The sequence below is a fragment of the Mustela nigripes genome, chromosome 13 (assembly GCF_022355385.1).
Source record: "Mustela nigripes isolate SB6536 chromosome 13, MUSNIG.SB6536, whole genome shotgun sequence".
Taxonomy (NCBI): domain Eukaryota; kingdom Metazoa; phylum Chordata; class Mammalia; order Carnivora; family Mustelidae; genus Mustela; species Mustela nigripes.
Genome location: NC_081569.1, coordinates 51,523,350 through 51,586,475, shown reverse-complemented (window position 1 = coordinate 51,586,475; position 63,126 = coordinate 51,523,350). Strand labels below are relative to the sequence as shown.

At 35.8% G+C, this 63,126-nt stretch overlaps 2 protein-coding genes and 1 pseudogene across 2 annotated transcripts; all 3 read right to left on the bottom strand.

Annotated features, from left to right (window-relative positions):
• Window positions 1–2,410: 2,410 nt before the first annotated feature.
• Window positions 2,411–3,536, bottom strand: LOC131999328 (regucalcin-like; annotated as a pseudogene).
• A 24,578-nt stretch (window positions 3,537–28,114) lies between these two features.
• Window positions 28,115–29,050, bottom strand: LOC131998652 (olfactory receptor 4F21-like). Its single transcript, XM_059371140.1, has one exon. The coding sequence runs from the start codon at window positions 29,048–29,050 to the stop codon at window positions 28,115–28,117; it is 936 nt and encodes a 311-aa protein (XP_059227123.1).
• Window positions 29,051–39,773: 10,723 nt separating this feature from the next.
• Window positions 39,774–40,712, bottom strand: LOC131999327 (olfactory receptor 4F4-like). Its single transcript, XM_059372103.1, has one exon. It carries the CDS (start codon window positions 40,710–40,712, stop codon window positions 39,774–39,776), a length of 939 nt encoding a protein of 312 aa, XP_059228086.1.
• Between the last annotated feature and the right edge of the window lie 22,414 nt (window positions 40,713–63,126).

The window sequence follows — 63,126 nt, the reverse complement described above, 5'->3', positions numbered from 1 at the left end:
TGCGATGTCCCTCAGCGGAACAGACTTTTAAAAGTCCTGATTTTGTGCGCTGTTGCTCTGCCGCTTGCAGGGAGCCGGCCCCTCGCCCCGGGGTCTATCTTCCCGTCGCTTTGGATTCACTTCTTTGCTGGTCCTACCTTTCAGAAAGTGGTTGTTTTTCTGTTTCCAGAATTGCTATTCTTCTCTTCGATCTGCCGATGGATTTTCAGGTGTTTGCAATCTTTAGATAAGCTATCTAGCTGATCTCCAGCTAGCTGAAGTAGTCTCAGCCTGCTACTTCTCCGCCATCTTGACTCCTCCCCACTAAAATAAATTAAAAAAAAAAGAAATAAGAAAAATGATCTAGGAGTAATTTTATAAATAGCAGTATTGTATAGTAACTAATAGCAAGCATTCTGGGGACAGACTACCTGAATTTGAATCTCCATCTCCTTGATTTATGAACTAAGTGTCCTTGGGTGAGTTGCTTCACTTCTCTCTCCCTGAATTTCCTCATCTGTAAAATAGGGATGATAATAGTACTTACCTTATACTGTCTTGTTGTGAGGATTAAATGAGATAATACAGGGACAAGAGCAAAGTATGTTGTGGCATATAATAAGTACTTAATACATTTTTATGCATAATTATAATGATTTTTAAGACTTGATCATTCAGTTCATTCTGAACATAAGATAGCTAGCTCTGCCAGACTGTACTCATTTGGAATGACATAACCAAGATACAATGTTCCATGAATTCCCATGAATCTAATATCAGAGGGAAAAAAGGCATGGAAAATTGAAACCCCTTCACATATCAATTTAATAAAGATATGGGCTCTTTGAAGAGAAATTCATCTCACAATATAATTGAAACTATCAAAATAATACCATAACCTGTATAAAACTATGTGAGTAAAAATTATTCAAATAAAGAGAATGAGCAAAAAGAACCTTAAGATAAAGGAGAAAGAAGATTTGGGAATGAAATGTAACCAGTTCTTGGGGAATTAACAGGTTTCATGCTCAGGTACAGGTATTACTGTATGTATTATTCAGGTACAGGTCTCATTCAGCAGGAGCTTCAAGAGACTGAGACGTACAGACAGTTTATACCCTTTTAAATTGCCACCATTTCTTGAGACAGTTATAAATAGTTCCTACTATTTGGAAGGGAGTCAGTTAGCTGGACTGGATGGTAGGACTGCACAGAGTCCATAATTGCTTCTAATGGAAACCGGGTCTTTTGTGTACACTGGTTTTCCCAAAGGTAAATTATCACAACTTGCAGAAGAGATCCAGGGAAATCAAGCAGTTCAATGTGTTGATCTGTGATTTTTGTGCTCTGATATACTTTTTTTTTTTCAAATTAGAGAATTTTAGGTTAACTTTAAATGTTCATTGTGTTATTGCAAGTTATATAAACCATTGATGGTATTAGTTAGGCACTACTATCACATTGATGAAAACTATCACATTATACCCATAATGGTTTGTCTAACTTGGAATTTTGAGAAATAATGAATTAATACTTGAACATATCAGGGGGAGTTCCAAAAATAGTGAAATATTAGATTTTCAAATTCTCATTTGGTATTTTAACAACTTTTTGAAGGCTTAATATGTATACTGTAAAATTTATCCAGTTAAATGTATTACTCAGTAATTTAAAATAAATTTATGGAGTTGTATAACCATTATCATTATTCAGTTTTAGAATAATTCAATCTCCCTAAAATATTCCTTGTGCCTATTTGTAGTTAATTTGCACTTCCATTCCCAGGCAACAAGTAATTTGTTTAATGCATTCAGAGATTTACTTTAGAATCAATTCAATTTACCAAACTGAAGCTTCTTGAGTGAAGGTAGGGCTGTGTTGTCTTGAGGAAGGACACTTCTGCACAGCCATAACTATTTTTTAAATTGTTACTAAGCCATTATTTATTAGTTTTTTTTTTTAAAGATTTTATTTATTTGTCAGAGAGAGGGAAAGAGAGCGAGCACAGGCAGACAGAATGGCAGGCAGAGGGAGAGGCAGGCTCCCTGCCAAGCAAGGAGCCCGATGTGGGACTCGATCCCAGGACGCTGGGATCATGACCTGAGCCTTGAAGCTTTAGGTATTACAAGTATGAAGTGCAGAACAAACATGTCTCCCCCCCCCCACTGCCAGTAATTTGCAAAGAATCAAGAGGCTGGTTGATAGATTGAAAAATTTTCTCTATTTCTATAATACCTTTGCAGAAGGCTTTTTAGTACGTTATCAAAACTACCTGTCACCCCTTACTAAAGTGCTCTACCTTTTAAAAATTGTAAACCCTGTTAATAATATCATTCTTTGATTTTTTTTTTTTTTGAACTAGATTGAAATTTTGGCTCTAGAATTTTCTGTGCCTTTAAAAGTTCCTTCAGTGGGAAAGAAGGCCTGCCAATCATATTGCAGAGGGATGGGGAGGAATTCCTTTGACCCACAGGCCAGTTATCTTGAAGATCCCACAAGCTTCAGGCTGCTGCAGAAGATCCTTGGGATCCATTCCATCCTGGGCACAGGTCACATACATTTCAGAGCAGTCCTTACCTCTGAAGCAGCATTAAGTTGTTTTAACAACAGGCAGTTTCACAGTTTGGAAAACTTTTCCAAACAATTTGAAAAACATTTTCCTTTCTCAGAATCTAAACAAATCACTCTCCCTCTGTTATAACAGGCCACCCAGAGCTTCCCCTCAGCATAGATACACATCCCATCAGGAATTTGTTCTTCTTTCTCCAGCTTGTAAACACTTCTGCAGTTGGAGATCTTTCCTGTCTATAGGTCATAGCTAAAGGCATCCAACGAGGGGCGCCTGGGTGGCTCAGTGAGTTAAAGCCTCTGCCTTCAGCTCAGGTCATGATCCTAGCATCCTTGGATCGAGTCCCACATCGGGCTCTCTGTTTAGCGGGGAGCCTGCTTCCTCCTCTCTCTCTGCCTGCCTCTCTGCCTACTTGTGATCTCTGTCTGTCAAATAAATAAAATCTTTAAAAAAAAAAAAAGGCATCCAACTAGTAAGACAGGCTGCCGATGTAATAGAAGATTTTGTGATCCAGGGATCAATCCAAACCATTGGAGATGTCCACCTGCTCAAAATACTTTTCCACTTGGTGGTCCAGAAAGAGGGAGTACAGGGACCTGTGGTGCCACCCCAGAGCTGTTGGGTGGTCTCCTTGGCCATGATGCCAGCAAAATATCTCCCAACAGGATCTACCTTCCCATTATTGAACCAATTGTTTTTCTGGTCTTTATCTCCTGTGGCCAGGGCAACTGCTGAGTGATCTTCCCAGTTCAGAGCACAGAACTTTGTTCCTGTGGTGGTGACATAGCCTCCTCCCTGGTGAAGGGATCAGAGCCAATGGGACATCCACAGTCACTTGCTGCACGCACTTGCTGAGCGAATCCCACTGGCAAAGGTTTCTTGCAAGAATATCTATAAAGGGCAGTGAGATGGATACCTCCTCCTGCACCGGAGACTCCCTGCCCCAGCAATTCTCCCGCAAAACACATTCGATTTTAATGGAAGACATTGTTAACCGGAAGCTGTCTTGGTGTCAGTGACCCTTGGAGAACTGGCTCCACAGCCACAATTTGATACTGTATTTTTCCTATTCTTCAAAGGATAATGAGAATAATAAAAATTTTTGAGGTTATTAGACACTGACTTTGATTTTGAACTGTCACTAATTTCTGTAGAAAGAAAATGCTACTGTGGACAGTCAGAAATAGGGGTTTGTGGCAATTAGGTGGCCAATGAAATTTTGTCTGTGCCTATCTCAGAGTGTGCTGTGTGTTTTCCTAAATCTATTCTTTAGTTGTGTCCATACTTTGAGATAAAAAATTGGCATAAGTATACTGACAATTGGAATATTTCCATATTGGTTACCTAAGTCATGAAATGAAATATGTTATGATAAGATAAGCAAAGTGAAGCAAATTAGATCTAATTAACCTACTAAAGTAATAAACCAAAGTAATATTCCACTTGAAGAAGAATTGTAGAGATTAGTACTATTATCAGTGAATTCAAAGATGGAGAGTTTTGGGGGTGCCTGGGTGGCTCGGTCAGTTAAACGCCCAACTCTTTGTTTCATTTCAGGTCATGATTTCAGGGTCATGGGATGGTCAGACTCCAAGCTCAATGCAGAGTCTGCTTAAGCTTCTCTCTCCCTCTGCCCCTCCACCCTGTTCTTTCTCCCTCAAACAGGTAAGTAAGTCTTTAAAAAAAATGTAGAGTTTTGGTTTTGTGTGTGTGTTTTTCAATTGTAAGAATACTTGATACTTGAGGCACCTGACTGACTCAGTTGGTAGAGTGTGAGATTCTTGATCTCACAGTTATAAATTCAAGTCACTACTGGGTGTAGAGATTACTTAAAAATAAATATTTTAGGGCACCTGGGTGGCTCAGTGGGTTAAGCCTCTGCCTTCGTCCCAGGTCATGATCTCAGGATCCTGGGATCAAGCCCCCCATCGGGATCCCTCCTCAGCAGGGAGCCTGCTTCCCCCTTCTCTTTGTGCCTGCCTCTCTGCCTATTTGTGATCTCTCTCTGTCAAATAAATAAATAAAATCTTAAAAATTTTTTTCTTAAAAAAAAGAATACTTGAGGGACCCCTGGGTGGCCCAGTCTATTAAGTGCCTGCCTTCAACTCAGATCATGATCCAGAGTCCTAGGATGGAGTCCCAGGATGCAGCTCCTTGCTCAGCAGGGAGCCTGCTTCTCCCTCTGCCTCTGAGGCTTCCCCTGCTTGTATTCTATCTCTTTCTGTTAAATAAATAATTGAAATCTTAAAAACAAAACAAAACAAAAGAATACTTGATACTTAATCTAAAAATATTTTATCTGTTTTCTTAACAGAGTTTTAAGTGTCCAGTACAATGTTGTTAACTGCAGATAGAGTGTTGTTCAGTAGATCTCTCGAACTTAACTCTAGAACTGAAACTTTCTATTGAATAACAACTCTTAATTTCCCTCTCCCTTCTAGTCCATGGAAACCATCATTCTACTTTCTGTTTTTATGATTTGATTATCTTATTTTTAAAAATTTTTTTAAAAATTGTATTTATTTATTAGAGCAAACATTGGGGAGAGGGGAGGAACAGAGGTAGAAGGAGAAGAGAGGGACAAGCAGACTCCCCGTTGAGTGGGGAGCCTTACCTGGGGCTCAATCCTAGCATCCTGAGATCATGACCTGAGCTAAGTTACCCATTTAGCTGACTGAGCCACACAGGAGCCCCATGATTTGATTATTTTAGATACCTCAGATAAGTGAGATCATGTAGCATTTGTTCTTTGATGACTGGCTGATTTCACTTAGTGTAATGTCCTCTAAGTTCATCTGTGTTGTTGCACATGACATGATTTCCTTCCTTTTTGAGGCTCTGTAATATTTCATTGTATGTATAAACATTTTCTTTCCTCATTCATCCATAGAGGGACATCGGATTATTTCTGTATCTTGGCTATTGTGAACAATGTTGCAATGAATGTAGGAGTGTAGATATCTCTTTGAAATGAAATAAAACTGATTCCTTTAGATATAAACTCAGAAGTGGGGTTACCATATAATAAGGTAGTTCTATTTGTAATATTTTGAAGAACTTTCATACTGTTTTCCAAAATGTGGTACTAATTAACATTCCCATAAACAGTATACACGAGCTCCTTTTTCTGCACATTTATCACCAACATTCATTCTCTCTTGTCTCTTTTATAATAACCACTGTAACATGTGAGGTGGTATCTTATTGTGATTTTTGATATGCATTTCTGTGATGATCAGTGATCTTGAGTACCTTTTCATATATCACTGGCCATTTTTATGTCTTCTTTTGAGAAATGTCTATACAGGTCCTTTGCCCATTTTAAAATTGGATTATTTGGTTTTTGCTGTTGAGTGGTCTGAGTTCTTTTTTGTATGTATATATATATAGAGAGAGTTGTATTTTATATGTATATACTATATATATATATATATATATGTGTGTATACATATATATATAGTATTAACACTTATGAGAAGTATAGTTTCTAAATAGTTTCTCCCATTCTATAGGTTGCCTTTCCCAGTCAGTTAATTGTCTTCTGTACAGAACTTTTTACATTTGATGTAGTCCCACTTGTGTGTTTTGCTTTTGTTGCCTGTGGTTTTGGTGTCATGTTGATAAATCATTACCAAATGCAATATCATGAAGCATCTTCCTTGGGTTTTATCTTAGAATTTTTATACCTTAAATCTTTTTTTCCATTTCCAGTTGATTTTTCTGTATGGTATAAGATAAGAGTCCAATTTCATCCTTTTGCTTTTGGAAATCTAGTTTTCCAAATGTCATTTTTTGAAGAGACTCTCTACATTGTGTATTCTTGGCATTCCTGCCAAAGATTAGTTGACTATATTTGTATAGGTTTATTTTGGGCTCTCTAGTTTGTTATATTGGTCTATGTCTATTTTTTATGCCAGTATCATGGTGTTTTAATTACAATAGCTTTGTAATATAGTTTGAAGTCAGGCTTTGTGATAGTTCTAGCTTTTTTCTTCTTTCTCAAGATTATTTTAGGTATTTAGGCTCTTATGTGGTTCCATATGAATTTTTGGATTGTTTTTTCTATTTTTGGTGAAAATGCCAGTGGAATATTGCCAGGAATTATATGATATATGTTGATCCCTTCGGATAAAAATGACATTTGAACAATATTAAGTCTTCTAGTTCATGAATGTGAGAAATCTTTTCATTATTTATGTCTACTTCAATTTTTTACATTGGTGTTCCATAGTTTTCCATGTAGAAGTTTTACCTCCTATGTTAAATGTATTCTTATGCCTTTTATTCTTTTGGTGGTAGTGTAAATGGGATTGTTTTAATTTTCTTTTCAAATGTTTATTGTTAATGTACAGATATGCAATGATCTTTTGTATTCTGATTTTGTATTCTACAACATAATTCAGTTTTTTATTATTTCTACAGTTTTTTGGTGTATGTGTGAGGAGCCCTTACAGTTTTTATCATGTGCAAACAGAAATAATCTTACTTCTTTACTTATGGCTTAGTTGCTTTTTATTTATTTTTCTCATCTAATTTCTTTGGCTAGAACTTCCAGTACTGTATTGAATAGATATTGGATGATGATCGCCTTGCCTTGTTCCTGTCCTTAGAGGAAAAGCTTTCTGTTTTTCTCTGTTGATTATGTTAGCTGTGAGAATTTTATGTATAACCTTTATTATATTAAAGTTATTTCCTTCCATATCATTTCTTGGGAGTTTTAATCATGCAAAGGCATTTTTAAATGCTTTTACTTCATTTATTGAGATGATTGTATGATTTTTATCTTTTATTCTGTTAACATAATATTAACATATTATCTTTTATTCTGTAATAAAAGATAACATATTTTAACATAATATCTTTTATTCTGTACCATAATAATTGATTTGTATATGTTGACTCTTCCTTAAATCCCAGGGATAAATTTTACCTGGTCATGGTGCATGATCATTTTAATCTTTGAATTTTGGTTTGTTTGTAATTTGTTGAGAATTTTTACATCTATATTGATTGGGAATATTGGTCTGTAGTTTTCTTTTTTTGTAGTGTCTTTGTCTATTTTTTTAAGTTTTTGTTTAAATTCCAGTTATTAAAAATACACTGTAATACTGGTTTTAGGTAAACAATAGAGTGACTCAGCAATTCCATACAACACCCAATGCTCATCACAACAAATATACTCCTTAATCCCCCTTACCTATTTAACCCGTTGCCCCATACACGTGCCCTCTGGTAACCATCTGTTTGTTCTCTACAGTTAAGAGTCGTTTCTGGGTTTGCCCCCTCTCTCTTTTTCCCCTTCCCTTGTTAATTTTGTTTCTTAAGTTCCACATGAATGAAATCATATGGTATTTGTCTTTCTCTGACTGACTTATTTTGCTTAGCATAATACTCTCTAGGTCCATCCATATCATTGCAAATAGCAAGATTCCATTCTTTTTAATGGCTGAGTAATAGTTCCATTGTATAAATATATGCCACATCTTCTTTATCCTTTCAGCAGTTGATGGATACTTAAGCTGTTTCCATAACTTGGCTATTGTAGTGCTAATGTGAGACCTGAAACCCTAAAAATCCTGGATGAGAACACAGACAGTAATTTCCTTGATATCAGCCAGAGTAACTTCTTTCTAGATATGTCTCCTGAGACAAGGGAAACAAAAGAAAAAATAAAATATTAAGACAACATCAAAATAGAAACCTTATGCATAGCAAGGGAAATGACTAAACTAAATGTCTTCCTTATTTTTTATATCAAGTCCTTCTAAATATTAATAGTGGCCTTGTAAAATGAGTTTGGAAGTGTTCTCTTCTGTTTAACTTCTATAAAGAGTTTAAGAAGGATTGATGTTAATTCTTGTTTAATTGTTTGGTAGAATTTACCAGTGAAGCCATCTGGTTATGGGCTTTTCTTTTTTGTGAAGCTTTTGATTAGTTGTTCTATCTCCTTACTAATTATTGGTCAGTTCAGGTATCTGTTCATGATTCAATTTTGGCAGGTTGTGTATTTCTAGGATTTTATCCATTTTATCCATTTATTTGATGATATTCATTTTTTCATGTTTATTCATGTTTATAATAGTCTTTTATGATCTTTTAAATTCCTGTGTTAACAATCTTAAGATCTATTTTTATTTTCTTGAAAAAAAATTATTTCTCTTTGTTTCACTTGAGCCCCATTTATTAGTCCAGATAAAACTTTGTTAATTTTGTTTATATTTAAAAAAAAAAAAGTAGGGTAGTTAGTTTCTCTTTTTTCTATATTTTGTTTATTTCTGTAGCAAGCCACCTTCCCCTTTGCTTTGTTTTTAGTTTCCCTCAGACATCCAGCCTATACTTGTTCATCAATACCAGTGAAAGGAAGATAGAAACTGGCCCCTCAGGTGGTGCACCAAAAGACTATGGCCCTTGGATGCAGGTTCTACTCTCTCCTTCATCCATGGGAGATGTATAGGGCTGATGTGATCTCTCTAGATACTGAGCTGTGCTAACATGAGGCAAGGGCTTACACAGATAATGAGAGATTGCTCTTCTTTCACAGTATAATGTGGCTATTCTTGGTGTTTTGCTTATGTGAGATACTATAACTTTTTAACTGGATTCTAAGCCTCTCAAAAAGGTATTTTGGACTGTAGGTTGTCAAATAAGTGTTTCTGTAGGGAAATAAGGGCTGGGAATTCCTATTCTACCATCTTGTTGACATTACTCTCTCAAAGATGCAGTTTGATTCCTACCACAATCTCTTTCGACTTGGCTATTTGACCTGTGCAAAAGTCTTGATGTATCTTTAAGGAAAACAATGTATTATGCTATACTTAATTAGGTGATAATTCTAATTATACTGTCGTTTCATATATGATTTCATTGCTGTATTAAATCACTATATATTTTTGATTCCTGGTACATAGTTATTAATCTACTAAATGCATTTCACTGTGTGTATTTTTAGCAAATTTCCCAGTATGGTTAACATGCAGTGTTATATTAGTTTCAGGTGTATAATATAGTAATTCAACAATTCCATACACTACACAGTGCTTATCATGACAAGTGCACTCCTTAATCCATGTCACTTCTTTTACACATTCCTCTATCACTTCACCTCTGATAACTATTGGTTTGTTCTCTATAACTAAGAGTCTTTTCTTATTTTTTCTTGGTTCCCCCCCACCTTTTTCCCTTTGCTCATTTGTTTTGTTTCTTAAATTCCACAAGAGGGAAATCATGGTATTTGTCTTTCTCTTAGTGTTCTATTTTCTACCTCCATCCATATCATAGCAAATATCTAGATCCCACTCTTTATGGTTAAATAATATTCCATCGCTTATATATCATGTCTTCTTTATCCATTCATCTATCGATGGACACTTGGGCTACCTTCATAATTTGGCTGTTGTAAGTAATGCTGAAATAAACATAGGGGTGCATGTATCCCTTTAAAATAGTGTTTTTAGGGTACCTGGGTGGCTCAGTTGGTTAAGCAACTGCCTTTGGCTCAGATCATGATCCTGGAGTCCTGTGATTGAGTTCCACATTGGCCTCCCCGCTAGGCAGGGAGTCTGCTCTCCCTCTGACCTCTCTACTCTCATGTGCTCTCTCTCTCTCTCAAATAAATAAATAAATAAAATCTTTTTTTTAAAAGCAATGTTTTTGTATTTTGGGGGTAAATATCCAGTGGTATGATTACTGGATCATAGGGTAGTTCTATTTTTAACTTTTTGAGATACCTCATACGGTTTTTTGGAGTGGCTGCACCAGTTTGCATTCTCACCAACAGTGCAAGAGGGTTCCTTTTTCTTCATATCCTTATCAAAACTTGTTATTTCTTCTGTTGTTGTTTTTAGCCATTCTGACAGGTGTGAGGTGATACCTTATTGCAGTTTTGATTTACATTTCCCGGATGATGAATGATGTTGAGCATCTTTGAATGTGCCTTTTGGCCATCTGTATGCTCTCTTTGGAGAAATGTCTGTTCATTTCTTTTGCTCATTTTTAATTAGATTATTTGGTTTTTGGGTGTTGAATTTAATAAGTTCTTTGTACATTTTAGATACTACCCTTTCTTAGATATGCCATTTGCAAAAAACTTCTATTCACTATTTTGTCCTTTAGTTTTCTTGATTATTTCCTTTGTCGTGCAGAAGCCTTTTATCTTGATGTAGTCCCAATAATTTATTTTTTAGTTTGTTTTTCTTGTGCAGGAGACATTATTAGAAAAATGTTGCTATAGACAATGTCAAATAAGTTATTGTCTATTTTCTCTTATAGGAATTTTATGATTTCAAATCTCACATTTACCCTTTAATGCATTTTGAATTTATTTTTGGGTATGGCGTAAGGTGGTTGTCCAGTTTTTTTTTTTTTTTTCTTTTTATATACCTGATCAGTTTTCCCAACACCATGGTTGAAGAGACTGTCTTTTTCCCCTTGGATATTCTTTTCTGCTTTGTTGAAGATTAAGTGATCTAGAGTTTTGGGTTTATTTCTGGGTTTTCTAATCTATTCCATTGATCTATGTGTATATTTTTGTACCAATACCATTTGTTTTGATTACTACAGCTTTGTAGTAAGATTGAAGTCTGGAATTCTGATGCCTCCAGCTTTTCTTTTCTTTTCTTTTTAATTATTTGTTTGTTTGTTTGTTTGTTTATTTGACAGACAGAGATCATAGGTAGGCAGAGAGGCAGGCAGAGAGAGAGGAAAGGAAGCAGGCTCCCCACCAAGCAGAGAGCCCTATGCGGGGCTCTATCCCAGGACCCTGGGATCATGACCTGAGCTGAAGGCAGAGGCTTTAACCCACTGAACCACCCAGGCGCCCCCAGCTTTGCTTTTCTGTTTCAATATTGTTTTGGCTATTTGGGTTTTTGTATTTCCATACAAATTTTAGGATTGTTCATTTTAGTTCTGTAAAGAATGCTGTTGGTATGTTGAAAGACTTTGCATTGAGTGTCTAGATTGATTTGGGTAGTATTGACATTTTAACAATATTTATTCTTCAATCTATGAGGATGGGATGTCTTCCCATTTTTTTTTTTTTTTTTGGTGTCATCTTCAATTTCTTTCATCAGTGTTATATAGTTTTCAGAGTTCAGGTCTTTCATCTCTTTTATTAGGTTTATTCCTAGGTGTCTTATTATTTATGGTTCAATTGTAAATGGATTGTTTTCTTAATTTCTCTTTCTGTTGTTTCATTATTGGTGTATAGAAGTGCAACAGATACCTGCATATTGATTTTGTATCCTGGACCTTTTTTGAATTCATCAGTTCTGGCAGGTTTTTTGGTAGAGTCTTTGGGCTTTCTATATATAGTATTATGTCATCACAAATGGTGAAAGTTTGGCTTCTTCCTTACTGAATCAGATGCATTTTATTTCTTCTCGTTGTCTGATTGCTTTGGCTGGGATTTCTAGTACCATCTTGATTAAAAGTGATGAGAGTAGACATAATTGTCTTTTTCCTGACCTTAGGGGAAGAACTCTCAGTTTTGACCATTGAGTTTGAGGTTAGCTATGGGTTTTTAATTTATGGTCTTTACTATGTTGAACTATATTCCCTCTAATCCTACTTTTTTGAGGGCTTTTATCTTGAATGGATATTGTACTTTGTCAAATGCTTTTTATGCATCTATTGAAGTGATCATATGGTTTTTATCTTTCCTTTTGTTGATGTATCATATCATGGTGGTTGATTTGTGAATATTAAACCATACTTATATGAGAATGGAAATGGGAATAATCCTGGGAATAATTTCACTTAATTGTGGCAAATGGTGTTTTTTTTTTAAATTAACATATAATGTATTATTAACCCCACGGTACATGTCTGTGAATTACCAGGTTTACACACTTCACAGCACTCACCATAGCACATACCCTCCCCAATGTCCATAATCCCACCACCCTTTCCCTCCCCCTCCCCCCCAGCAACCCTCAGTTTATTTTGTGAGATTAAGAGTCTCTTATGGTTTGTCTCCCTCCTGATCCCATCTGGTTTTATTTAATCCTTTCCTACCCCCCAAACCCCCCATGTTACATCTCCTCTTCCTCATATCAGGGAGATCATATGATAGTTGTCTTTCTCCAATTGACTTATTCTGCTAAGCATAATACCTTCTAGTTCCATCCACGTCTTTGCAAATGGCACAATTTCATTTCTTTTGATAGCTGCATAGTATTTAATTGTATATAGATACCAGATCTTCTTTACTATTCATCTGTTGATGGACATCTAGGTTCTTTCCATAGTTTGGCTATTGTGGACATTGCTGCTATAAACATTCAGGTGCACTTGCCCCTTTGGATCACTACATTTGTATCTTTAGGGTAAATACCCAGTAGTGCAAATACTGAGTCATAGAGTAGCTCTATTTTCAACTTTTTGAGAAACCTCCATGCTGTTTTCCAGAGTGCTTGTACCAGCTTGCATTCCCAGTAACAGTGTAGGAGGGTTCCCCTTTCTCCACATCCTGGCCAGCATCTGTCATTTCCTGACTTGTAATTTTAGCCATTCTGACAGGTGTGAGGTGGTATCTCATTGTGGTTTTGATTTGTATTTCCCTGATATTGAGTGATGTGGAGCACTTTTCCATGTGTCTGTTGGCCATCTGGATGTCTTTGAAGAAATGTCTGTTCATGGCCTCTGCACATTTCTCGATTGGATTATTTGTTCTTTGGGTGTTGAGTTTGAAAAATCCTTTATTGATTTTGGATGCTAGCCCTTTATCTGATATGTCATTTGCATATATATTCTCCTATTCTGTCAATTGTCTTTTGGTTTTGTTAACTGTTTCCTTTGCTGTGCAAAAGCTTTTGATCTTGATGAAATCCCAATAGTTCATTTTTGCCCTTGCTTCCCTTGCCTTTGGTGATGTTCCTAGGAAGAAGTTGCTGCAGCTGAGGTTGAAGAAGTTGCTGCCTGTGTTATCCTCAAGGATTTTGATGGATTTCTTTCTCACATTGAGGTCCTTCATCCATTTGGAGTCTATTTTCATGTGTGGCATAAGGAAATGGTCTGGTTTCATTTTTTTGCATGTGGCTGTCTAATTTTCCCAACACCATATGTTGAAGAGACTGTCTTTTCTCCATTGGACATTCTTTCCTGCTTTGTTGAAGATTAGTGGACCATAGAGTTGAGGGTCTATTTCTGGGCTCTCTATTCTGTTCCATTGATCAATATATATGTTTTTGTGCCAGTACCATACTGTCTTAATGATGACAGCTTTGTAATAGAGCTTAAAGTCTGGAATTCTCATGTCACCAACCTTGGCTTTCTTTTTCAACATTCCCCTGGCTATTTGAGGTACTTCCTGGTTCCATACAAATTTTAGGATCATTTGTTCCATTTCTTTGAAAAAAAAAAAAAAAAGGATGGTATTTTGATAGGGATTGCTTTGAATGTGTAGATTGCTGTAGGTAGCATAAACATTTTCACAATATTTGTTCTTCCAATCCAGGAGCATGGGACATTTTTCCATTTCTTTGTGTCTTCCTCAATTTCTTACATGAGTACATTATAGTTTTTGGAGCTTAGATTCTTTGCCTCTTTGGTTATGTTTATTCTTAGGTATCTTATGGTTTTGGGTGCAATTGTAAATGGGATTGACTCCTTAATTTCTTTTTCTTCTCTCTTGTTGCTGGAGTATAGAAATGCAACCGTTTTCTGTGCATTGATTTTATGTCCTGACACTTTACTGAATTCCTGTACAAGTTCTAGCAGTTTTGGAGTGGAGTCTTTTGGGTTTTCCACATATAGTATCATAATATCTGCAAAGAGTGATACTTTGACTTCTTCCTTGCCAATTTGGATGTCTTTAATTTCTTTTTGTTTTCTGATTGATGAGGCTAGGACTTCTAGCACTATGATGAATAGCAGTGGTGATAATGGGCATCCATGCCATATTCCTGACCTTAGTGGAAAAGCTTTCAGTGTTTCTACATTAAGAATGATATTTGTGGGGGCGCCTGGGTGGCTCAGTGGGTTAAAGCCTCTGCCTTCGGCTCAGGTCGTGATCCCAGGGTCCTGGGATTGAGCCCCATATCAGGTTCTCTGCTCAGCGGGGAGCCTGCTTTCTCCTCTCTCTCTGCCTGCCTCTCTGTCTACTTGTGATCTCTGTCAAATAAATAATTAAAATCTTTAAAAAAAAAAAAGAATGATATTTGTGGTGGGTTTTTCATAGATGGCTTTGATAATATTGAGGTATGTACCCTCTATGCCTACACTTTGAAGAGTTTTGATCAGGAAAGGATGCTGTACTTTGTGAAATGATTTTTCAGCATCTATTGAGAGTATCCTATGGTTCTTGTTCTTTCTTTTATTAATGTGTTTTATCACAATGATTGATTTGCAGATGTTGAACCAAACTTTCAGCCCTGGAATAAATCCCACTTGGTCATGGTGAAAATCCTTTAAATGTACTGTTGGATCCTATTGGCTAGTATTTTGGTGAGAATTTTCACATCGGTGTTCATCAAGGATATTGATCTGTAATTCTTTTTTTTTAGATCCTTTGATGGTATTTGGATCAAGGTGATGCTGTCCGCTTAAAATGAGTTTGGAAGTCTTCCTTTCATTTCTATTTTGTGTAACAGTTTCAGGAGAAAAGGAATTAATTCTTCTTTAAATGTTTGGTAGAATTCCCCTGGGAAGCCGTCTGGCCCTGGGCTCTTGTTTGTTGGGAGATTTTTGATGACTGTTTCAATCTCCTTACTGGTTATGTGTCTGTTCAGGTTTTCTATTTCTTCCTGGTTCAGTTTTAGTAGTTTATATGTCTCCAGGAATGCATCCATTTCTTCCAGATTGTCCAGTTTGCTGACATATAGTTGCTCATAATAGGTTCTTGTAATTGTTTGTATTTCTTTGGTGTTTGTTGTGATCTCTCCTCTTTCATTCTTGATTTTATTTATTTGGGTCCTTTCCCTTTTATTTTTGATAAGTCTGGTCAGGGTTTTATCAATCTTATTAATTCTTTCAAAGAACTAGCTCCTAGTTTCTTTGATTTGTTCTATTGGTTTTTTTGTTTGTTTGTTTTGGTTTGATTTGGGTTTTTTGGTCTCTATTTCATTGATTTCTGCTCTGATCCTTATTTCTCTTCTTCTGGTGGCTTTAGGCTTTTTTTGTTTTTCTTTCTCCAGCTCCTTTATATGGAGAGTTAGGTTGTGTATTTGAGACCTTTCTTGTTTTTAGAGAAAAGCTTGTACCACTATATATTTTCCTCTCAGGACTGCCTTTGCTGTTTCCCACAGATTTTGAACTGTTGTGTTTTCATTATCATTTGTTTCCATGAATTTTTTCAATTTTCCTTTAATTTCCTGGTTGACCCATTCATTTTTTAGAAGGATGTTGTTTAGTTTCCATGTATTTGGATTCTTTCCAAATTTCCTCTTGTGTTCTAGCTTCAGAACATTGTGGTCTGAAAATTTGCAGGGATCCCACTCTTTTGATACCAGTTGAGACCTGATTTATAACCCAAGATGTGATCTATTCTGGAGAATGATCCATGTGCACTAGAGAAGAATGTGTATTCTGATGCTTTGGGATGGAATGTTCTGAATATATCTGTGATGTCCATCTGGTCCAGTGTGTCATTTAAGGCCTTTATTTCCTTGTTGATCTTTTGCTTGGATGATCTGTCCATTTCAGTGAGGGGAGTGTTAAAATCCCCTACTGTTATTGTCAATGTGTTTCTGTGATTTCGCTCTTAATTCGTTTATATAGTTTCTGCTCCCATGTTAGGGGCATAGATATTTAAAATTGTTAGATATTCTTGTTGGACAGACCCTTTTAGTATGATATAGTGTCCTTCCTCCCTCATCTCTTATTATAGTCTTTGGCTTAAAATCTAATTGATCTGATATAAGGATTGCCACCCCAGCTTTCTTTTGATGTCTATTAGCATGGTAAATTGTTTTCCACCCCCTTACTTTAAATCTGGAGGTGTCTTCGGGTCTAAAATGAGTTTCTTGTAGGCAGGATATTGATGAATTTTGTTTTTTTATCCATTCTGATACCCTGTGTCTTTTGATTGGGACATTTAGCCCATTTACATTCAGGGTAACTATTGAGAGATACGAATTTAGTGCCATTATATTGCCTGTAAGGTGACTGTTACTGTATATTGTCTCTGTTCCTTTCTGATCTACTACTTTTTGGCTCTCTCTTTCCTTAGAGGACCCTTTTCAATATTTCCTATAGAGCTGGTTTGGTGTTTGCAAATTCTTTCAGTTTTTGTTTGTCCTGGAAGCTTTTTCTCTCTCCTTCTATTTCAATGGTAGCCTAAGTGGATATAGTATTCTTGGCTGTATGTTTTTCTTGTTTAGTGCTCTGAATATATAATGCCAGTTATTTCTGGCCTGCCAGGTCTCTGTGGATAAGTCTGCTGCCAATCTCATATTTTTACCATTGTATGTTACAGACTTCTTTTCCCAGGCTGCTTTCAGGATTTTCTCTTTGTCGCTAAGACTTGTAAATTTTACCATTAGGTGATGGGGGTGTGGACCTATTCTTATTGATTTTGAGGGGGTTTCTCTGCAGCTCTTGGATTTTGATGCTTTTTCCCTTTGCCATATTAAGGAAATTCTCTCCGATAATTCTCTCCAGTATACCTTCTGCTCCCCTCTCTCTTTCTTCTTCTTCTGGATTCCCAATTATTCTAATGTTGTTTCATCTTATAAATAATGTCACTAGAATGACATTAGAATGACATTATTTAGAATGTCATTCTAAATAATGTCACTTATCTCTCGAATTCTCCCCTCGTGGTCCAGTAGCTATTTTTCCCTCTTTTGCTCAGCTTCTTTATTCTCTGTTATTTGATCTTCTATACCGCTAATTCTTTCTTCTGCCTCATTTATTCTAGCAGTGAGGGCCTCCATTTTTTATTGTACCTCATTAATAATTTTTTCTTTTTTTATTTAAGATTTTTTTTTTTTAATTTATTTAGTCAGAGAGAGAGAGCGAGAGCGAGCACAGGCAGACAGAGTGGCAGGCAGAGTCAGAGGGAGAAGCAGGCTCCCTGTGGAGCAAGAAGCCCGATGTGGGACTCCATCCCAGGACGCCGGGATCATGACCTGAGCCGAAGGCAGCTGCTTAACCAACTGAGCCACCCATGCGTCCCTCATTAATAATTTTTTCATTTCAACTTAGTTAGATTTTAGTTCTTTTATTTCTCCAGAACGGGATTTTATTTCTCCAGAAAGGGATTCTCTAATATTTTCCATGTCTTTTTCAAGCCCAGCTAGCACATTGAGTATTGTCATTCTGAACTCTAGATCTGACATATTACCAATGTCCTTATTGATTAGGTCACTGGACTTCAGTACTGCCTCTTGTTCTTTTTTTTTGTAGTGAGTTTTTCTGTTTTGTCATTTTATCCAGATAAGAATATATGAAGGAGTGAATAAAATACTAAAAAGGTGGTAAAGACCCCAGTAAAATGTGCTTTAACCAAATTGGTTAAACCAAATTGAGGAGACCCCAAATTGGGGGGGAAGAAAGGAGGAAAAAAGAAGTTCAGAAAAATAAATTAAAAAGAGAAAAAAAATAAAGAAAAAATATAGAAAAGAAAAAAATATATATATCAGTATATTATAGTGGTGAATAGATTAGTTTCACCCACTTAATATTGGGAGTATTTTGGTCTCTTAGAAGATACTACCTCCCAAAATTTTAAAGAACGAAAAACATATATAAGGGTAAACATGAAGGGATGGAATATGTCTATAAACATGAAAAAATAATTTCTTTTTTTCTAAAAAGTAATTGATAAGATAAGTTATTTGGGAGAATAAAGAAAAAAAAAAGTAGAGAGAATTTGCTCAGGCTGGAGACTAGAACAAAGCCCCGTGTTAGATTTAGGCTATATTTTTATCTATTAAAGGAAGTTGTATCCCAAATTTTTTTAGAAGAAAAAAACCCTATGTGTATACAAAAAATAAATTTAGATACAATGAAGGATAAAATGTGACTATAATAATGAAAACTCAAAAAAGATTTTTTGAAAGGTATTGTTAAGATAAACTAGTTAAAAAGTGTTAAACGAGGAAAGGGTAAAAGTTAAAACAAATAGCAGAAGAAAAAAATAAAATTATAAAAAGTTAATTAACTTTGCAAGACAAAAAAATCATGGGGACAAAGCCAGGAATTCCATGCTTTACTTCTCCTCTTCTGGAATTCTGCTGTTCTTGGTAAGTGAACTTGGTCATGGCTGGATTTCTTGCTGATCTTCTTGGGGAGGGGCCTGTTGTAATGATTCTCAAGTGTCTTTGCCCGAGACAGAATTGCACTGCCCTTATCAGGGTCCAGGCTAAGTAATTTGCTCGGGTTTGCTTTTGGGAGCTTCTGTTCCCTGAACACTTTCTGCAGAGTTCCAGAGAACAGTAATGAAAATGGCGGCCTCCCAATCTCTGGCCTGGAGGAGCTGAGAGCTTGGGGCTCCACTCCTCAGTGTACCCTCGGAGAAAAGTGCTCAATCCCTTTCGTTTCCCTGGCCTCCGGCTGCGCTCCTAGCTCACCCAACCTGTGACCCAGCATCTCCCTCTCTGACACAAAGCCCTGCCTGGAGTCTCCAAACTCCACAGATCCCTGCGCTCTTCCAGGCGAGTCTCCCTGGGTCCTGTGGGGTCCCTGCTTGCAGAGCAGTGACCTGTGCCACTGATCACAATAAGGTAACCCCAAGTTGAGAGCTCACTCCTCAGCTCCGTCTCTGTAACTGGCTTCCCTGCTCTAATACCTGTGAGCTCTGCAACATTCAGACACCCTGATCCTTCTGTGACCCCATGGGACCTGAGACCATGCTGTCCCCACATGGGCTTCACCCCGGTTTAGCCTCTGAAGCGGTGTCCCTCAGTGGAGCAGACTTTTAAAAGTTCTGATTTTGTGCTCCGTTGTTCCACTGCTTCCTGGAAGCCGGCCCCTCCCACTGCAGTTTATCTTCCTATTGATTTGGATTCACTTTGCTATTCTACCTTTCAGAAAGTGGTTGATTTTCTGTTTCTACAATTGCTGCTCTTCTTGTCTTTGATCTCCTGTTGGATTTGTAGGTGTTTGGAATAGTTTGATAAGCTACCTAGCTGATATCCTGCTACCTGATGTCATCTCAGCCTGCTACTTCTCCACCATCTTGATTCCTCCCCCTGGCAAAATTTTTTTTTAATGTATTTTTGCATTCAGTTTGCTATATTTTGTTGAGGATTTTTTGATCTATTATTCATCAGAGATATTTGCCTTTAATTCTCTTTTTTGTGTGATGTCTTTATCTAGTTTTGGTATCAGGTTCCTGCTGGTCTCATAGAATGAATATGGAAGTTCCCTTTCTTTTCTTTCTTTCTTTCTTTTTTTTTTTTTTTTTTAAATAGTTTGAGCAGAATAGGTATTAACTCTTCTTTAAATCTGTGGTAGAATTTGCCTGTGAAGCCATCTGGTCCTCCAACTTGTTTGTTGGGAGATTTTGATTACTGATTCAAAACTCAACCTCTGTCTCTCTCTTTTTCTTAAATATTTCAATATTTTATTTAAATTCTAGTTAGACGAGATCGGACACGTTCTGGGTGGTATGGCTAGTTAGTTAACATATTATGTAATATTAGTTTCAGGAGTAGAGTTTACTCATCACTTAAATATAACATGCAGTGAGTGCTCTTCACAACAAGTGCCCTTTTTAATATCTGTCACCCATTTATCCTATTCTCCTGCCTACCTCTCCTCCAGCAACCCATAGTTTGTTCTCTGTAGTTAATAGTCTCTTATGGTTTGCCTCCCTCCCTTTTATTTTCCTTTCTTTTTTTTCTTTCCCCTATGTTCCTGCGTTTTGTTTCTTAAATTTCACATATAATGAAATAGTATAGTATTTGTCTTTCTTTGACTTACTTAATTCACTTAACATAACACTCTCTAGTTTCATCCATGTCATTGCAAATAGCAACATTTCATTCTTGTTGGTGGCTTAATAATATAAATATATAATATTTTTAGCTAAATTATGGAAAGCCAAATTATGGAATAGTTAAATTATGGAAAGAGCTCAAATGTCCATCGACTGATCTTATCTATTTCTCAGCCAATAGATATTTGGGCTCTTTCTATAATTGGCTATTGTTGGTAATGTTGCTAGAAATATGAGGATGCATGCACCCCTTCATGATTACTGATTCGGTATCTTTGCTGATAGTCAGTCCATTATTTTTTTTTTATTTATTCCTGCTTCAATTTTGGTAAGGTATATTCTAGGAATTTATCCATTTCTTGCAGGTTGTTCAATTTGTTGGCATATAATTTTTTTATAATCCTTTTATTACAATTGTTTGTATTTCTATAGTAGGTTGTTATTAGCTTTTCACTTGTAATTTTGTTACTTAAGTCCTTAGGTTATAATTTCATATTTTTCATGCTTCTTGAGATAGGCCTGTATTGCTGTTAACTTTCCTCTTAGAATTGCTTCTGCTGCACCTCAAGGTTTTAGATTGTTGTATTTTCATTTTCATTTGTTCCCATATACTTTTTGGTTTCTTCATTGCTTTCTTGGTTGACCTGTTCATTGTTTAGTAACATGTTATTTAACCTTCATGTATTTATGTTTTTCCAGATTTTATTTATTTATTTTTTGGGGGGTGGTTGATTTCTAGTTTCCTAGTATTGTGGTGAAAAGAAGTACATGGTATCACTTTGATCATTTTGAGTTTGTTGAAGCTTGTTTTGTGGGCTAATATGTGACCTGTTCTAGAGAATGTTCTGTGTACTGTTGAAAGAATTTGTTTTCTGCTGCTTTAGAATGGAATGTTTGAAATATATCTGTTAAATCCATCTGGTCCTGTGTGTCATTTAATGCCACTGTTTCCTTGTTGATTTTCTGTTTGGATGACCTATTTATCAATGTAAATGGAGTGTTAAAGTCCCCTAGTATTATTGTATTATTATTGATTAGTTCCTTTATGTTTGTTATAACTATTTTATATATTTGTGTCCTCCCATGTTGGGTGCATACATGTTTAGAATTACTATTTCTTCCTTTTGAATGCCCCCTTTATTAATATATAGTGTCCTCTTTTGTCTCTTTTACAGTTGTTTAAATCAGTTTTGTCCAATATAAGTGTTTGTACTCTGGCTTTCTTTTGATGTCCATTTGCAAGATACATGTTTCTCTGACTCCTGACTCTCAATCTTGGTCATCTTTATAGATGAAATGAATCTCTTATAATTAGTATATTCTTGGGTCTTGTTTTGATCACTCTGTCAACCTATGTCTTTTGATTGGAGCATATAGTCCATTTATATTTGACATAATTAATGATTAGATATTTATTTATAGCCATTTTGTTACTTGTTTTGTGGTTGTTTTTGTAGTTTTCCTCTGATTTTATTTTCTTTTTAAGATTTTATTTATTTATTTGACAGACAGAGATCACAAGTAGGCAGAGAGGCAGACAAAGAAAGAGAGAGGGAGAAGCAGGCTCCCTGCTGAGTAGAGAGCCTGATGTGGTGCTCGATCCCAAGACCCTGAGATCATGACCTGAGCTGAAGACAGAGGCTTTAACCCACTGAGCCACCCAGGAACCCCTGATCCTTTCTTTTCTTGCTTTCTGTAATGATTTTCTAGTTGTCTATACTTGGATTCCTTTTTTTATTTAAGCTTAAAAAAAAATCTGTTAGTGCTTTTTGATTTGTGGTTACCATTAGGTTTGTTTATGACATCTTCTGCATATAGCAGTCTATATTAAGTTGATAGTTGCTTAAGTTTGAACCTATTCTTTACTCCTCTCTCTCTCACCATTTAGGTATATCATGTCATATTTTATTTGGTGAATCCCTTGACTAATTTATATATATATATATATATATATATATATATATATATATTATATATAGTAAAAATAAGTATATATATACTTTTTGTACTTTCAATTATGGTCTTTCCTTTTCATTCAAAGAGTCCCCATTGATATTTTTTATAGGGATGTTTTAGTGGTCATGAACTCCTATAGTTTGTTTGTTTTTTGTTTTTTGTTTGTTTGTTTGTTTTGGTCTGAGATCTTTTTTTAAAGATTTATTTATTTTAGAGAGCTGGGAGGGGCAGAGGGAGAGGGAGAGAAAGAGAGGGAGAATCTCAAGCAGGTCTCTATTGAGTACAGAGCCTGATATAGAGTCTGATCCTGTGACCTTGACATCACAGCCTGAGTCAAAACTGAGAATCAGACACTCAACTGAGTGAGCCACCCAGGAATCCCTGTCTGAGGAACTCTATTTCTCCTTCTATTCTGTATGAGAGCCTTGCTAGAAAGAAGATTCTTATCTGCAGGTTTTTTTCTTTAGCCTTTTGAATATATTATCCCTCCTTTTATGCCTGCCAAGTTTCTGGTGAGAAATCAGCTGATAACCTTATTGGAGGACCCTTATATGTAACTGTATTTTTTTTTCCTGCTTTAAATTTTCTTTGTCACTTTTTGCTGTATTGATTACTATGTGTCTTTGTGTGGATTTTCTTGGTTTGATTTTGTTGAGGCTTCTCTGCCTCTTGGATCTGCAGATTAGAGAACATTGCATTTATTATTTCTTCAAATATATTTTCTTCCTCCCCCTTTCTCTATTTTCTCCCTTTGGGACCCCTATAATGGAAATGTTATTATGCTTTATGGAGTCACTATGTTCCTGAAGACCATTCTTGTATTGCATAATTCTTTTTTTCTCTCATTTGTTCAGTTTGATTATTTTCCATTACTCTGTTCTAGTTCATTAATTCATTCCTTCTCTTCTTGCAGTCTGCTATTTATTCTATCAAGTGCATTTTAAATTTCATTTATTTATTTAATGTGTCCTTCATCTATGATTGGTTTATTTTTACTTTTTACTTTTTTTGGTGCAAAAGGGCGGTTTTATTGAAGCACACGGATAGGACATTGTGGGCTGAATTGCACTGGGGTTGTGAGGAGCAATTGATTATATGCTACAGGGTGGGGGAGGTAAAGAAAAAGGGAGGTTTTCAAAAGAACTTTCCTATGCTAAAGAGGATCTACAAGATATGGGAGGCCTTGCCAGTGTCACGTTAAGGTTGTTTTTCCCTCTGGCAACCTGGAAGAATGTTACACATATCCCACCTAGAAATAGGGATTGGGGGAAGTTGAAGGGTGTCAGCTTATGCTTTGTCCTCAGCTAACCTTCTGCTCCCTCATCATTTCCCCCCTGAGCAATTTTCATCCTTACATCTTTAAGGTTGTTGAAGGCAGAAGGTCCCATCTTCTGTAATTTCTTCTTGCTAAATAGGGGCATAGAGATGTCCCTATCTGAAGGTCAATATTGGTCAGTTGGGGATCATAAAAGGGAGTTACGAAAGGGAGAGGCAGTTTTCATATATGAACCTCCTTGACTGGAAAAGATTATCTGTCAGTTGGAAGTTATGGCAGTGAAGGAGTCTTGGCACTAGGCAGGGAGACACCAGAAGTGACAATAAAATAAGGTTAATATTATAATGAGAAAGAGAAGTCTGAATAAAAGACCTTTGATAGTTGACCTTTGATAATTGATCTTTGATAATTTTCCTCCAGTCCAGGAGTTTAAAGCAATAACTAAAGGAAAGAGAGATTATTTAAAATGATAATTTGAATATTCATGTCAGTTAAAAACCTGGAAATATTTTTGTGGTAATCTGGAAAATATATATAACATTATGTTTTTATGATACATTTTCTACTAAGGATCTCACCAATGTCCTCCACTCTCTTTTCCAGTTCATTGAGTACCTTTATGATCATTACCTTAAATTCTCTATCAGGCATGTTAATTATATATGTTTCACTTAAGTCTCCTGTGGTGATTTTGTCCTCTTCCATTTATGACTCTTTCCTTTGACTCCTCATTTTGTCTATTACTTTGTGTCTGTTTCTCTGTGTTAGGGAAGTCACCTACAAATCTTGCTCTTGAAAGTAGTGGGTTTGACTTGCATTTTTAACTAGATAGGGCTGGTCCTACTCAGAGTGGACACAAAGCTTGTGAAGAGACTGGCTGGTAGTGGGGTTTCGGAGGGTGCTATGGTGCTGCAAGCTGTGTGTGCTGTTCTTCCTCAGGAAGAACATTTCCACGGGAAATGCATAGCTGCTATGGAGACTGTGCCAGCCAGGCTATTTTGCAAAACATATACAGGCTGGGGGAATCATTTTAACAAGGTGTGGACATTCTCTGCAGGAGCTGGTGATGTGCGGTGCTGGCAAGGTTTGTGTATATCTTCTGGAGGAGGAGATCTGCAGCACCCATACTGTGGCATGCCTGGCTTGAGGGCTGGGGGTAGTGTAAGCAAGTTAGGTAGTGAATGCTGGAGCAGTGCTGATTCTTGCACATGGTTGTGTGTTTATGATGAGGGGTGGGTAAGGGAAATGATTCCTGCTATTACCTTTATTCCTAGAGAAGTCCCTCAGATAATTATGAGATTAGTAACTAACTCTTTCTTTTATAAGCTCCAGGCACCTTCAAACTGTTGCTTCCAAGTTGTATGTCTGTGAGCTGTTGGCTATGCTATCTCTTCAAGGTCAGGGGCTCCGATTCCTATCACCCTCTAGGCTCTCTCAGAGCTGAGCCTGCTGATTAAAAAAAAAAAAAAATTGTATTTAAGTTCAATTTAAAAGTGTATTATTAGTTTCAAAGGTAAAAGTTCCGTAATTCATCAGTTGCATACAACACTCAGTGCTCATTACTTTAAGTGCCGTCCTTAATGTCCATCACCCACTTATTTCATCCCCCCACCCGCCTTCCTTCCAGCAACCCTCAGTTTGTTCCCTATAGTTAAGAGTCTCTTATGTTTTGCCTCTCTCTCTGTTTTTCTCTTGTTTTACTTTTCCTTCCCTTTCCCTATGTTCATCTGTTCTGTTTCTTAAATTCTACAAATGAGTAAAATCATATGGTATTTGTCTTTCTCTGACTGACTTACTTCACTTGGCATAATACACTCTAATTCCCTCCATGTCACTGAGCCTGCTGATTTTTAAAGTTCCAGGCTTTAAGTTCCACTAGTGGGAGCATTCATGAAATTTAGCCCTTCTGATTTTCAAAGCCATATGCTATTGGGATTTCTCTTTTTTTTTGCAGGCTCCCTGGTATACTAATCTGCTTCTTGCCCCTCTCTACACACATGGCTCCTTTCCTCTTGTGGCCAAATGTAGGATTTAGGTTTCCACTGAGTCTTCATCCTTCCTAACCTCTTCAATATAGACTCTCTCTACCTTCATTTGTGGAGTACATTCAACTAGTCTTTGAGTCCTTTTCTGGGTTATTTGCCCTTATGTAAGTGTTATCTAGTTATATCCATGAGATAAAATAAATTTAGCTTCCTCCTACTCTATCATCTTCCCCAGAAGTTATTAGCAAAATTTTTCAGAAGCATTGTGTTTTCTTCTGGAAGATACAACTATACAAATTCACTATTTTATCTCAAGGCTCTATCAACTCTCCAGTTTTCTATTCCATAGGACATTTTCCAGGTCCATTACAGTGATGATATAATGCTATCAGACCTGGTGAGAAAGAAGTGGCAAAATTCTAGATACTTTTGTAAGTCACATATATACCAGAGAGTAGGGAATATATTTCCCCCAAATTCATGGACTTATCCCTTCAAGGTAATTTTTAGGAGGCCAGTGGTTGAGGGTAGATGCAGTAGTGTTTGAATTTTCTGAGACACATATGGATATTATGTGGAGAGTTTGTTAGCTCCTATAAGTGAATCTTAGTGTAGAACTTTATGATTTAGAACAGTGCTCTTCCATCCTCTGCAGCTTTCTTATAATAACAAAACATTTCCGTAACACTAATTTGAAGATATATATGCAGCTCTATATTTATTACAACATTAGTTATAATAACCAAGATATGGAAGCAACCCATATCCATCAATAGATGAATGGATAAAGACACACACACACACACACACACACACTAGAATATTAGCCATAAAAAAGAATGAAATGTTGCCATTTGCAATAATATGGATGGACCTAGAAAGTATAGTGCTAAATGAAATAAGTCAGACATAGAAAGAAAAACATGATTTCATTCATATGTGGAATTTAAGAAATAAAATAAAGGAAAAAAGAGAGAGAAACAAAAAACCATATAACAAACTGATGGTCACTAGAGGGGAGGTGGATGGGTGTATGGGTGAAATAAATAAAGGGGAATAAGATAGTTACAAAATAAATAAATCACAGAGATGATAAGTAGAGCATCTAGAATCTAGTCAACAAGATGGTAATAACATTTCTTGGCGACAGATTGTAGCTAACACAGTGGTGAGAACTGAGTAATGCATAGAGATGTTGAATAATGTTGAATACACCTTAAACTAATAAAACACTATATATTAGTTATACTTCAATAAAGGAATTTAAAACTGAAAAGGAAAGGAAGGAATGAAGAAGAGGGAAGGAAAGAAAAAGAAAAGAAACAAATAAAGGAAAAAAAAAAACATTTCTGGCTAGTTGCTAGAACTTAGTAGAAACCAAACACTTGAAGTTAGCACATAACATCAAATATGTAAGTATGAAATGAATGAAAATCCACAATGACTTTTAAAATAGTGATTCTCAACCCAGGATTATTTTATCCAGCTACTGCTTTAAAAATCTATAGCAGGATAGGGGCAACTGAGTGGCTCAGTCATTAGGTTTCTCCCTTCGGCTCAGGTCATGATCCCAGGGTCCTGGGATTGAGACTTACATCGGACTAAACCTGCTTCTCCCTCTCCCACTCCTCCTGCTTGTGCTTCCTCTCTCACTGCGTCTCTCTTTCTGTCAAATAAAAAAATAAATAAAGGTGGAATATACATTGGCATTTATTGTTTCCAAACAAGGAGATGGTTCTTAACTGCCAACATCTGAAATTCTACCTACCAGCTTCCTTTAACACACAGTATTCTCTGTGGGAAAGCTGAGACATATGAGGTGTTAATGCACTCTATGAAAATGAAAACAAACAAACAAACAAACAAACCCCCAGCTTCCTTTACCTTCAGTTAGGACAATTCTAAGCCACAGTTTATAGAGTCTCCTACTGGGCCATGAGAGGCTTAAATCTCAGTTACATTTATCAACATAAGCATCTTTCATGTCTTAGTCTCAATTCCCACATCCTTAATGATGTTTCCAAAAATCAGCTTTCAAATAAACTACTGGCGATCAATTTTTGTCTTTGGATCTTCTGAGGGAGTACAACCTGAGTAACTAGACAGAGTTACTAGTCCTTCATATATTTGATATAATGATGCCTGACACTCTCCAAAGCAAGTTTGCAGTTTATTTGCAAACCTATAGGAAGTAGAAGAGGAGTAATTATATCCTTTTATTATCAAATTATCATAATTTCAGTTATAAATGTTATTTAGTAAATAGTGATGCTGTCTGCTACAACCATCCATATTGTAGTAGATTCACAATTTCCATGGTAGCAAAGGTAATGAGTATCTACAGGAGTAGATATCTATTCAATGAGGTAGATGTTCTATCTAGATCTGGATGTGTTAAGTTTCAGAAACCTAAGTGAAAATATTCGATAGCTAATGGATATATATTTTTAGAGCTCCAAAACCAGATTTATTCAGCAAAATTTGACATAATACTCGTGTTTGCTCAATCTTTTTATGGCTACCTTGATGTCTTTGTTCCGTAATGTATAGATGGCAGGATTCAAGACAGGGGTAATAGCAAAGTCAACAATGAACAGGTATTTGTCAATTGATGATGTGGGGAAAGGCCAGACATAGAGAAACATGCATGGAGTGAAAAAAAGAACCACCACAGTGATGTGAGCTGACAGAGTGACAAATGCTTTGGATAAGTCTCCTGAAGAACGTTTCCAGACAGTGACCAAAATGAAGATGTAGGAAAGAATTAGCAAGAAGAAGGTGCCCATGCTCATGAAGCCACTGTTGGCAGCAATAATAAACTCAAACCTGTCTCCATCTGTGCATGCAAGTTTTATGATTCTGGGAAAGTCACAGTAAAAGCTGTCTACTTCATTAGGACCACAAAAGGGCAAGTTTATAATGAAAGCAAACTGAGACATAGCATGGATCACCCCAGTTACCCAGCCAGCAATTACAAATGAAACACATATTTTAGGATTCATGATGTTCAGGTAGTGAAGAGGCTTACAGATTGCTGTGTACCTGTCAAATGCCATGGCTATGAGTAGCACCATCTCCACTCCTCCCATGATGTGGATAAAACATATCTGTGTCATGCAGCTTTGGAAAGAAATAATCTTATATTCATTTAAAAGGTCCTTAATCATCTTTGGGACTGTGGTAGAGGAAAGCCCTACATCAATGAGTGACAGGTTGGCCAGCAAGAAGTACATAGGAGAATGTAGGTGAGAATCAAAAATTACCAAAAAGAAAATGAAGAGATTTCCCAGGATGATCCCTAAATAAATGAAGGAAAAAATCAACATGAGAAAAACTTTAGTTTCCCAAGAACTAGAGAGTCCCAGCAACATAAACTCAGAAACCACAGAATCATTTAATCCTTCCATTGACTTGGGCAGACAAGCTGATTTCAGATCACCTGAGGATAGAAAATGAAAAAGAGTGAGAATCAATAATACAAATGTAGGTTCTCTGTAGTGCCTGGGTGACTCAGTCAAAGTGTCTGACTCTTGATTTCGGGTTAGGTCATGATGTCAGGGTTGTAAGATCAAGCCCCACATCAGACTCCATGCTCAGTGTAGAGCCCCTCTGCCCCTCTCCCTTCCCTCTTTAGAAAACAAAACAGAAATCAAATGCAGTTTTCCTACTTATGCTGGTAGTTTGTTGTATGGTTCATATTCTAGAGTTAGAAATCATTTAATTGATAAGAAAAAATACACAGGAAATAGATTTACTATAATGATCAGGGAGTGATTATATAAAAATAGAAAAAAATTTGAGTACTTTAGATAGAGATTAATTTGGGGTATTTCCCTTCTTAGTCCATTATCAGGCATTTTTTTTTTCTTTTACTGATTTCAAGACATTTTCCCTGACCACTTTATTAGGTATTCTTACAACTGAATAATCTCTAACATTTCTGTAACTTTCACATTAATGCTCACACACTAACTTGCATATTTTTGTCAGCTGGATATTTTATTTCACTGGTCAAATAGACAGTTTTAGGCTGAAATTGTTTAATAAATTTCACCTTGCTTTACCTCATCTGTGGGTTTTGTTTTTGTTTTTTGTTTTTTGGTTTTTTTTTTGGTACAATTTATCATGCATGTCTGATATTCAGATTGAAATTATTCATAATGCTTTATTCAAGACACACTGTCATGATAGATGCATAGATCTCTATATCAAAATACTGAAGAGAATAAATACCTGTTAGTAAGAAAATGTTTATTAAGCAAAGATAATATCAATAGATAACACACATTTATTACTTCTTGCAAGCCACTGTGCTAAGCACATTATCTGCACTAAGCACATTTTAATTTTATAAAATTCCATAAGATAGTAACTGTTTTATTAGATTCATTGTATCAGAAGAGGGATTGATTTCCAAAAGGATCAATTGTCGGAGCCAGAATTTGTATCTACAGGTATAGGACATCAGAATTCCTGGTCTTAAACATGGCACTATGATCTTCAAGGACAGCCCCTTCATATATATCCTGGGTCTTATAAAAGAACCATCAATTAATTTTCTTCCTCTTTAAATTTTCCTTGACTTATAACAGGTATAAAATTACTATTATCACCTATTATTAGCATAATGAACTTTCTTTTTAAGAAATTAAATCTCTGTATCTTGTGTCCCATTCCAGTTTTTTCTCTCTCCAACTCTTCATTGGTAAGCTGGTCCACACTTTTTGTTCATTCATAAGCTAAAAATGGTGTCCACAGATTTCTTTTTTGTTAGAAAGAAGCTTTAGATTCCAGATACCTCATGTAATAATCACTTTTCAGTCATTATTTACCTTGATCTTTCTGCAGGTTTTTATAGTTTATTATGCCATTGTTTCTGTAACCCCTTCTGCCTTTGGCTTCCCGTCTTCTTTAAAGCCATTCCCCTTCCCACTTCTTGCCAGAGAAATTCTGTTTGTTCAGGTAGTGAGCTGAAATCACTTCAATTGGGAGGGAGTAACCCTTGAAAGTATATTATATGATTTTTCTAACCTAGTTACTATAATTACATTTTTCTTGGTCCTGGATTGGTGTAAGATGGGTCACACGGCCCATGACTGTTCAGTGAATTGTAAATCAATATCGTCTGTGAAGGGTTTTCTTCCCCAAATAAAATGATGTATCTTCATGTGCAGATGGATTTTCCTGGTCCATTTTTCTTGCATTTGATGCTAATGTTATGCATAAAGGTGAAGAAACCATAAAATTCTAAAGCTCAATACTAAAAGTAATAGTGAAAAATTCGAAAGTTATCTGGGCCCCAAGCTGCATGTAGAATCACTTAACCAAAGCCACAAATGATCTCTCCCCTTCTGCTTTTTAGTACCTACATGTTCATTTCTCTATCTGTAGATTTATCACTGGACTTGAGAGCAATATATTTAAAGCTGTATGCGATTCACACAAATTCAAGTCTGGCCTCCACCTTCAAGTTAACATATCAAACTGAACTCATTGTATTCCATTCCATTATTTTAATAAATATTACCATTTTCCCAGATGCCCAATATAAACATCTGTATGGGACTTTTGTTTGTATTACCCTTTCCACCTCTAGTTGCATGACTTTTACTGTCAAATATTTCTTAATTTCTCTCCTCTTCATTTCTCATGTCATATTATTCTGCTTCTAGTCCATATATTTTCCCATCTTGACAATTGAAAAGTGTACTCAATGATCTTTCATCTCCATTCTTCCCCAAGTCCAGCCCATTCTGTAGTTTGATTTGGGATATTATCTATCAAAAGTCAAAAAGAATCATGTGGCTTTCCTACTTAAAGTAGGAAAGTTTATCTGTCCTAGTTTATCTGTCAAGAGAAAATTCTTGAAATCCCACAGCATATCTCCTACTACTTTGAAAAGAGAGAAGTAATATTTGGTTTCAGAAGATATTTCCATGAAAATTATAGGGAATTAATGCCCTAAACAGTAACTGGATAAGTTTCAAAATTGATTCCTGATTAAAAAAAAAAAAAAAAAACCCTGAGTAAATTAGGAAAGATTTCTATTTTTAACATGATTCTAATAGAATTTTTAAACTAATAGTTAAAGTCTGATTACAGATGAAATATCAAAATCAGTAATATAAAGAAGGAAGCCTACAGCACTGTTTCAATCACATTACATAGTCAGAATGATTAAATCAAATAATACCAAAGCGAAGGTAGCAATATATATTTATTCACAAATCACTCAATTATCTACCTCAGAAACTTGAGACAAATGTTCAGAAATATTAAATTTAATAAGATCATTTTAATAAATGTAGTGTCAGTAATAACTTGTTAAATATAAGAGAAACTTCATTTATAAGTGAACCAAATGTGCACTATATGCATTCCACTGAAAAATCATAAATTTTTCTGAAATATTTGAAACCTTATATGATATAGGAAATGAAACTATGCAAATGGAGGGAAGAAAACACCAAGTAATAAAAATATCAATTCTCACTGACCAATCGGTGCAGTGAAAATCTTTCAGAATATTAAAAAGTGACTCAAATGTCCATTTTAAAGCTCAGAAAATTTTGCAAAAGAAGTGAAATGGAGGGTGGCTCAGTGGATTCAAGCCTCTGCCTTTGGCTCGGGTCATGATCCCAGGGTCCTGGGATCAAGCCTCACATCGGGCTCTCTGCTCAGCAGGGAGCCTGCTCCCCCACCCCACACACCTGCCTCTCTGCCTACTGTGATCTCTGTCAAATAAATAAATAAATAATTTAAAAAAAGAAATAAAATGGAAATTCGATCCATTCATCTGTTGATGGACATCTAGGTTCTTTCCATAGTTTGGCTATTGTGGACATTGCTGCTATAAACATTCGGGTGCATGTGTCCCTTTGGATCACTACATTTGTATCTTTAGGGTAAATACCCAATAGTGCAATTGCTGGGTCATAGGGCAGTTCTATTTTCAACATTTTGAGGAACCTCCATGCTGTTTTCCAGAGTGGCTAGAGTGCTGTGAAGTGTGTAAACCTGGTGATTCACAGACCTGTACCCCTGGGGATAAAAATATATGTTTATAAAAAATAAAAAATTAAAAAAAAAAAAAACTTAAAAAAAAAAATGGAAATTCGAAAAGGAATAAGAATGCTTATTATGAAAGATATTAGAGTATATCCTAAATCTGAATTAAACTGATTAATTTGACTAAAGTTGAATAGATAAACATAACAAAACACAGTTAAGACTGTGATACAAATAGAGAATTTAGTATATGATAAAAAGGCATCACAATTATGTAGGTAATGAAGAGCTATTCATTCTAATACAACACTCTATGTTAACTACACTGGAATTAAAATAAAAATACATTCAGAATATTTGATAGTTGTTAAACATGTACCTCAACATTGGGAACATGAAATTTTAAGTATCTTATCTTACATTTTATAACAGGTTTAAAGTAAATTCTGGGTGATTAGAAGGCTTAAATGTACAAGTAAAATTATATAATTTTAATAAAATATGTGAATTAATTTTAAAACTTGAGATCAAAGAGATTTACTCCAAATTCCGAAAGTAGGATCAATTTTTAAATTTTTTCCTCAACAGAATGAATAAGCCTATTGCTGCTTTAGAATTGGGGAAGAAGTGCTTCTCATTCTCAGCTGAAGGGAAATGTGAAGTGGTACAGTCATCCTAGAAGTTAACTGAGTCATAAACATTAAAAAAAAAAAAAAAAGGCTGGGGGTAATCTCTTAGTGGCTTAATCTATTAAGCATCTGCAGTTACCTCAGGTCATGATTCCAGGGTCCTGGGATTGAGCCCCACATCAGGTTCATTGTTCATCGGAGAGCCTACTTCTTCCCTGCCTGCATCTCCCCCTGCTTGTACTTGTGCTCTGTCTCTCTCTCTCACCTGCTCTCAAAAACTAAAAATAAATAAATAACTCAGTAATCCTATTGGAATGATTTTTAAAGGAAACAGACAAATGAACACATGTATTTGTAACATCATATTACTATGAGCATTTTGAATAATGTGAACTAATTGGAAACACATTGTTTAAGAATAATGGTGATTAAATAAGTGGATACCTTCATATAAAGGAGGTTTAAAAATGAATATTAAATCTACTATAAGTAGTGTGAGGTTATCAATAAGTCAAGGAAACATTTGCAGAGTAATGGCATTTTTCATGGTAAATGTGTTGGACCTACCCCAATTTTCTACATATGGTGGGATTTTAAATAATATTACATTTGTTTCTTTATCACCAACTTGGTTTGCTATATTTTTAGAGGTAACATTTATTTTTTTTTAACTTGAAAATAAATGTTTCAAAATAAATTGAGTTGATGGAAATATTTATATAGGAGCCAGTTCCAATACATAGTAAAACACAGTGTTTAAGGTCACAGACAAAATGCTAAACTGTTTGCATCTCCCAGATCCCCCATTTAGCTCTGTGTGTTCCATGTGAGTTACTCAGTTGCCAGATGTGTCTGTTCCTTCTTCTGTTAAAGACAGATACTAATAGTCACTGTCTCTTATAGTTGTTTTGAGGACTAAATGAGTTGCAATAAGAAAACATCGGACAGTACCTGAACCTACATTAACTGCTAAATAAGTGTTATCTGTTATGATAATTTTGATGATTTTTTAGGAAGCAGACCAAGAGTTTTCAAACTGGTAACAGTGGTTGAATATTTGGCAGACAGAAAGCTAGCATGCTTTTCTCATGTTGTTTCAGTAGGAATAGGAATAGAAGAGCAAAGACACAGACATTGCTTTTTATTTTTATGATCCTAATATTCAGAGACAAGGGAGATGGAAAACCCAACATACTTCACATTCTATTTTCAAAATTTACTAGAGCTTTGAATAATATATTTTGTTCATCTATGATATAGTTTTAACTCTGAGGATAAAATCAGAAGTATATCAAATAATGACTGAAAATCATTCAAATAAAGTGATTTAACAAAAGAAAAGGGTGACTAGAAGAGAAGTAAATTGTGGGGAATATAAAAAAAGGAGATAATTATGGAACCTGATGCTAGAGAATTAAAAGGTGGGATTTCCACCTACCTGCACAGGTTCTGGTTTTCAACCCTCAGTAGCTTCAAGGGCAGAGACATTCACTCCCTTTTAGATTCATCTTTATTAATTGAGACATAAAGTTATAAATAGTTGTTACCATTAGGAATGAAACCAATTACAGGACTGGGTATTAATAACTAATATCTATTCCATTATTGGCTATCTATAGACATTAGGAATTTTATGAACATTTACTTGTTTTTCCCAAGGGTCAAGTTACATGAGCTGCAGAACAGAGTAACAGAGAAATTGAAGAGTCTCTGTGATGAGTAGTAATTATGTGGTTTTGACAGTATTTTTACAAAATTTGAGATTAGAGATGTTATACATTACAGATATTTTATAAATTATAGAATTGTTGAAAGTTATCATCATCATGAATCACTGATTATATCTGTTCGGCATCAATATCATGCAACAGAATAAATACTACTACATATTCTTAATTGCTAATTCCTCTTAAAATTTTGAGAAATAATACATAAGCATTTGAAAAATATGAAGGCGTAATGGGTGGAGTAAAATAAGCGCAAATATGTCACTTGGAGTTTTAATATCTAAAATTATTCTATATAGAGTTCTAGAGACAAAGATATTTTTGTTTAATGAAAAAAAAAAGTTTGTTCATGGGTTAAATATACCTAAATGTGTTTTTCAGTCTTCACAAACCACTGAATAAGCAAACAAGAGTATCCTGCCTAGGGTTTCACTGCAGGATTGCTTGGATTTCCATCAGTACAGCTTTGTGAAGAAATGATTTTCTGTTTAAAGGGAAACCCATTCAAAGCTATTCAATTAAGGTGAATCTATTTTCTGGAGGGACTCGCTCCAGAAAACCAGTCCTTTTTAGCTAAAGTGGCAAAATGTTTTATGGCAAGTATACTGGCTAAGTCCTTGTACATAGAAAAATGGTGAATGACAAAATGAGAATATAATAATCAGAGAATAATAAGAATACAGTCTAAAAAATAAGAATACAGTCTAGTTTATGAAGTGTGAATTTTCTAGATGAGGCATGATCAAGATGAGGTAACAGTGCAGAAACAACTTGCAAAACCTGAGGATCTTTTTTCTGCAAAGTTGAATTCATTAATATTCATTGTTTCAGGCAGGCCTGATAAAAGAGTGGGAAGGCAATAGGTTCAGCATTAAATAATTAAGGATACATTCTCTATGACTACTTGTTCTCATCTCAGCAGTATAAACTACAAGGAAACGTGAGGCAATGTGACTATGCAATGGTATGATGTATTATCTGTACTGACTTGACCAAAGTCTGAAGAAGTTACCCATTTTGTGGCCAGTTGTTTAGAAATATGAATATTTTGTTCACATATTATTAATAAAAAAAACAACCAGTTTAACTTTTATTGCTTATTTCATAGTATTGACTTTACCAGGACAATAATTTATCTACAGTACATTCTGTCAACATAGCATTATAATGGGGGTAGTGTAGGTGATTTGGTGTCTGAGGAAAACTTGTTTGCTGCTTGACTAGGCAATTTTGGGTAGTAACCCTTGAAGTCTGGTATTCCTCTTAGTATTTTGATCATAGACATTTCAGTGTTCAAAACCAAGTGTTAGTGTCAGTTCTGTTACTCTGTGAAGCAGTGACCATGACGGAATTCTATATTTCTTGGCAGCAATGTCTGTGAAGGGGAATAAGAGCAGTAGTGGTAGGGAAAGCCTTCCTACAAAATGCCATGTGGCTCTTGTGAAAAAAAAAAAAAAAAAAAAAAAGAAGAAGAAGGGAACAGAGGGAGATAGGGTGGAGTAGTCTCAGGCTGCAGTGTGCCTCTGAGAAAGCTTCAATAAGGTTGATGGGGGAGGCTCCAGGGCAAAGATTGCCCATTATAAGAATTCCACATGGGGCAGGAATGTCCTGGCTCTGGTATACCCACTGTTGTCAGTCATTGGCTAGGAGAATCCTGGGCAGACTGTGGCCTCTGTGAATGCTACAGTGGAATCTGACATGCAACAGCTAGAAGCTGTCAGTTAAGTTCTTTCCATGAAGCCAATTTTGTCTTGAAAGATGTGAGTGGTATACTCCTGTGGCTTAGTATGGTGTTAGAAAGTCCCTCCTAATTATATAGCAGATTTCACAACATTTGAAGCCTTTGCTTGCTTTTTTTCACTCTTCTGGTACTTTTGGTTTTGTTTCAAAAGAAGCTCATTTTTCTTTACTAATACCTACTTGCTTCTAAAATGCTATTACATCTGCCTTTATATTATTCTTTACTCTTTAGAAATTCCTATGCTCATGAAGTTTACTGTCTATCTAGGAAAACAAATGAAACAGGCAATATTGTATATTAAATGCTATTGTAAGTAGGTAGATGGTTCTGGTTTGAGGAATCTATAGAAAGAGTATATAAATTTAAATAAAAATATTGTTTAGTAACAGTAAATTTATTTTCTGTCTTTTTTTCTGTTTGTGTACCTCTTAATCCCTAATATATAACACATATCCTCATTCACATTTCTATCCTTTTATGCATTTTATTTAGTGCTCTTGCCTGAATTAACTGGTTGGGACTTCCAAAAAATACCAAATATTAGTGTAAAAAGGAAGCATGTCTTTCTCATTTCCAGTTTTAGGCAATTTGTGTTGGAGATGTTATTTGCTCAAGTAATTTTCATTATAATTCCTTTCCTAAGTTTTATCATGACTGTGTATTAGATTTTTTTCAAATGCTGTTTCTGTACCCAGATATTTGTATGTATGCTCCCCCCCCCCTTTTAACCTGGTGATTGACTTACAATCAACCTTGCACTTCTGGTATTAAATTAATCTGGCATAATATTTTATTCTTATTTTATATTGTTCCAGTTTCTTTGCTACAGTTTGGGAATTTTGCATGTATGTTCATGAGAATGAATGGCCTATAACTTTTTATTTTTATGTCTTTATCTGATTTCATGTCAGATTTATGTTGGCTTTATAAACAAATTTGGACAAAGTGTTAACATTGGTCTGAAACCCTTTCTTCCTAATCTGTGGATATCTTGGAGCAAAAAATATAGAAGGAAAGATGGAAATGACTTGGTCAATCTCCTTGCAAGCATGGTAATTGGACCACTTGATAGTATTTATTATTTAAAAAAAAATTAAAGAAAATGGGGAGTCTTCACATATGGAGTCCTTTTAGCAGGCTCTGCTTGACCTATCTTGGTTGCTAATGGTAGATTAGCCTGCAATTTATGGATTTATTGGATAGAACCAACTGAAAAATGTCAGTTAGCTAACCAGTTATCAGCGTAAACATTGAAGATGTTTCCTGACCTAAATAAACTCCTTTTCTGTAAATTATGCTCTCCGTGCATTATCAGAGCTGAGTCTTCATTGTTATATCTGGATAGGTGCATCCTATAATATTGTGAGCAAACTTGGGGATTCAGATTAGTGGTCTTAGAAGTCTCCCTTCTTGACATTTGTATTCTGTTTCCTTTGAATTACCACTAAATTTTGATACTGGATAATATTTTTGATTATCCAACTTTATTATCTCAGCCCAAAACAAGGTGTTTCTACTTTTTCTCTTCTCAAGAGAAGTTTATGTAAAAAACGCTTCTTTTTTATTTCTTAAATGTTTTGCAGTATTCACCAGGGAAGCCATTTAGGCCTGTGTTTCTCCTTGTGGGAAGCTGTATCAGTCAGGAATCATTTATTAAAGAGGATACACACATTATTTGAACAGAGTTTAATATAAAAATTAAGCAGGTATCAGGTTGTTAACTAGCTATCTGAAAGCGTATAAAGATAGCTCTCTATTGTCATGGAGGCAACAAGTGTAGGAAGCAGCTACTACTTACTTCTAAGGGTGAGGGTGCAAAGATAAGAAATTAGAATTATGGAAATTTTGTTATTTAGAAAAGGGATCCTGTGGGGCTAAAAATCCCTTTTTGGATGTAGTGTGTCTTGCCTTTTACTTTTTCTCTGAACTCAGAGGAGAGGCAGGATAGGCCTGGCACCCAGAGTTTTTGAAGATAGAATACCAGCATGCTGGCATTATCTATTAGAAGGTACAATAAGGCTAGTTCTGAAACTTCTGAAGAAACAGCAACCTGAATTCACTTCAAACCACAGAAAAGAAACTTCACTGTAGTAGCTGTGGTAATGTTCACACAGCACAGCAAGCAGAGGGGAAGCCCAAAACTTTTCTCTGCCTTTGAACTTCCCTCTAGCATGCTCTATCATTGGAACATAAAATGCAGATGTAGACCATGCAAATATCTTTAGTACCCTGTCTAGCTAACTAAGAGTTAGTAAGTAAATCATGCAATTTTATTTTTTTTAAATATTTTATTTATTTGACAGAGAAATCACAAGTAGGCAGAAAGGCAGGCAGAGAGAGAGGGGGAAGCAGGCTCCCTGCTGATCAGAGAGCCCGATGTGGGGCTCAATCCCAGGACCCCGAGATCACAACCCGAGCCGAAGGCAGAGGCTTAATCATGTAATTTTAGAAATGAAAATAATGATAATTAGCTCAGAGTGGTTTTGTAATAATACCTAAGCTAGATAAAATGTTTTAGCATGGTGTTGGGAATGTTGGTGGTATTAAATAATGGTAGTAATGACTATTTTTATAATTATCATTGTTATCATCTGATAATCTTGGAATAAATGCAAATTATGATTATCAATTATTATTCTCTCCAAGTGGGAGGATTATAAATGTTGGATTCTTTTTAAAAGGCTTATTTATTTATTTATCTGAGAGAAGAAGCAGGTGGAGGGGCAGTGGGAGAGAAAAAATCCTCAACAGAATTCTAGCTGAGAATGGAGCCTGATGTGGGGCTTGATCCCATGACCCTGAGATTGTGACCTGAGTCAATACCAAGACTTAGACACTTAGGAAACGGAGTCACCCAGGCATCCCCAGTGTTGGAATTTTGAACATATTTTTGTAATGGAATAACCACAAACCATACATCTGGCAATACTTCATGCATTCAGATATGAATAAGTCCCATTTCCAGTTTAGTTTATAGGTCAAAATGTGGACAAATTGGGATGCATTTTCTGATTATATGAGAAAACTAAAAATTATCCTGTGAATTCATATGCTGATTTATCAGTCTCTTTATGGCATTCCTAATGTCTTTATTTCTCAGTGTATAAATGGCTGGATTCAGGAGAGGTGTGATTACTGTGTAAAACACAGCAAGAAACTTGTCCATCCAAGTGATGTTAAGTGGCCACAGATAGATGAAGATGCAGGGTCCAAAGAATAGCAGCACCACTGTGATGTGGGAAGTACAGGTAGAGAGTGCTTTTGATGCTCCGTCCTTGGAGTTTAGACGGACCGTTAGGAGGATATAGGTATAGGACATCAGTAAGAGAATGAAGCAAGTTGTTGCCAAGATCCCACTGTCAGCATTTATTAGCATTCCTAGAGTATGTGTATCCATGCAGGCCAGTTTGATCACCAAAGGGATATCACAGAAAAAACTGTCCACTATTCTGGATCCACAGAAGGGCAGATCTAAAATCATGGCTAGCTGGCTCATGGCATGCACAAAGCCAATGGTCCATGATATCAAAACTAACCAGATGCATTTCTGTCTGTCCATGATGCTAGAGTAATGCAGTGGCTTGCAGATGGCCACATAACGATCATAGGCCATTGTCACCAGCAGTACCATCTCACCCCCTCCAAAAAAATGTACACAGAGGATCTGGGTCATGCAGCCACCAAAGGAGATGGTTTTATTATCCTTTAGAAAGTCTGTGGTCAGTTTAGGGGTAGTTACTGAGGAAAGGCAGAAGTCCACAAATGAGAGATTGGCTAAGAGGAAGTACATTGGGGAATGGAGATGAGGGTCAGTGATGAATAAGAGCACGACAAAGAGGTTGCCCACAACAGTCATCAGGTAGAGCATAGAAAAAGGCAGTAAGAGGAAGGTCTGGAGCAACCTTGAATCACAAAGTCCACGAAAAATGAACTCAGATGCCATAGATTGGTTTGCTTCCTCCATTTTGTACATGGTGTTCTAATGGAGCCCAAAGAAAGAGATGAACTAAGAACTTCTAAAATGGAAAAAAGAATCTCATTAACACTCAGGTACCAAGAGCAGACACATCCTATTTATGGGCAAAATTCAAATCTTACCATTGAAAATTGAAAATAAAATTTTCTTGAATTTACATGTAGACACAGTCTTAAGTCAAGATGGGGAGCTAAATATGGGAGGGGAGTTCAAAAACCTTACCTATGTGAAATATAGTTGTTATGGGAATCAGAAATGGATATTCTGTCAATAGTTATGTATTACAGAAATAATTTCTCCAAGGCTTGAATCTATCTCTTCTATAGGGAGAATACATAGCTTTAAAATATATAAGAGTTTCTATCCACCACCACCCCCCAGGGCAATAATTCAATGCTAGCTTTCTGATACAAAACATGCTTCTCAGAAACAAATCTATTGCTAGGTGGATATGTATTAGGAGACTGAACTGTGCCAAATTCTTTAATTCTGGGGAAAACCGTTGATCAAATGACTTGAGAAATGTTATTTGTGTTCTAAAAGAGACTCTGGATGCTGACTATGCATTTCTAAAATCCAGTATTTCCCTGTATTTGGAATCTCCCCATGAAAGGATATTTCCACAAACTCATGCATTCTTTGGCCTGAGAACATCATTCATGAACGTATACTGACTAGTCCTTGGTTCTCCTTGGTAACAGAGGTTTCTTTTCTGAGATTATATTAAATGACAATATATGCAAGCTAATTTTACTTCTGACTGTACTTCACTGGAAACAAATATATATTCTAAGTTCATTTGTATGTAAACTGTTTAAGTTGACTTATGTGGAAACACATGTATTTACTATTCTCTATAAACTAGGAGCCCAAGTCCTTCTCTTATTCCATTCTTTCTTGTACCCTATATATTTTTTCAGGCTATAAAGTTCACATTATAGAGGTGACTAAATAGATCTTTTTTTTTTAATTTTTATTTTTTAAATTTCTTTTCAGCATAACAGAATTCATTGTTTTTGCACCACACCCAGTGTTCCATGCAATGTGTGTCCTCCTTAATACCTACTACCTGGCTCCCCCAACCTCCCACCCCTGACCCCTTCAAAACCCTCAGATTGTTTTTCAGAGTCCATAGTCTCTCATGATTCACCTCCCCTTCCAATTTCCCTCAACTCCCTTCTCCTCTCCATCTCCCCATGTCCTCCATGTTATTTATTATGCTCCACAAATAAGTGAAACCATGTGATAATTGACTCTCTCTGTTTGACTTATTTCCCTCAGCATAATCTCTTACAGTCCTGCTACAAAAGTTGGGTATTTGTCCTTCCTGATGGAGGCATAATACTCCATAGTGTATATGGACCACATCTTCCTTATCCATTCGTCTTAATATGTATCAAGTCTATGTTAAACACCTTAAAAACATTTATCTGTTTTCCTTTTTATTTATCTGTTTATATTCCTTCCATAGGAGTGAAAGTATTTTGAATTTCCACAAGCAATGTAGAATTACCTGTTTTTCCTCAGGTTCTCTAATGCAATGTTATTCTCATATGATGATTAGAAATGGCAACTGAATTTAGTTGTTTTTTTTTTTAAGATTATTTATTTGAGAGAAAGAGAGCACACACATGCATGAGCATGGCAGGGAGGGTCAAGAGGAATTGGAGAGAGAATCCCAAAACAACTGCAAAGTGAATGCTGAGCATGATCCTGGGCTTCATCTCAAGACCGTGAGGTCAGAACCTGGGCTAAAACCAAAAGTCTGACCCTTACCTAACTAAGCAACCCAACTACATTGAATGTAGTTTTAATTTCTGATTGTGAGATTAAGTGGTTTTCCCATTTTTAAGGATTAATTGTCTTTCCTTTTCTTTGAACTGCATACTCCTCTTTTCTTGTATGTTTTTCCTATTGGATTTTGCTCTTTCTCCTTCTAAGCCTTTTTTTTTTTTTTTCCTCAAACAAAATAAAAAAAAAAAAAAGTCTTTTTTTTTTTTAAACAAAAGTAACATGTGGTTTCCTTGTGACTGTCATCTCACTACTGATTTTAATTATTTTATTTTATATTATGTATTTATTTTTTGGTAAGAATACTTAAGAAAAACATCACAAACTATATACATATATACAGAAATTACCTATTTTCCTGGTTGTAAAATAACAGTAAAGCTAGAATTTAAACTGAGGCCTGGGGGTACCTGGGTGGCTCAGTAGATTAAGCATCTGCCCTTTGGCTAGGGTCATGATCCTGGAGTCCTGGGATCAAGCCCTAAGTCTGGCTCCCTGGTCAAGGGGAGCCTGCATCTTGCTCTCCGTCTGTCTGCCCCTCACCCTGATTGTGCTATCTTTCTCTCAAGTAAGTAAATAAATATTCTTTTTTTAAAATATTTTATTTATTTGATAGAGACCGAGGGAGAGCATAAGCAGGGGGAGAAGCAGAGGGAGAAAGAAGCAGGCTTCCTGAGGGGATCCCAACAGTAGGGCTGTATCCCAGAGAGCCAGGATACAACCTGGGCTGAAGGCAGACACCCAACTTACCGAGCCACGCAGGCACCCTAATAAATAAATAATCTAAAAGAAATAAACTGAGGTCTATCTGACTCCAAATCTTCTACTATAACTTCCCTACTAGAAAATGGATTCTGGTAGAAACCTTGATATTGACAGACAAGGAAAACAAGATTTCTGAAGTAATACATTTTTTCAATGAAAAGATAATAGACACATGAGTAACTGTAAGGCTAATAATGATAAGAATGATATATACAGGTTCACATTAAAACCAATCAGAAGCATTTTGTTTGATTTTAAACTTTAGGCACTTTGGCCTATTCATTTTTTCCTGAAGCATTTCTCCATTTGTTACCTTGAAGAAAGACAAAATGAGTAAAATCCAAAAGGAATTAGAAAATGTCAGGATAAGTTGGAAGGTTTTTGAGAACCAGTCATCCCCAACCTGGACTTCTGGGAGCATCTAAGAATGTAGATAGGCAGTGCTTTTTTTAGTGTGTGAAATGCTGTTAGGAATTTAGAAGTCCCAAGGATTCGCTGGGAGAGAAAACCCATAATCATTCCCCTAAGACATTCACTGAAGAACACATTCAGAACTCTAAACTCTATAGATAGGTATGAAAAAAAAAAATGCTTCAGGGGAAGAGAAAGAAATAAGTCTCAAAATAGGGGAAGACATTAAATGTGTAAGTCAAACACTAGTTGTCCAGGATGTACTTACCTTACACAGATCACTCCTGAAACCGGTTCCTTCCTTGCTTACTGAGAGGGCTTACTCTAGAATCTACCTTACGTGGAATGAAGTCCAATTAAGTTTCTGCCATGAGCAGTATTGGAGGATTGTGTCCTCCTGGATGTGCCAAGTTTACACTGTAAGGAGTAGCCTCTGAGCTTGCAGGCTTTCCATCTCAGTGGCTTAAATAGAGCCAAGTGTTTGGAAAGGCTTTCCCTCTCATGCTCTTGGGGATCCTGAACTTCCAGTTCTCCCTGAGGAAAATTTGGGCTTTGAGGGCAAAATGCAATGACCCATGCCTTTCAAAGCTAGATCCAAGGTAGTCCAGTTGAATACAAGTAAAAGTGTAAGAGAAGGGGGATCAAAATGTTTAATTACTTTGTTTATGAGGAGGCTATAACTTTCATTCTTTAGCTGTCTATCTACCTTGTCATAAAGTGAACTAAGATGTCACTTCCAGTCCCACCAGAATCTGGTTGAGTTATATGGGTGGGCAGATAGCAAGTAGCTCCTCGTTGGCATCTTGCAACTATGGTCATGATTTAAGGTGCTACTTGAACTCACTTCCTTGGATTTCAGAGGGATGTTAGGTCTCAGCCTTCACATTCCTTCCTTAATCTGGTCCTGAACATCAACAGTTTGAGTGTAAAGCATATTAGAAGCATCTCTCTAAGTGATGGGAGAGATAATGAAAGGATACTTTTCAAGTCATTCATTTACCAAGGAAATAATATGTGAATGGAATCTAATAAGATTCAATGGAATCTTAATAAGATTTCAACTATTAAAAATAGGTGTATCTGGAGCAAATAGTGAAGGCCCACTTCACTTGCGCTCTCGCTGTCTCGTGCAGTCTTGGAGGTAACAACTACCGGTCTTGCAGTGCATCCTTCTGTTCCTGTTCCCATCAGTGACAATGACTGTACGTATCACCATGTGTCCTTAGAGAATTTTTTTTAACCTCACTTTTGTGTTTGTTTTTACGTTTGATTTTAAGTAAATTAGATGTGAAAGGCTATTAATAAATTCTCCCATTTTCTTCTTTTTCTCTTATTCCTTACTGGCCCTGCCCCTCTCTGTCCTCTGTGCTTATCTGTTACATTTCTTAACTGCCACATATGAATGAAATCATATGGTATTTGTCTCTCTGTGAGTGACTAATTTTGCTTAGCATAATACACTCTAGCTCTATCCATGTCATTTCAAATAGCAGAATTTTATTTTTTTATGGCTGAGTAATATTCCACTGTAAATATATATCACATCTCTCCCCACCTCAGTTCTAGGATTAAGGTTTGGGTTAGGTTTCAGGTGGGAATGTGCCTGCCTTGTATCCTGTTCAAAGACCTCTGGGACAATTAAACTCCAGACTTTTGCTAGAGTGTGAATAAGCAGGGCAGCCACTTATGTTTAAGTCAAGGAAGGCATTTTGGGCTCTATAGTCTTTAAACAGATATTCAATATTTCTTTCTTTTTTTTTCCTAATTAACATATAATGTATTATTAGCCCCAGGGGTACAAGTCTGTGAATTGTCATGCTTACACATTTCACAGCACTCACCATAGCACATACCCTCCCCATTGTCCATAACCCAACCACCCTCTCCCTCCTTTCCTCCCCCGAGCAACCCTCAGTTTGTTTTGTGAGATTAAGAGTCTCTTATGGTTTGTCTCCCTCCCGATACCATCTTGTTTCCTTTTTTCCTTCCCTACCCCCCAAACCCTTCACTTTGCCTCTAAATTCATCATATCAGGGAGATCATATGATAATTTCTTTCTCTGCCTAATGTATTTCACTCGGAATAATACCCTCTAGTTCTATCCATATAATTGCAAATGGCAAGGTTTCATTTCTTTTGATGGCTGCATAGAATTCCACTGTATATATATATTCCACATATTCTTTATTTATTCATCTGTTGATGGACATCTAGGTTCTTTCACTGTTTGGCTATTGTGGATATTATTGCTATAAACAGTCTGGTGCATATGCCCCTTCAGATCATTACATTTGTATCTCTAGGGTAAATACCCAGTAGTGCAATTGCTGAGTCATAGGGTAGCTCAACTTTCAACTTTTTGAGGAACTTCCACGCTGTTCTCCAGAGTGGCTGCACCAGCTTGCATTCCCACCAACAGTGTAGGAGGGTTCCCCTTTCTCCGCATCCTCACCAGCATCTGTCATTTCCTGACTTGTTATTTTTTAGCCATTCTGACTGGTGTGAGGTAGTATCTCATTGTGGTTTTGATTTGTATTTCCCTGAAGCTGAGTGATGTGGAACACTTTTTCAAGTGTCTGTTGGCCATCTGGCTGTCTTCTTTGCAGAAATGTCTGTTCATGTCCTCTGCCCATTTCTTGATTAGATTATTTGTTCTTTGGGTGTTGAATTTGCTAAGCTCTATATAGATTTTGGATACTAGCCCTTTTTCTGATATGTCCTTTGCAAATATCTTCTTCCATTCTGTCAGTTGTCTTTTGATTTTGTTAACTGTTTCCTTTGCTGTGCAAAAGCTTTTGATCTTGATGAAGTACCAGTTGTTCATTTTGCCCTTGCTTCCCTTGCCTTTGGCAATGTTTCTAGGAAGAAGTTGCTGCAGCTGAAGTTTAAGAGGTTGCTGCCTGTGTTCTCCTTGAGGATTTTGATGGATTCCTTTCTCACATTGAGGTCCTTCATCCATTTGGAGTCTATTTTCATATGTGGTATAAGGAAATGGTCCAGTTTCATTTTTCTGCATGTGGCTGTCCAATTTTCCCAGCACCATATGATGAAGAGACTGTCTTTTTTCCATTGGACATTCTTTCCTGCTTTGTCAAAGATTAGTTGACCAGAGAGTTGAGAGTCTATTTCTGGGCTCTCTATTCTGTTACATTGATCAATATGTCTGTTTTTGTGCCAGTACCATACTGTCTTGATGATGACAACTTTGTCATAAAGCTTGAAATCTGTAATTGTGATGCCACCAACCTTGGCTTTTTTTTTTCTTTTCAACATTCCTCTGGCTATTTGAGGTCTTTTCTGGTTCCACATAAATTTTAGGATTATTTGTTCCATTTCTTTGAAAAAAAAAATTGATGTTATTTTGATAGGGATTACATTTAATGTGTATATTGCTTTAGGCAGTATAGACATTTTCACAATATTTGTTCTTCCATTCCATGAGCATGCAACATATTCCCATTTCTTTGTGTCTTCCACAATTTCTTTCATGAATACTTTATAGCTTTGTGAGTACAGATTCCCTGCCTCTTTGGTTAGGTTTATTCCTGGATCTCTTATGGTTTGGGATGCAGTTGTAAGTGGGATCAACTCCTTAATTTCTCTTTCTTCTGTATTCTTGGTGTATAGAAATGCACCTGATTTTTGTGCATTGATTTTATATCCTGACACTTTACTGAATTCCTGTACAATTTCCGGCAGATTTGGAGTAGAGTCTTTTGGGTTTTCCACATATAGTATCATATCATGTGCAAAGAATGATAGATTGACTTCTTCTTTGCTGATTTGGATGCCTTTAATTTCTTTTTGTTGTCTTATTGCTGAGGCTAGGACTTCTAGTAGTATGTTGAATAGCAATGGTATAATGGACATCCCTGCCATGTTCCTGACCTTAGTGGAGAAGCTCTCAGTTTTGTTTTTTGTTGTTTTTTTTTTTTTTCCCATTAAGAATGATATTCCATAGATGGCTTAGATAATACTGAGGTATATACCATCTATCCCTACATTTTGAAGAGTTTTGATCAAAAATGGATGCTGTACTTTGTCAAATGCTTTTCAGCATCTATTGAGAGTATCATATGGTTCTTGTTTTTTTTTTTTTTTATTAATGTATTGTATCACATTGATTGACTTGTGGATGTTGAACCAATCTTTTAGCCCTGGAATAAATCCCACTGGTCATGGTGAATGATCCTTTTAATATACTGTTGGATCCTATTGGTTAGTATTTTGGTGAGCATTTTCACATCTGTGTTCATCAAAGATATTGGTCTGTAATTCTCTTTTTTGATGGGGTCTTTGTCTCGTATTGGGATCAAGGTAATGCTGGCCTCATAAAATGAGTTTGGAAGTTTTCCTTCTATTTCTATTTTTTGGAACAGTTTCAGTAGAATAGGCATTAATTCTTCCTTAAATGTTTGGTAGAATTCCCCTGGGAAGCTGTCTGGCCCTGGGCTTTTGTTTTTTGGGAGATTTTTGATGACTGTTTCAATCACCTTGCTGGTTATGGGTCTGTTCAGGTTTTCTATTTCTTCCCGGTTCAGTTGTGGTAGCTTATATGTCTCCAGGAATGCATCCATTTCTTCCATATTGTCAAATTTGCTGACATATAGTTGCTCATAATAGGTTCTTGTAATTGTTTGTATTTCTTTGGTGTTGGTTGTGATCTCTCCTCTTTCATTCTTGATCTTATTTATTTGGGTCCTTTCTCTTTTCTTTTTGATAAGTCTGGCCAGGGATTTATCAATCTTATTAGTTCTTTCAAAGAACCAGCTCCTAGTTTCATTGATTTGATCTACTGTGGTTTGTTTATTTGTTTGTTTGTTTGTTTTTTGTTCTATTTCATTGATTTCTGTTCTGATCATTGTTATTTCTCTATTCCTGCTGGGTTTAGGCTTTTTTTGCTTTTCTTTCTCCAGCTCCTTTAGGTATTGGGTTAGGTTTTGTACTTGAGACCTTTCCTGTTTCTTGGCAAGGCTTGTATTGCTATATATTTTCCTCTCATGACTGCCTTTGCCGTGTCTCACAGATTTAGAACAGTTGTGTTTTCATTATCATTTATTTCCATGAATTTTTTTTTCAATTTTTCTTGAATTTCCTGGTTGACTCATTCATTCTTTAGTAGGATTCTTTTTAGCCTTCATGTATTTGGCTTCTTTCCAACTTTCCTCTTATGATTGAGTTCTAGGCTCAGAGTGTTGTGGTCTAAAAATATGCAGAGAATGATTCCAATCTTTTTGTACCAGTTGAGACCTGATTTGTGATCCAGGATGTGATCTATTTTGGAGAATGTTCCATGTGCACTAGAGAAGAATGTGCATTCTGTTGCTTTGGAATGGAATGTTCTGAATTATCTGTGATGTCTATCTGGTCCAATGTGTCATTTAAAGCCTTTATTTCCTTGTTGATCTTTTGCTTGGATAATCTGTTCATTTCAGTGAATGGGGTGTTAAAGTTCCCTTATTATTATTGTATTATTGTTGATGTGTTTCTTTGATTTTGTTACTAATTGGTTTATATAATTGGCTGCTCCCATGTTGGGGCATAGATGTTTAAAATTGTTAGATCTTGTTGGACAGACCCTTTGAGTATGTTATAATGTCCTTCCTCATCTCTTATTATAGTCTTTGGCTTAAAATCTAATTGATCTGATATAAGGATTGCCACCTCTGCTTTCTTTTGATGTCCATTAGCATGGTAAATTGTTTTCCACCTCCTCATTTTAAATCTGGAGGTGTCTTTGTGCCTAAAATGAGTTTCTTCTAGACAACATATTGATGGTTTTTGTTTTTTATGCATTCTGATATGCTGTCTCTTTTGTTTGGGGCATTTAGCCCATTTACATTCATGGTTACTATTGAGAGATATGAATTTAGTGCCATTGTATTGCCTGTAACGTGATTGTTACTGCATATTGTCTCTATTTCATTCTGATCTTCTTCTTTTAGGCTTTCTTTTTGCTTAAAGGACCCCATTCAATATTTACTTTGGGCTGGTTTGGTGTTGACAAATTCTTTTATCAAGAATTTGTCTGGAAGCTTTTATCTCTTCTTCTATTTTCATTGAGAGCCTTGCTGATTATTGTATTTTTGGCTGCATGTTTTCTCGTTTAGTGCTCTGAATATATCATGCCAGTTCTTCTGGCCTGCTAGGTCTCTGTGGATACGTCTGCTGCCAATCTAATATTTTAATCATTATATTTTACAGACTTCTTGTCCTGGGCTGCTTTCAGGATTTTTTTTTTATCAGTAAGACTTATAAGTATTACTATTAGATGATGGGGTGTAGAACTATTGTTATTGATTTTGAGGGGAGTTCTCTATGCCTCCTGGATTTTGATGCTTGTTCCCTGTGCCATATTAGGGAAATTCTCTACAATAATTCTCTCCAATATACTTTCTACTCTTCTCTCTCTTTTTTCTTTTTTCTGGAATCCCAATTATTATAATATTGTTTTGTTTTATGGTATCACTTATCTTTTGAATTCTCCCCTCATGTTCCAGTAGTTGTTTGTCTCTCTTTTGCTCAGCTTCTTTATTCTCTGTCATTTGGTCTTCTATATCACTAATTCTCTCTTCTGCCTCATTTATCCTAGCAGTAAGAGCCTCCATTTTTTATTTTACCTCATTAATTGCTTTTTTGATTTCAGCTTGGTTTGATTTTAGTTCTTTTATTTCTCCAGAAAGACATTTTATTTCTCCAGACAGCATTGCTCTATTATCTTCCATGCCTTTTTTGAGCCCAGCTAGCATCTTGAGAATTGTCATTCTGAGCTCTAGATCTGACATATTACTAATGTCAATATTGATTAGGTCTCTGGCCTTTGTTCCTGACTCTTGTTCTTTTTTTCATGGTGAGTTTTTCTGCCTTGTCATTTTATCCAGATAAGAATATATGAACAAGAGAATAAAATACTAGAAGTGTGGCAAAGATCCCAGAAAAATGTATGCTAACCAAATCAGAGGAGACTCCAAATTGGGGGGGAAGAAAGGGGTAAAAATAAGTTTTAAAAAAATTTAAAAAAATTAAAAAATATATGTACATATTAGACTGGTTGATTGAACAGAATCACCCAGTTGATTTTTGGTGTATTTTGTTCTCTTAGAAGAAACTACTGCCAGAAATTTTATATATATATATATATATACACACACACCCACCAAAAAAAAGGGTAAATAAAAAAAAAATAAGGGTAAATATGATGAAGGGATGTAATATGAATGTAAAGATGAAAAATTTTTAAAAATTCTTAAAATGGAATTGATAAGATAATTTGGTTGGAAAAAGAAACAAAAAGAATGTGGAGAGATTTGCCTAGGCTGGAGACTAAAACAAAGGCCTATGCTAGATTCAGGGTATATTTTGTATCCCAATTTTTTTTTTAGAAGAGAAAACCCAATATATACATATATATATATATATATGTGCATATATATATATATATATGTGCATATATATATATATATATGTATATAGTAAAGTTAGATACAACAAAGGATAAAATATGACTATAATAATGAAGGTTTAAAAAGATTATTTTTAAGAAAGGTATTGTTAAGATAAGCTAGTTGAAAAATGTTAGTGGAAGAAAGAGGAAAAGTCAAAAAAATTAGAATAAGAAAAAAATAATAAAATTTTAAAATTTAGTTAACATTGCAAGACTAAAGTATCATGCAGAGAAAGCCATGAATTCCATGCTTTGCTTTGCCTTCTCTGGAATTCTACTCTTCTCCTTGAGCTTGGTCTTGGCTGGATGTTCTTGCTGATCTTCCAAGGCAGGGACCTTTTGTAGTGATTCTTAAGTGTCTTTGCCTAAGACAGAATTGCGCCGCCCTTACCAGGGGCTGGGCTAAGTATTCTGCTTGGGTTTGCTCTTGGGAGCTTTTCTTTCCTGAACACTTTCTGTGCAGCTCTGGATGTCGGGAATAAAAATGGTAGGCTCCCAATCCCTGACCCAAATGAACCAATAGCTCAGGGCCACACTCTTCAGTGCACCCTCGGAGAAAAGTGGTCAATCACACCTGTCTCCTAGGACTCTGGCTGTGCTCAGAGCTTACCCGGGCTGTGACTGAGCGATTCTGCCTCTGGCACACAGCCCTGTTTGGAATCTCCAAACCCAGCAGATTCCTGCCGCTTTACTGTTTTGGCAGATGAAGATAGTGTCTCCCCAGATCTTCCACTTGTGTGGTCCCTGCTCAAAGAACAGTAGGCTGACTGTGCCATGGATCACAGATTAAGGCTACCATGAACTGTGAGCTCACTCCTTGGCTCCATCTCTGTAACCAGCTTCCCCACTCTGATACCTGCGAGCTCAGACACCCCCAATACTTCTGTGACCCTGGGAGACTTGAGACCACAGTGTCCCTGCGAGGGCTCCACCCCTGCTTAGCCTCTGGATCGATGTTCCTCAATATAGCAGACTTCTAAAAGTTCCGATTTTGAGCTCTGTTGCTCCACTGTTTGCTGGGAGCTGGCCCGTCCCCCTGTGGTCTATCTTCCCGTCATTTGGATTCACTTCTCCGCATGTCCTACCTTTCAGAAAGTGGTCGATCTTCGGTGTCTAGAATTGCTGTTCTTCTTCTCCTTGATCTCATGTTGGACTTGTAGGTGTTCAGAAAGGTTTGATAACTATCTAGCTGAACTCCTGTGGCCTGCTGTCATCTCATTGTACTACTCCTCTACCATCTTGTCTCCTCCTCAGTTCCTTCTGTTTTTGTCTCTACTTTCACACCCATTTTCAGAAATACTAACAATACTTAAATCTTAAATGCTTGAGTACTTCTAAAGAATAAAGAGGCTGCTTCTCAGCTTTCATACATTGATATTTGGGTAACCAAATCACACCAAGACATCCTACAGATGCACTTCACTTCAACTACTCCTGTGGTCCCTTTGGTCAACCACACACCATTCCCTTGTTTCATGAAATGAGTGATTTCTTTTCTGTCATTATAGTTTTCTTGTTTAAAGGATCATAAAAATGAAATCATATGTTACCTTTCAAGTCTGGTTTTTCTTCTTGTGCACCTGAGAGTCATCTATTTTGATGTATGTATTAGTAGTTTCTCTCATTGTATAGCAAGTTTATTTATCTACTCCCCAGTTGAAGACATTATGGCTGTTTTAAGTTTTTGGTGATTAAGAGTAGAATTGTGTGAATATTCTTCTACAGGTTAGTGTTGATCTTGATATCTTGATATTTCATTTCAGAAAATAACCAAGAGTAGGCTTTTGGGTCCTCTGGTAGTTTACATTTAATAATGTGAGTCTACATAAGAATTTTTCTCAAAAAGGTGAAATGAATGGAACCTATCCATATGGAAAGATATTCCATAAACAATTTCATTAGTGTTGGTACAAATGATTTAAAAGTTTTTTTTTTTTTTTCTAATGTAGTCTGCATTCACACTCATAGGATATAAAAGGAGAAGTGTTTTGCCTTCAACAGTGGAGGCAGATGGCAAGTTTGGAAAATGAGACTGCAATCAGAAAATATAGGAATCATATAGAAATAGAGGTTGAGTTTTCATAGTCTGTATACTCGTAGCTTCAGTATAATTGATGGCTCATAGTTTTTATGTTTAGGGCAGGATTATTAGTCTATTACATAATGAGTTTGTAATAGTGGTGGGGCAATTAGGATTAAGATGATGGCTGGCAGAATAGTTCACACTGTTTCTACATGTACATCTGTTTTATTTGTGTGGGTTAATTTGGTTCTTAATGTTAATGAGATGATATAGGTGAATAAAGAGCTAGTTAGGAACTAGTTACTATACCATCATGAAAGTGTAAATGTTCTTCAATGATGGGTGATGGTGCATTTTGAAAACCTAGTTGGGATGGATGTGCCATGGAGATCTAAAGGATTTGAACTTATAATTTAAGTTTGATAACGTTATTGAGCTTTTTGCTGATGTCTCAGAAAGACACAGTAGTTATGATATTGGCTTGAAGCCAGGTGGAGGAGATTCATTCCTTCCCTTCTTCTTTTAAATTTCCTTGGGTAGGTTCTTCACATTTATAATATGGTAGGGGACACCCATGTAGTCATTTGAGATTAGTAGTCATTGATTCTACTCTTGATGCTACTCACTTGGATACAAATGCCTCTCAGATTCTGAAAACTATTAACATTATTGCTGCTAATAAAATAGACAGACCTATGGTTGACATGGTGTTCTGTGTTGTCTATGTATCTGAGTAATCAACATAATGTCATGGCATTCCTTACAGTTCAAGAAAGTGTTGTGGGAAGACAGTTATGTTAATACCTACAAATATAAATGTGAAATACATTTTTGCTCAGATTAAGTGTAACCTAACAATAATGGGAATCAGTGAACAAATTTTCTTATAATGACAAAATGCTCAAATTGATAAGACACAATGAAAATGTGCTACTACATGATATATATCATGGAGAACAATGGTAAATGGTAGATCTTCTAAAGTAATTTCTGTTTGACCTCTTAGTATAAATAAGAAAATAAAACCTAAGTGTCATAGTATGGCAGGTGAGCATTTAGTATTATCTTCATAAGGATTGCTTGTCGACTGAATATTTTTATTCCTGTAGAAATGACAATAATCATAGGAACTGATGTAATATAGATGTATATAGATATATCAACATCTACACCTGCTGTGAATATATGGTGACCTCATGCACTAAATCCTAGGAAACCAATGGTTATTATAGTTCAAGACTTTCTTATATATTGCATAGTTGCTTCTTTCCTTGAATCATATGCCACTATGTGGGAAACTATTATGTATCCCAGTAGGATAGTAATACAGACTTAAGGGTAACCAAAAAATCAGAATAAAAAATGGCTATATATAATTAGATTTTATCTTGTGAGGTTGAAGAAAACAGTGTTTAGGTTGTGCCTTATTAATAGTATAGTAATTCTGTCTGCTAAAAGTGAGAATGATAGAAGTAGTAGCATAATTGTCATTAGGACTCGTCAAACAAATAATGTTGTTTTATATTCAGATATGGCTCTTAGTTTCATATTAATTATTGTAGCAATATGAATAATGGCACCTACAATTGAGAATATATCTGTTAAATGTAGGGAGAAATGATTAATTTAACAGAAACTCCAACATGGAGCAGATTGCTGGCTGGAGGTGTATATGCAGTTCAATCCATTGCAGGACCTGGTTTAACTATTGATGATTTGAGCAGGAGTTACAGTGATGGTGGGAGTAGTCAGAAACTTACGTTATTTTTCAAAGGAATGCTGTGTTAGGTGATCCAATTATTATTAATCGGATTAGCCAGTTTCTCAATCTTCCAATTGTGATACATGTAAATAAAATTAAAACTATTAAAATACACAGATGATTAAAACTACATTATAGATTTCGTCATCACCTAATAAACATCCGAACTGACCTAGTTCAGTATTGATTAAGAGGCAGTACTACTATCCCAGGTTAGCACCAAAGAGTAGATATAAAGTATCATTTATTGAGAATACCCAGTAATTCATGAACACTGGTAAAATGGCTGGGTAAGCATTAGGCTGTAAATCTGAAGACAGTGGTTGGGTCCTCTTTTTCCCAAGCCCTGTGATACATAACGTGCTAACTGCAAATTCAAAGTAGCAGCTTCAGTTCTGTTGGGGTTTCTCATACCTTTTCCCTGAAGTGGCAAGAAAATCAGATTGAAGCCTGTTAACTAGGATTTTTAGATGTAACTCAAATTTTGTGGGGTGAAAGCCCACCAATTTAGTAAGTAGTTCATTTAATTAAAAGAATTTGATTTGCCTTCAGTTGTTATATCATAATAAGTATTATTGTCTTTATTTTTTGGGGGAGGGGATTAAGTAAATTATACTTGCTTGGGGCTTGGAAGCCCATTTGTATATAGTAACCTCCTAAATTACTAGTCCAGTACTTACAATATTGGTATTAGGAGAAGTAATGAAATGACCATTAGTGTTGATTTAAGGATTGGTTGTTTTATGTTCTCAAGTATCATTTTATTTTTATGTTATTTATTCATGGGAGTATAGTTAATGATGTGGAGGAAGTTAATCATATCTAGGTAGATAGATTAAGTAGTGCTATAATTACTGTTAATGATGACAAATAATGTCATATTTTTATTTCTTGAATATTCATTTGTGTGAGAATTGTGAGAGTATTGGAATTTGATTCAGTGGCTTATGTTAAAAAAAAATAAAAACAATTGGTGGAACTTCCATGGCTCACATGTGAATTAAATTTTTTTATTAAGTCTAGAAAAATAGCAACTGTATTTATTTCATAGCCATTTCAGATTATTTGTGAATGTGAGCTTATTATCCCAATTATGGTTCCTGCAATGATCATTAGTTAGATGATAGTGAGAATTGGATATATTTAGTATGAGAAGAATATAAATCAACATTTTTGGGTATGGGCTTGATAGTTTATTCAGGTGACCTTACAATATAATTATGGTGTAATATGGCAGCATGAAGATTTTAGATTCTTAGGACTAGGTTTAATTCCTGTAATTCCAGAAATAAAAGGGTTTAAGCTCTATTATTTACTCTATTGAAGTAATTTCCTTAATGTTTATGATAGAATGCTTGATATAATAATGAGCAGTGATGCATGCCATATAGGCAAAGGGGTAGTGTTAATGGTAGAAAGTTTTTCATAAGAGATGCATGAGTTGATCATATTGGAATCATGGATAGGATGCTCAGGTTCATAAAAAAGAGATAGTTAGAAAAAAGATTTTTATAATAAAGTTAATTGTATACAATCTGGTATATAGGGGCTGTGGAAGGCTCCTAACAGAACTGTTATAAAATATTTATTATAATAGCATTTTCTTTTTTAAAAAATATTTTATTTATTTACTTGACAGAGAGAGAGATCACAAATAGGCAGAGAGGCAGACAGAGAGAGGAGGGAAGCAGGCTCCCTGCTGAGCAGAGAGTCTGATGTGGGGCTCTATCCCAGGACCCCAAGATCATAACCTGGACTGAAAGAAGAGGCTTAACCCATTGAATCACCCAGTTGCCCCTTATAATAGCTTTTTCTACTATGAACAACAGGACAAATGAGCCTGCTACATAGTCATTGTTGAAACCAGAAATGAGTTTTGATTCTCTTTCTGTTGGTCCAATGGAACTTGGTTTGTCTCTGCTAGGGTTGAGATAAGTTCTTACAGCTAGTGATCAAGATGGAAAAAATGATTTATGGATATTCTGGGGTAATAATTAGTGTGAAGAGTGTAGATAACCTGTATATTAACAGGACTGGTAGTAGGATAACTGTTAATACTTTGTATGAAACTCTGCCACTAATTGGAATTTTAAATTTTCAGCTCAGCCTGATCCTAATCAGAAAATGGAATAAATAGCTAAACTAGATATGACTAGTATAAACAGTATGCCTAGGTTTATATTAACTAATGGTATGGCATGGGCAGTGGAATTCATATTCTTAGGGTAAAGTGAGGGGTAGGGTTGGTGCAAAAATAAATATGGATATTAATGATATTAGTGCTTTAAATGTTTCTCTAATGAATAACTTGAGAGCATCAGTGTTAGATTGTAGTAGGCCATGGGGCCAACCAATGTTTGGTCCTTTATGAAGTTGTATCTAGGCTAATACTTTTCACTTGGTTAGTGTGAGGAATGTCACAGCATGTGGAATAGGTATAATCAATAACAGAATTGTAATTATGAGCATGCTGTTAGAAAGAGGAATTGAACCTCTGGTAATAAATGTTTAAGTTCTAGGCTTTTACCAGGTTCTTCCACCCTAAAAAGCCCTGTTCTTTGGCAGGGCTAGGTATAAATTAATCATATTAATATTATCTCATCTATTAGTACAAAGACTATTTTGTAAAGTAGTCCTTATTTATCTTTTCGTGTCCTACTGGGTGAAATGCAGAACAGGTAGAAACTGACCTGGATTACTCAGATCTAAACTCAGATCACATAGGACTTTAGTAGTTGAACAAACCCATCATTAATAGGGGTTGCACCATTGGGATGTCCTGACCTAACACTGAGATCATAAACCACTTGGTCTATATAGAATAGTGCTGTTATCCATAGGGTAACTTGTTCTGTTGATCCATATTTTAGATCAGTAAGTGATAAAACATTTTGACTGATTGGTCTAGATTTTAATTACTTGGAGGATATTTTGTTAGCTGAAGTTAGATCAAACAAAATTGTTAGTCCACTTAAAGGTTCATTATCCTTTAAATTTGGTTAAATGTTTTGTTCTTTTTTGGTCTGATTAAAGCTCCATAGATTCTTCTGTTTAATATGTCATTTTTACGTCTTCATGGGAAAGTGATTTTCACTGATTGCCTCTATTTCACAGAGTGCCTCTAATACTAGAAATGCTAAAGGTCATGTATTTGGTAAACAGATAAGGTTTGTGTTTGCTGAGATTCGTTTACTTTTAAAAATCTTTCCATAAATGCATACTTGTGTTGGGTTAACAATTAACTTATGTAGCAATGAATCAATGTGTTAAATTTATTTTTTTGTTAACCATCAGTGATTATCCATTCTGATAGAAGTTTGTGCAAGAAGAAATAATTCATGTTACTCAGACGAACAGTATTGTTTCTATTAATAGATTAATCTAGTGTTAGGTTAGGAGTTAGTCTTTAGTGTTGTAATTTAGATGAGTATATTGTTGAGCTTGAATACTTTAACTGGTGGCTACTTCTAGGCCACCTATGGTGGCCTACTTACTTTCTATGGAAGGTTGTGTCCTGTATCTAAAGGCTGTACCTTTTTAAATGGATATTTTAATTTATGTTGAAATTATTATTCCTTAAGGGAAGTTTAAAATTGAGCTAAAACTTTGTTCTGGATAACTATCAGACAGTCTGTTATGAATAGCTCTCACCAGGCTTAATAGGCTTTTCACCTCTTCCTATAAATCTTTTCACTATTTTCCTACACAGGTAAGTTTGTTCTTTAAAATTTTTATAGATAGCTCAACTGGTTTCAGAGCAGTTAAGTTCTCTTTAATTGTTCTAGGTAAATCTTTCTGCAGATATAAAAGAGGGTAAACTTTTCTATTTAGTGCTTTTAATATTTCTTTTATCATCCTCTTATCATACTTTTTCTATAGCACTGATTAAAATTTGTCTCCTTTACTTTTAATTTTAAATAAGTGTTTTATTTAATTCATTTATAATAATTGAGTATGATGGAGCACTTGGATAGCTCAGTTGGTTTAGTGTCTGCCTTTGGCTCAGATCATGGTGTCAGGGCCCTGGGATCAAGCCCCACATGTAAGCATCCCTGCTCAGTGGGGAGTCTGCTTGTCCCTCTCCCTCCCCCTACTACCCCATCTTGGCTCATGCTCTCATCTGTGTTCTTGCTCTCAGAAAAATAAATAAAATCTTTTTAAAAAATTGAGTTGGGGGGGGTGCCTGGGTGGATCAGTGGGTTAAAGCCTTTGCCTTTGGCTCAGGTCATGGTCCCAGGATCCTGGGATCCAGCACCACATCGGGCTTTTTGGTCAGCAGGGAGCCTTTCTTCTCTCTCTGCTTGCCTCTCTGCCTACTTGTGATCTCTGTCTGTCAAATAAATAAAAGCTTTTTTAAATAATATTGAGTTTGGTAAGTTTGGGCCAGCTTTCGTTCAAGTACTCATATTAAATGAAATCTCCTGGGTATAAACTAGGTGTTTTATTTAAAATTCATTTTGATATGTCCAAACACACTTTCCAGGATACTTACCTTATTATCTCCTCTTGTATATATAATGATTATTAATGAGTTATATTAAGTTTTGCTATTTGAAGAGGGTGATGTGTTGTGTCTCATGACCTAAGTGAATTAAGCTCTCTCATCTTGATTTATTACTAAACTCTCCTTTAGTTTTTAATTTCATAAAGACTTTAGTATAAAATTCAATGTTTTTAGAATAGAAAATGTAGCCCATTTCTTTATATCTCATAGGTTACAACTTGATCTAATATTTTAATGTTTTCATGTTTGTGCTTACTATAATTCCTTTTTAGGGTTTGTTGAAGGTGGTGGCATATAGACCTCATTAGCAAGAATTGATAAGGTTTATTTGGGTTTATCAATTGTAGAACATGATCCTCTGAAGAGATATAAAGCACCCCAGTCCTTGAGTTTTAGTCTGTTGCTGATAGTACTCTCATGAATAATTTTGTTATTAAAATTACTGGAGTTTGGGGATAAGCATAAGGGGTATCTATTCTCAGTTTGGGTCTTAGCTATCATGTAGTCAAGAATATTAAAGTCAATTTTGTAGGTTATTTTTATTTGTAGTTTTTTGCAGCCTAATTAAAATTTATTATAAAAATGTCTTTAAAGATTTATGCCAAAATTATATCAATTTGAATTAACTGGCAAGAGTGGTTGGGGCAAAATATATCAATTAATATAACTGCCAGACTTTTATTTATGAATTAATTTTTATCGCTGTTGTTTCCCATGGGTGTGTGTTAAAGCAAGGCTTTGTGAGCTACTTCTTAGAGTACTTGAGGTTCAGTGCACCAAAAGGCAGTTGGAAGGTTCTAATTTTCTCTAGTAAACTCAAAAGGATTTATTGACCATTTTCATAGAGCATAGCCTATCAGGGCACATCAGGTGAAAGAGACCCGGAGTGTGAGATGACATCAAAGTCCATGCATAGTTTCTCCTCTTACCACTTTCCTTGAAAAGCATTACTACTGTTTTATGTTGATTTACACATCACAGAGTATTGATAATATTATAAAATTATTTTTTGTTACTAGCCAGATAAAGAATACCATAGTAATCAATTTTAGAAATACAAGATGTTTAAGGTCGAAGAAGTAGATCTTTAGGTTCCAAGAGTTTATATTTTTATCTTCAGATATTCAAGACAGAACTCTCCTTAAAGAGCGGGTAAACATATAGGCAGATCAAAAGGAAAGATCTGGAAAAAACCTTTCTATACAATTCACATGCTAGGAGCTTCCATTCAAACTGTAATACCTAATCTTTATTATCCATGAAGTGGATTTTATGTTGAAATAGATCTTTCAAGATATATCTTTCAAGAAGCCACAAAATTGGGAAGAAGCATAACTTGGGTACACATATTGGATCCACTAACTCCTGCTTCTAAGGTGCCATTCTGATTCTGTCAAGTTCTAAAAGCTTGTTCTGTTTCTATGAAAATACCTGGTTTTCATAGCATTCTGAGAGCCTTCCCTCTATATAATTCATTCAATTCTTCCTGACCTAAACTGTTGGCAAACAATATGATTAACAGCCAGTTTTTTGTTTAGACATTTCTTGTAGCTGACATTATGAATCTCTGTCCAGGGCCATCTCTTTGTATAGGAGGATTGTGAATCATGAAGTAAGAATAGTCCTTCCTGAATGTCAATATGTAGGGAGCTCTAAGACCATACTGAAGGCATTCCTTTTGGTGGAGGAAAGTCTTTGCTCTAGAGTCCAGATTCCAGGAATTACCTGAGAAGAACCCTGTGATATTTCTGGAAACTTTGTAAAACTTCCAGAAACAGGGGCACCTGTGTGACTCAGTCAGTTAAGCTTCTGCCTTCAGCTCAGGTCATGAACCCAGTGTTCTGGGATGGAGCCCTGCATTAGTCTCCTTGCTCAGCAAAAAAATAAGTAAATAAAATGAAAAAAAAGAAATTTAAAAACTTCCAGAAAATCCAGTTTGCTATATATGGAAAGTTGGTCTTAAATTTTGGTTTAAATATGAGGGAGGAAGAGAAGAGAGAAGTTATGAGTTTATTATAGAGTATAAGATGTATCACATTTGGAGACATCATTATCCATGATCCGGGTTTTCTTCATGGATATAAAGCTGAGTCCAAAATTTATTCAGGGCCTAAATACAGTTAGAATGCTATAAAACAATACATTTCGTTTGGGAAAGTTTTATCAGGTAGTGATATCCTCAGAAATGGATGTGCTCTTGAGTGGGAAACATCGGAGCTCCGTGTTGTGGGTAGAAAAAAGGCTTATAGGCAGATTATCCATGCTATGGTCTCTTGGGACATTTTAGGAAGTTTCCCTAAATTGAGACATCATTTATTAGTGTGTCTTTTCTGAAATTCAGACCTAAAAATCCAAAGTCAATTTAATTATAACAATTCTAGAGTTGGATGTAAAATACCTTTCAGTTCATTTGAATTTTTTGTAGGTGTGAGAAAAATCTAACTTTATTTCCATCTATGTCTACAGTTCCTAAATTGGAACCAAGATTTCCCTTCCTGTTTTTTGAAGAAGTCAGAAGGCTTTTGTGGGTAGCCTGTGATGGCCAGCTGTGGGACGTGGTCCTGTAGGTTGGTCATGACTATAGAACCATGCTCCCAGGTGAATGGCCTACTTTGAACTGCTGGTTTTATGAGACTTGTGGAAAGCAGATAAATATTTTATATTACAGAATTCTCTGTGCTCAATTACCAGTTTGGGGCCTACTGGAGTAAAATGTTTAAGTAGCCCTTCTTTAAGTTACAAAGCAATATTGGGAGGCTGCTTGTAAGTTTACTTTTACTGGAGATAATTCTTTACTGTCAGCACCTCAAAGTCTATTTCATTGCTGTGTCTGGCTTCTTGACAGAGATACAAAATATTTGCTGTGGGTAAGGCTGGGCATGCTAAGGAGTCAGTGAACCCTCTACAAATGAAGAAACACTTCAAATACCTTGCTTTTCCGTTGGGCTAATTCTAAATCACAGAATCTATACAGTCTCCCAGAGGACTACAGTTGCTTGCACTCCAATTATGTTACCAACATGAGCCTCTTTCCTTTCACAAGACCATTTCCCAGTTCCCTTACTGCAGGCATCCAAAAATGAGTTTCCAAACAAACTAAATCAATACAGTGTTGTCTTTGGACCAGCTGAGGGAAACCAACCTAAGTAACTAAGTAGAGCTACTACTCCTACATATATAACCAATCAATGTGATAGGTCCTGACATTTCCCAAGTTGGATTATACTTATGGGAAGCAGAAGAGATTTTCGTATATGCTTACTTATTGTCAAAGTGATCACAATTTCAATTATAAAATATTATTTAGTAGGTATTACTGCTGTCTGCTGAAAAAAGAAAATAATACCCTTACATGGTAGATTCACATCTCCCATGGTAGCCAAGGTAATGAAGGAATGCTCTACAGAAGTAGTAGTAAAATTTTGTTCAGTGAGGTAGATAATACAACCAGTTCTATTTTAAATGTCAGAACCAGAGTAGAGAAGTCCAAAGAGCCGATGGATATATATATATATTTAGATCTCCAAAGATAGAGCCAGTTAGCAAAGTCGGACATAATGTCCCTGTTTGCTCAGTCTTTTTATGGCTACCTTTATGTCTTTATTTCTTAATGTATATATGACGGGATTTAAAATGGGAGTGATAGCAAAATCAGCAATGAACAGGTATTTGTCAATTGATGATGTGGGGAAAGGCCAGACA

Excerpts from the sequence above, each read along its gene's own strand:
- LOC131998652 (XM_059371140.1), bottom strand. The coding sequence starts at position 29,050 with ATGGAAGGATTAAATGATTCTGTGGTTTCTGAGTTTATGTTGCTGGGA.
- LOC131999327 (XM_059372103.1), bottom strand. The coding sequence starts at position 40,712 with ATGGAGGAAGCAAACCAATCTATGGCATCTGAGTTCATTTTTCGTGGA.